This window comes from Macrosteles quadrilineatus, unplaced genomic scaffold (genome assembly GCF_028750875.1).
Source record: "Macrosteles quadrilineatus isolate MER2022 unplaced genomic scaffold, UCM_ALF_1.0 Scaffold_2__2_contigs__length_208266976, whole genome shotgun sequence".
Taxonomy (NCBI): domain Eukaryota; kingdom Metazoa; phylum Arthropoda; class Insecta; order Hemiptera; family Cicadellidae; genus Macrosteles; species Macrosteles quadrilineatus.
In genome coordinates, this window is record NW_026542595.1 from 154,220,917 (window position 1) to 154,293,005 (window position 72,089).

A 72,089-nucleotide genomic window follows, 5' to 3' on the forward strand; every position below is an offset into this window, starting at 1 on the left:
TAAAAAACCCAGCAAAAATGTTGCCGAATGGTACCAGTTCAAAGATTAATGTACAAAAATGTACAATACAGCTTAAAATATCCTCATAATCTCTCTTTATTGGGAGGATGTTACTGCGCAGATTCTTTGTCCAAGGCTCTAGCCCGATGTCGTTTTTACTTTCTCCCCCTATACCATAGTATAATTATGGAAAAAGTAGCCTATTGTTTACGTCAACATTTTCGAGTTTGCGTTTTGAGTGAATATATTCGTTTTGGGCCCCCCTAAAACAAAAGAGTGGGGTTCGAAGTGATGCCGGTCTGTATGTGTGGAGTGTACAGATCTACAGCCCACACCTGTAGTCCGATTTTGACTAAGTTTGGTATGTAGGTACTAATCCATAGTATCGCCATTTTTCATATTTTAGAAATTTTGATTTTTAATGGTGATTTCCCCATAAAACCAATAAAATAACTCAAAAACGGCCCGTTCGGTTTTGTAGATTTGAATTCGTGATTGTATTAAATACGGTAAAATTTTAACAGTATTTACTAGTTCAGCACGTGCCTACTGGTAAGTAGTTACACGCTACGACCCTACATGTACTTGAGATGATGTCATTACACAAAATACGTTGCAAAGGAAATTAAGATCCTACAAATAAAATAAGGATTCTTAAAAAATGTTTACTTCTCTACTACATTGGAAACAGTATTTTTGCCGATGTCAAATGTTGTTCTACTTAAGAACGTCCTATCAATATATTGTTCCTTAAAAAAAAAAAAAAAAAAAAAAAAAAAACACGGAGTAAAAATGACATTAAAAATGGAAAGGAATAAACACAAACTTATTAGACATTATACGCAATATACAGGCATATGTTCTATTCAATGGGACAACAAACTATGATGGCTCTTACGTGTCGGACGGATTGTTTTGGCAGGCAATATTTGTCCATCGTTAATTTTGACAGACAACACATTAACTTGTTGCCCACCAATCGGTTTGGCTTTCGGCTACAACCAAAACAAAACTGTGAGTCATGTTTCCTGGTTCGATGGCGGTTGTTATGTAACATCTAGTGGTGAATCGTAGCAAAACTAGGTTAAGTAAGGCAATTGATATTGTGGGTGGAGTTAAGCCCTATACGGTCAATATATTCTTATCTCGAATGACGTTATTCTAATCTCGTGTTTGTACCTGAAGATATCTCTGAATCATAGAACGTACATAGAACGTAAAAAACACCACAATCATCGAAAATCTAAAAAAATGTGGACTAACAGTGAACGGAAACCTAGTTGTTTTTGGTTTTTCGAAATGCAAAACAAATAAATATTAACATGCAAATGGCGTGTCCTCTGTGTTGATTGTTTATTTATCTGAGATATTAAAGGGTAGTGGTTACCAAAAAGGTTAAAAACAATGGAGTCGAAAACACACAGACATAATGATCCGAAGGTCCCCCTTTCAAACCAGAAATATATACAAAGTTGTATACATTCCAAGCGTGTGAGCCGTGCTGTATTGCTTATTTACCTAAACAATTCCAATACCATTGAAAAACAAACATCAATAATCAATAAACTCAATGATTAAAAACTAAAATTAAACCATCTTAAATTAAAAAAAAGAGTTTTATTTTCCGAGTTCGTTTGGTTCTTCTACCTGACCGATTTTCATGGAAGGTATGCACGCACAGATTTGCCATCAAGCATCGGCATATATTTACCTGAAATCCCACTCGGCTTGTACGTAAACGAAATTTGCTCTCCATTTATTTGTGTGAGTTAAATTTGGTTTCTCTTTTCCGAGTTCGTTTGGCTGTTCTACCCAACCGATTTTAATGATTGAGTTCTCAAATTGAAGGTATGAACGCAAGATTTGCCATCAAGCATCGGCATGCTCTCCATGTATTTCTTGTGGGAGTTAAATTTTGTTTCTCTTTTCCGAGTTCGTTTGGCTCTTCTATCCGACCGATTTTCATGATTGCAGTCTCAAATTGAAGGTATGAACGCACAGATTTGTAGATTGTTTATTTATTTCAGATTGTAAAAGGTAGTAGACTACGAAAAAACATAGAATATTTGAAAACTCTCAGTTAAAGGATTTTTTTCAAAAAGTTAGAATACAATTTTGAACGTCTAAATGTCTTGTCCACATTTAGATTGTTTATTTATCTCAGATTGTATAGCGCAGTAAACTTAAAAAAAAAAAAAAACGTATAAAAATTACCCTAAACAGAAAGTAACAATAAACGGAATATTTTCTCCAAAATTACAACAAAATGATCTCTGTGACGTTTCGTAGTTGTAGATAGTTTCTTTATCTGAGATTGTAGATATTGAGGGTAGTAGACGGTTTCGTCACTTGTTGTGACGCCCTGAGTGGAGGGGGTGCTATGTGCTATATAGGGGTGATGGAAGGCTCTTGGAAACATACATTCGCTCCTCGTCGACCTGCCAGTCTAAATATGAAGACCGTAAGTTAATATTTTATAAATTGTAGATTTATTAGATTGTTTTAGAAATCAATTTTGACTTTATAATATTATATGTAGATGAAATGGTGAGATTAAAAATCGTACTGAGTTGTTCATAATTTTTTAAATATAACGATATGGATATTAGCGAAAATAAAAGTAATTTCTATACGTGTAATACACATTTAAAAAACAAAGATCTATCATTGAATTTTTGAATTAAGGTAATATTCAGGTTAGAATTATAGAAAACCCATTATTTATTTTTTTTTTTACAATAGCATTTGTTTTATACTTTGAGTTGTACGAGTATTAATCATTTTTATACAACTATTAAATTTTTATTGTATACATTTTATGTGAAGTTAAATAAAACGTAGGAACTCAATTCAGTAGTAGGAATAAAAAAATTCCAGCGCTATTTATACCAAGCTATTTATAGTACCAAGCTATTTATAATGTGTGCAAATATTACGATAGTAGCCCTAATCACGATATTTTCTATAAAAGTAGTGTAGATACAGTATAAATAAATAAAAGAACAATTACATTTCGACTTCGAACTATCTTCAAAATCAGCTCACAAACTCTCTTTTCTGAAAAATACCATTTCTATTTTTACAAGTTCTGGTTCATGCCCATATGCTTTGTAAAACAATCTTAAACTTCAGATACCTAAGCATTGAACTAACTTAAAAAAAAAAAAAATCTTTATTATAACGGTATAGTGATTTTCAATGCATTGCCAAACCATCTAACAATTGACTCAATCCCTGTTATTTTTTAAAAATCACTTCAAAAATTACAAGTGTCTAAACCTAAACGCTACTACCATGTATGTGAATTTGTTGCTGGGTAGTCATGGGCATATATGGTGTGCTCTGTTTATGAATTGTTAAATATTGTTTTGGTTAAAAGTTATTTTATAGTTTATAATACAAATTGTATTATTCTCACTTAGCCAATGCATTTTTATGTAAATCTAGTCAAATGACTTACGACTTTAAAACATGTTTTGACAAAATTTTAAATGAATACTCAACAGTATCAAAATATTTTGACCACTTTAGAAAATACAACTTTTTAAGCATTTTAAAATATTGTAATATTTTATTTAAAATCGGGCTTAAGCAAAAAAATTGGAATATGTATTCAAAACCAGTAGTTGAGTGAAAGTGAAAACTAATTAGAATAATGTATTTAGTTTTTAATAATGTTATCAAAAAGTATAAGCTATACATTTTTTAAACTACATATTTTGTAAACGAAAAATAATATTTTTTTAAATAAAGATCATGTAAGATTATTTTATGCACAGTTAAACATTATATTAGCTAGCACGATTAGCACTGACTATTCCTCTATTGCTATTAATGTGTATGGAAGGTTAGAAATATTTGAATTCTAAATTTAAAAAAAATCTTCCCCTGATTTATTATGTTCTTTCAGTAAATAACAAAGTTGGTGCAAAAGTATATAGCACACTCCAAAAATTCAACTAAGGTAATCTTATGTAAAATTAAATACATTGAAAGTTTTTTTATAGAAATGCACACAACTTCAAATATTAAAATAACCCTGCCGGAGCAAAACTGCAGACTAAATGCATTTAATTTCCATTTGAAGTGTTACCTCAGTTCCTATAAGGGGGTTCCTTAGATTCTAAAGTGTAATTATTCCTCTGGTCCTAAAGAGTCCTACATTCCTAGGAAGTACTGTATTTTACTCTACTCAGATCCCAACGGGTTTTACTTTCTCAGACCCTATAGTGTTATTGTTACCCAGATCCTCCAAGAGGTTTCCCCCAAACTTTAAGTGTCTTATTTACCCAATCCTAATTGTTTGACTTCCTCTAGAACTTAGGGAGATGCGGTTTCATTAGTTTTTTAAATTGTATTACTTCTTCCAGATCCTGTGCCTGTGCGCTGTCGTGGCCACTGCTGTCGCCTTTCCCCAGACCCAGGTCAGCAGAGCTGCCCAGGTTGCCCCCGTAATCCAGAGAACAGAGTTTAGAGACACTTCTGGGCAGATCTCAGAGTCGTAAGTGTTAGCAATAAAACATTTCTTTTACGGTTAGAAGCCAATTTAATTTTCAAGACTACTTTTATTTATCTACATGTTTATTACATTGACAAAAAACTTGTATTCACTAGTCTGTTAAAATGTATAAAGGACTAATGATAAAGGTTGAAAATTTAGGTTTTAATGTGATTTTGTATCTCTACCTCATAAATGGAACGAAAGCTTATAATATTTAATTCAATGTGCTACTTGTTTGTGCAAGAATGGTTTAAAAACTTCTTTTTTCAGTTTAGAGAATTGCATATTGATTTATGTTGGGTATACACTTGTTTTCTCTTAAAAGAAACCTATATTAATCTACCTAACTTTACTAATTGAAAACATAAATTGCTATCAGCAAAAATCCCTTTGGCTAAGCAAAAGGGGAAAACCGCTACTTTTTTTTCTTATATAGATTTTACAAGCTTATATAATTGTTTTTGATTTGTTATTCATAACCAAAGCTTTATTTCAACCTTACATTGTGTCTCTAAATTTATCTCGAGTTAAAATATGAACCTTTTAAGTCAACCCCTTAGTTAATAAATTTGTCCCAAATTAGACAAAAAAATACAAATGTTAGTGGTTTGTTTAATCCATGAAGAAAATTTCAATGAAGACATAAAACACAAACCAATATTTTCATAATGTAGGCTACTTATCAACATAGTTCATAATACGTCGACATTTATGAAGAACTAATTATTTCTTTGTTCCCAGCTACTCGACCCACGATGGCCAGCACTTCCAGGAGAGAGGTATTCTGAAGCCCACGGCTGATGGTAAGGACTACGTTCTGGTCAAGACTGGCAGTTACCAGTTCATTACCCCTGAAGGCCAGAATGTGAGGACCGACTGGCAGGCTGACGAGAATGGGTTCCACGCTCAAGGAAACCATCTGCCCGTTGCCCCCGAGGCAGCTCCTCCTGCTGCAGCTCCAGCCCCCGCCTTCTTCTAGACTGTACATTTGTTTAATAAATTGTTTATTTTATACATTACATTTTCTATACATGGCATTTTTTGGGGTTGGGGGGGGGGGACTGATCAGGGTGGATCAGCGTAACTGATATTTTTTACCCCGTTGGTAGCAGCACTTCACAACCACAAAGAGGATTCATAGCAAGTCAAGAGGTTGTATTACTTTTAGTTTGTATGTTAAACCAGTTTTTTTCTTGCAGAGTTTCCGAGAGCGGCGATGGGTTGGCATTTTGAGCGTAAAAAGGCACTTTAACCATCTATTTCAACCTCCTCCCCCCAAAAAAAAAAAAAAAAAACAGGTTTTCTCTCATATAAGGGTGAAATTTACTAATTTTGTAAAGCGAACCATATACTGTGAAGGAATGGTGAAACTAGTCAAATCAGAAAAGTGATCCACTCACTTTGCAACTGCTTACATATTACATTTCAAATACCCCACCAAAGTAAACCTGCATACTAAGCAAATTTTCATTTGCTTCACTGGTTTTTGACCCAAATATTTCCTTTAACACGTCAGTTTAACATGTCAGATATAATTTCTGTTTGAATAACATCGGGGTCAACACAAATTTAGGTTTGCTGCTTCAAGGAAGGTAATGAAGTTTTTTTTGTTAATAGCTTAGTATGGAATAACACAGGGTCATTTGGGAAGCCAACGAATCAAATGTTCCACACTCATCACCTAAGAATAATCTTATAAATTGCAGCTTAAGTTTAACAGTTTGCAACAGTACTTAAGTTATATCAATACGGAAATGATAGCCAACAGGATAAAAGAAACAACTTTTATTTTGATACTACATTTTAAAAACAATGCATCACACGAGTCTACAAAAGATGTTTAAATACTGAAACTAAACAGTACGGACTGAAAATAAAAATGAAAAAATAACTTAGTCGATTAGGAGAAACCCAATTTAAGACATTAAAATTCCATATGCATATTTTGTAAATCCTACACTTATTTTATAATAAATTGTTAAATTGTTACTAATTTTATGTTAATAAATGAGATCAAACACATGCCATTTATAAAGAAATTATCACCGTAAACAACTAAAATACATGGATACTGGCATCTAATGGCAAAGAGGCCAAACAAAGGAAAGGCCTAACTATTTAATATTATTAAACAAATAATTAAAATACAAAAAATGTTCATAATTAGACTAGACTAGCAAAAATGTACATCACTCATAAAAGTGTATTTACTTACATTTTATGTAAATGGTACCATTTATCACAACTCTTAGGGTATGTGTTATTTGACAGTAGACTACTTTTAGCAAATGTCAGGAATTAAGAATCTGTATTTGTTTTTGTCAAAGACAATATACATGGTGGGTGTTGACATTAATTAATTAATTTATATTATGACAAACAATACCTATGTAAAAAAACAATAGTAACTACCAAAGATTTAACTTAACATAAGGCTACAACTAAATATGACATCTTCCATCTTTCAACATCATTTAATAGGCTATATTTAGTGCTCGATTTGCAGGGGAACACAGCGGAACAGAGTTCCAGCACCTCTCTTTCGGAAAGATAAAATATTGGGATAAATAGGTACAAATCACATTAAATAGGTTACAGTTCCGGCACCTCATTTTTTACAAATCGAGTACTGAATATATTTACACCTTTAAAACTATAGACATTATAAGATGGTAAATACAGTATAAACAATACGTTACAATAGCTATCAATTTCCATCACTCATCATCAGGCCCAATCAAAGATTGAAAGAATCAGAATGGATTCCTTGATAAAATACTATTGGTTACCAGAACTACTGGAAACGTGGAAAACAAATACAAACTCCGCTTTCGGCAAGTATTCAAGGGAGAGTGCAATTTCGCTTCTCTAAGTCTCCCATTGGGCCTGACGATGATTGTGATTGTAAAATGTTTTTTTCATATCACGGAAAAAACAGCTGCATACATGCTTTTAGTACCAAATTAAATTATTTGTGGAGCTACTGGTACTATTGCACCTGATCTGATGTAGACAACACATCCCCACCAGCGCAGTCACTCACGCACTGACCGGTGTTGCACCCAAACACTCGCTACCGCTATTCACTACAACCGCATGGTAAAAGGCGTTAAGTACTTTGAGAGAGCTTTGCCTGTCATTTTGTAGGCAGCGCCACCAGCGTTGCAATGCACTCAGCATAGCAACACTGGTGGCGCTGCCTACGAATTGACAGGCAAAGCTCTCTCAAAGTACTTAACGCTTTTTACCATGCGGTTGGCATTCTGGGTTATAGTAGTATGTTTTCTGTGCTCTCGGACATCACTCAACAACATTGCAGCTCCCAAGACATTTGTAGAAGTATTGGTGGCATCAAAACCCCATTGTTTTATTTTACTGTCCGCCCGAATTTAAAAAATATAAATTGCATAACTGCTAATACCTAAAACATGCATTGTGGGTATAAAGTAGCTCTTATTCTCCCTACGGAGCAAAAAGATTTCTTAGTCTTTGGGAGTAAAAAAGTCAGCTGTTGTTAACTAAGTTGTAAACTTTGAAAAACCGATAGTATAATGTACACTAACACAATAACCGAAATGATTCAATCACTAACTAAACAGCTGCTTGTTTGCATAAGCAAAATTAAAAACAAGTTGGAAATTGTTGTGAGAGGTTATCTATTTATCTATATTAGTAAAAGTAAAAGAATTTGTTGAAGTTTTTTATTTAGAAAATCGACTCCTAAGTATTTTATTTTTATAGGCATATTGGGTATCAATTTAAATCTCTTATTCCCTAGATGTGCCTTTTGCAGGCTTTTATGGGCTTTCAAAATTTCAAAGTTTATGCTGAATTCTTTTGTCAATCATCTGAACTTTTTCAAGTTTACATTTGTTTACATCAAAACAAAACAGATGGGCATGATACGATTTTGTTTACCATACGAAAATGGGGTTGTCATTACAGTTGGTAATGTTTTAGTGAATTCAAGCTTTTACTTTGAAAAAAAAAACATTATTGCAATGTTATTTGTACAAAAAGTTAACAAGGAAATGACACGTTAGATTTTGTGTTTTGATAGGGTTTTGTTTTTCATAGTATGTTTTATTATTGATGATGTTTAGTGAATTCAAGTAAAGTATTGTAATGTTATTTGTTTAAAATGTAAATAAGAAAATGACTTGTTGTGGAACTGGAAATTGAGGACTTTGGCTGAAATAACGTACTTATATAAAGACATTTTTTTCAAATTAAAGTTTGTTTAAATTTTTTATGTATGAATTCATATTGTATTGGAAAAACTTGTTCAGGGTTTACTTAAAAGAATTTCAAGTCAGTGATAAGTAAATGATTATCACGTAAAAAAATATTTTCAACTTAATTCAGAGTAATAGAAAATTTTAAATTATATTTAAAATTAAATAACTATAATTATTATATAATAATTATTATATAACTATAATAATTATAATTAAAATTAAAATATATCATGGAATATTAAGTCACGAAGTGACGCCGGCTGCTAGTCTTTAAAAGAAAAGTATTTTTGTTTCCTAACTTTGTTTGCTTGAATTTTGGTGCAATATGATTACAAATCAAGTTCATTTTATGGGCAAAATTTGTCCAGTGTCTTGCTCATTTTCCAACCTCGGCTTCAGTTGTGAAACTTGAGCTCGAGTCACTTTACACCCTAGTGATGAAATATACTTTATGTTTTTTCACCATCTTGTAATGTTTACAGTATAAGTTTGAATATAGGGAATCATATTGGAACTTACATTTTTATGGTGACAACACATAAAATGCTAGTAAAAGTTATTCTATATATTCTTAAGGGTTAGGTTTACAGTAGTAATTTACATAAATTCTCACTTTACATTTTTAGCGTAAAAAAAAATTGTAACGTTTGTGGATTTAACATAGAGAACGGATACAAAAAAAGATGATCGTTACAACAAGGGTGTAACATAGAGCACAAGGGCCTAGGTTTTTAGGATTTTTGAGAGGATAGCAGGCTTACCTGAATGGGAAAGAGTCCAAACTGGCACACTAAACACAAATATTTACACTATATACACAAAACATTAGAATATTTCACTGTCACTGACAGCATTTTCAACTGAGAAAGAGAGAGTTTTCTTTAGAATATTTTGGACATAAAGAAAACTCCCTTTTCTTAGTTGAAAATGCTGTCAGTGACAGTGAAAAAAATTTTAATGTTTTAATGTTTTTTGTTTTTTAATGTTTTTAATGTTTTAATTTTAATGTTTTGTGTATAAAGTGTAAAGTTTAGTGTTTCCTGTGCCAGTTTGGACTCTTTCCCATTCAGGTAAGAATGCTATCCTATCCTCTCAAAAATTCTAAAAGCGTTACAACACGACACATGTTGATTCACAAATAAATTATATTAAATACATGTTCTGTAAGGCACATTACAAACTAACCTAATTTCTCTGTAAGTTGATGCACTAAAGGAGAACAACTATGTCGCGTCTACCACATATGTGTTTCCCTGATCTCACTGATTATGAGATTGGCTTTCTGAAGTGCCTGAAACAGAAGAAAATAGTTTTTTTTAAATGATAACCATTTGAGTATATTCAACAAAAGTTTACTCCAATGCAGTGTGAACTGTAGACTTTCATAGATAACTAAGTATAGCTTTTAATCATGAATTGTCAACCAAGATCGTTGTCAAGATTGTCAAGAGACACAAAACAGATGAGATAACAGTACGCAAGACAAAAAGACTTGTCACTAAAATGCATTTGTTATCCAGGATTTTTTAAATTTTTGTCCTAAGACGCTAGACACAAGCGCGAGATTGTTTTTCACATTACTTCAGGCTAGTCTTTGGTGATTTGGTGGGATTTGAACCTGGGACCTCAGGGACGGAACTTCCCCTAACTAAACAAAAGACTAACTCGCTCCCCATTCAGGAAGGAATAACAATCACAAATTATAATAATAACAGATGTAGCCTATTATAAAGCACAAGGGCCTAAGATTTTAGGCTTTTTTGTGAGGATAGCAGGCTTACCGGAAAGAGGAGAAGTCCAATCCAGCACAAGAAACACAGAACTTTAAAACACACAAAACTTGTGATAAGTGTAAAGTTTTGCCCGCTAAACACACAAAAAGCCTTAAAATTATATAATTGGCTTACAGGTTTTAGCACAAGACAACTTTTTACAAACCAAGACAAACAAGCTTTTTCACAATCAAGCTAACAAATCTATTAGATGCGAACTATTTTATTAGATGTATGAACGATACCTTAAGCATATCACCGGCCTCTTTCCTCCTCAGTGCAACATGTTCAGACTCGTTGAGCAGTTCATCTGCTTTATCGGACTTGTATAGATGTGTGACTAGCTCTGACTGTAGGTTGTCTTTCACATAATTCACCAAGAAATGCATCACAGCTTTAGGAACACTGTCTTGGATTGATTTCCGAACTATGTAGAAGTACGACTTGATAAGACGCTCTGAAAACAAAAGTTAAAAGTATTAGAGTATTACAGTAGGTATAGTAAACAAAAATATAAAATGTTTAACTCATGTTTTAGTAGTTAAGTACCAAAGTTGTGATGGATTGGCTAAGCCCAAAAGCAAAAGGACCTATGCAGAATTGGGGCAACTCTAGATCCAGTGGCAGATGGTTTGAATTTGTTCCAGAAATGTAAAGAGGGAACGGTAAGAGATTGCTGGTTGTTTTGCATAATGTGCAGGGTAAAAACGTAAAATAGAATTGTTGCATAATATGCAGAGTAAACATGTAAAATAGAATAGTTCTATAATTTGCAAGACCCACACGTTGTCTTAAATTAAAAAGTCTGGTCCATATTTTGAAAACAATTTCTGATGCAGAATGAAGTAGAAGATATCAGTAGGATTATATTCAGATATAGAAGGCTTAAAAATACACAGTAAAACCCCAACTAACTAAAGTAAAGAAATCAAATCCATTTAGATAACCTATTTGTTTCAGTTAACGAATGGTAGGAATTTGAAGCCTATTTCGGTTCAAAAAGATCTACACCAGTAGTTTTTTACGTTAATTTATTAGCTGTTGTTTAAAAATGTACAACGGTAAACTAAAATTCTATTCGTCAAAACAATCGACAGTTTTTTCTGAATATTATCAGCATCAAGGTATGAGATTAATTTCTTCTTCTGCTTCATTTCACTCTGTTGAAAACTCAGGCTAACTACCTGTACGATCTCGGAGAATTCCTATTTTCTGGCTAATTTTCCAATTGATTTTAATTTTTACTATGGTTTAGATTAATCATAGGTTGGGTTTAAGATCATCATTTTGGATGAAATATTATAACATTAATTACGAAAAGCACTTATCTCTTACCAATAACGTCACAATCTCTTTGCTCTTTTTCTGACAACCTGCGACTAGTCTGCGTGGGGACTTCCGGCAGCAAGTTGATGGGTCTCTGAGGACTCATAACGCTTTTACTCTCCGTGTCGTTGGGTTGGTGTGTGGGTGTGGACAACGGAGAGTTCTCTGCTGATGGATCCTTGCTGTTCTCTTGACGAGGGAAGATATTGGACATCAAGTTTCTTAAATTTGAACGGTCTGCGTTCATCAGTATTTCATTGTTTCGACCATTATGGCCATGGTTCTGCTGAAATTGAAATAAGTCTTTATTTCACAGTGATGAAGAATATTTAATGATAGTAATTTCTGTAATGTTCTATTACAATAATTCCTAAAATAATTGTTTCCTTATACGTATCATAAATGAAGAAAATATTTGCATGAGATAAGTAGTAGGCCTATACGAAGCAGTAAAAGGAAGCTAAACATTAAAATCAGCTTTGAGAAAAAGAAAAGTTTGTGTAAACAAAAAAACTTTATAAGTACGCCAAACAAGAGCTATTATTTTTAAGTTGTATTTTTTTTTTACCTGTTCAGAGTCATTGACAACAGAGTCAGCATTAGTCAAGTAAACAGTGTGTCTTTTGTTGTTTCTGGTTTGATGTCTTATTGTATCTTCCTCCACAGACTTCAGAAGAGAGGGAACCAAAGCAGCATCTTTGTGAAAGTCTGGATGTTTTGTATTAATATAAGCCAACTCAATCGCAACCAGATTTTCAACCTACAACAAATAGTCAAGGTTGAACCATTTATTTATGTATATTTTTGAGTCTTGCAAACATAAAGACCACACATTTTAGAGTTTTTTTGTACCAAGAGGATTGATGACATAGTGGGTAACATTCACAATTCAAAATTGACTGGGCCTAAATAAAAAGCCAGTGGATGGAGTGGAAGACTTCTGAAAATGAAGAACAACTTCAGAGCTTCACTTGTTAGTCTCAGCCGACCAAGACAACTTCCACTAAAGCCTGAATGTGACACTAGCGTTTGCACGTAATATTAAAGAAAGAAAAAATCTTAGGCGCAACTGTGTTGGCGGCGGAGCCACCGACCGGGCCTCGAAATGCCATGATGTCTTAAGAACGTCAAACCCTGTTGAAAGGTAATAAAAAATATCACTTAATTAAATAAACTCCAAACTGTATCAGCAATATGAGACATACTTTCTGCCATTAGCTTGTCAACAATCCTTATCATGGGCAAGTGGTATGAGTAACTATGCTATTTCATGGGGGAAATCACAAAAGCTTACAATTACTTTTGAACCAACATTTTTACAGAAATCAGGGTTACACCACTTTGTTTAGAGTTTAAACTAGGTACAACTTACTAATTAAGATGCTTTGCTTTTGTGAATATCGAATTTTTCCATTATTCTATGGGTTTAAATGGAAAATTCAATTCATCATTAAAAATCAAAGTTAAAAAAAAATTGAAAAACCATAGGCGATAGGATAAGTTTACTATTTATTGGTACCAACTAGAGGTGTGCGGTTATCCGAAAAATCGGGTCGGATTCGGTTCGGTTCGGATATCCGTAGCCTAAATTTGATATCCGATACTATCCGTTATATATCCGACTTTTTCGGATAGACAACATATTTTGACGTTTTGGACAGAAAACTAAATCTTCATAACCATCATTAGTTTCCCTGGACAAAATTACAGCAATACGTTTCCAACGACGACGACGTAACAGCAAAGGACAATGAAGCCGTATGATGCAATACCGATGTCTAGTTTAGTCGTTATCAGCTGTTTTGCTTTACGATTAGATTCGTCTGGAATGAATACGACCTTGAAGCTATATATAGACTTGCACTACTTCCCTAAATCTAAGGACTGGCGAGTGGTATTCCAATCACAGGACAAGATACGTTGTTTTTCGAGTATTCATTGCCCGGTTTGACTTTGGATTGTCTTATTGTGTAGAAACTTTGAATAATCAAAAATAAAATTAGAACTAACCACGATTATTTAGTATTAATTGTGTATATTAAATGATTAAATGATAGGGACCAGGGGAAATATACAAACTTTTGTCATGATTTGAATTTCAACATCAAAATACAATATTGCACAATCAAGATATTTTAGGTCATTGACCTTTATTATACATCTGGTATTGCTGTTTCAGGAGAAACACGTTGATAAATTATAAATTGATATTCCCGTGGTTAAAAAGAATTATTTTATTAACCTATAAAACAAAATCATAAAATCTTACATAAAGATAATAACAATAACAGCAATTATTGTAAAAAGGGTATAAAGATAACAACGTCATTATACTTTCTCTTTGTTCTTCTATTTCTTGGGTTTCCCCTCATCACCATTCAACAAGTTGCCTAGTTGCCCATGTCGTTATCAGCTTTTTTGACATAGCACAGCAGGGGGTAAAACTTGACGAAAATCGGTTAATTTTTACCTATTATTTAATTACCAATGTACTTGATTGGTAATGTATTAATAAATTGGCCGGTTTTTGTCAAATTTTACACCAAATTTATTGGAATTTCAAGGTGAATATCAATAAAACAATTATTACCAAATATGTTTATTCATTTAAAAGATTGATTTGTGGTATTGGGTTCCCCACTGAGTGCAGCCGAGCGGCACTAATGAGGGTTGAAGTGAACAATAGACGGCTTATCAGACCCGACCCTCCCCAGTGGTCTGGAGAAAGCTTGTAAAAAAACAATTGTTGCACATGCGCGTGACTTGTTGACCTTGGGCTGCTTCAACTTTAATTTTTTCAAATGAACTGTGATGTTTCAAAATCAAAAACAATAACTTGGGACCATACTGATTAACAATAATGGACTGCAATAATTGTTGAATTTAAAATCCATTTTTAACAAACCTTTGTCATGATTTGAATTTCAACATCAAAATACAATATTGCACAATCAAGATATTTTAGGTCATTGACCTTTATTATACATCTGGTATTGCTGTTTCAGGAGAAACACGTTGATAAATTATAAATTGATATTCCCGTGGTTAAAAAGAATTATTTTATAAACCTATAAAACAAAATCATAAAATCTTACATAAAGATAATAACAATAACAGCAATTATTGTAAAAAGGGTATAAAGATAACAACGTCATTATACTTTCTCTTTGTTCTTCTATTTCTTGGGTTTCCCCTCATCACCATTCAACAAGTTGCCTAGTTGCCCATGTCGTTTAACAATAATTGAACTTTTTAACTTTTAAAACTTATCTTGGTATTTTACTTGGGGTAATGAAGTTATGTAGGCTAGTGTAATTCTTGGTTCATCAAGGTTCTACTGAATTATGTTTGGCAGTTAATAAGTGTAGAATGAAATTTATAAATTCAGGGATACACACCTTTTACAGAGTTATAAAGCCTAATTGCTCTAATTAACTTGCCACAACATCAAATCTAGAGCCCAGTTTAGTGTATTAGTGATGTTTTCTAAACTTGGCAAACCCCAAGAATACCACTTAAGGCCAATAATCTGTTCCAAAAACGTAAGGAAATACAATGTGAAAATAAAATTGGGATAGAAATCCTTGTCTTGTGAGAACCAGGAAACAACATAAAACATTACCTCAAGTAAACAAACCCAAACGTTTTGACATCAGTCCTGCTGAGCTTAAGTGTTGTGTGAAGATTTTGGCTGCTAGTGTACTTAATTCAAGCAACCAACTTTTGAAAATAGATGTTGTGAATTGTGATTTTCAAGAGAGAAAAACTGTGGACGTGGCTAATTTTATGATTCAAAATCGCCATTTATGTTTATTTACACAGCTTTACAGTGTTTTATATGTTAAAAATGCATATGCAGCTTATTATTAACCGCGCCAAACTATCCGAATCCGAAAATATCCGAATCCGAACCTCCCAATATCCGATCCGATCTGAACCGAGCCTCAACTATCCGATCCGAATCCGATCCGAAATGAAATTTCACTATCCGCACACCTCTAGTACCAACACACCAAATTTCATCAAAATCGGACCACTGGTGTGGTCTGTAGCTCTTTGCACATCCACACATATACAGGCACCACTTCGAAGACCAATATTTTAGGTTCAAGAGGAAAGAGGACCCAGAATGGATATTTCCTCCCGAAACTCTAGCTGAAAAATTTTGACGGAAACAATACTTTCTCCATAGGGAGAGAGAGTGTTTTAAATATTTTCCAAACTTTCAAATGCAAGTTTATTTTATTTTTGCAAAGGATTTTTTTTTTATATACCATTGAATTGGTTGGAGGTAGACGTCTTCTCAGCAGATGAGTGACAACATCCATGATTTTCTCGTGCAGTTTAGGGAACCGCAGCATTTCTTGCTGACTCTCTGTACCGCAATGTTGGATGATTCGTTGCATCTCCTCATGGACTAGCTCTACACAGCGCAGTGATGGCTCCTCTAATCTGCGGATCTGCCTCTTCACTAGTAGTTCAAAAGACACCTGAAACCAACACTAGATCAGGAGTTGACAGCCTCTTTTAACCTTGACGTTGGCCGTGTACACAGGCTTCAGGCCTGAGCATTGAATGTGTCCAGCAAAGCAAGGGCTGAGTTAGTACAGTAGTAAACGTAACTGAACAATTTTAAACACCAGGTTTGACACTAGTGGTAATCTTAATACTTCTTGAATAAATAAATAAATTAATTAAAGATAAACACAAACATGGATTTTTTTTCTAATATAGAACTCCATCAAAAAGTAGGTTCTAGATTCAGAAGGAATTTAAACTAAACTAGTGTGCATGTTGCTTGAATTCGAGCAATTGCAAAGTATTACAGGAGTTATTTTAAAACGAGAATAACAGTCATATGAGTTTAAAAGAGTCAACTCAATGATTACCGGTGTGTAATTTAGAACATGTTTATCTTCGTTATTGATAAACCTAAAGCATTCCGGCCGGTTTTCTCCTTCTCAAAATGCCTCGCTGTACATGCAACACAGGTCATTGATAGAGGGCCAATTGAGAACGACAAGTCGTTTTGAGGTAGTGTTAGGAAGGGCGCATTTGTAACCTGATAGTTGAGATTGTCCAGGGTCAGGTGCTGACTGTGATGAGTTAAGCCTATTCCCTACGCCACTGTTCTGTAGCTGCGGTCGTTATCACGATTACGCCTACTGTCTATGTTTCGTTGTCGTCACGTCGGAGGAATTTAAAAGAAAAAAAACAAATAAACAAATTATAGCTACACAAAACAACGATAAATGCACAAATTTTAGTTACAACCATGCTAACACAATCCGTCATAGCAGCACAAAACAACGATAAATACACAATTTTTAAAAGATAAAACCATACTAACACGATCCGTCTTGGAGGTTATGTTTACACAAACTCAAATAGTAAATAAATGTACTCAATGCGTTTCATTGAATTGAAAAATAAATAACAGCAATTAAATTATACAACTGATCAAAATGTAAACAGTTATGTTCTTCATAAGTAGGGGTGTGCGAAGCCGCAAACAATTTTAGATTCAAAGCAACAATTCAATTCAAAAGATTTTCGATTCGATTTGACGCAGCTCGATTCGAAGCAATACGGTATTTTTCTATTCATAATTGTCAATTGAGTGGATTAACAATAATTAAAATTTACCACATTTGTGTAATACAAATTTTTGTTGATGTAGTATTAGGCCTATTCATACTAAACATATGAATTTTAGGTGAAAAAATATTTATTTTCAATCATATATTAGAATAATTATTGCTGGAAATACCAGTTAGCTGCTTTACTTGCCTATTTCATAATTTTTACTCGGAATTGGCTCAACTGCAAGAAAGAAGAAAATAATTTTTTTTTATCAAGACATTCATTCTCATTTTAATAACTGTTTAAATAACTAAATAGGTAGCTAAATTACAACAAATTTGAATGGAACTTAATATAAAAAGACTATTAACAAATCAACTAACATATCACAAGTTTAGGGCCTGTGGACCGGCTTCAGGACTGCAAGCAAGAAGAAAATAAAAATAATATGTTCCCACCATGCAACATGTATATTCATTCCCTGCCTCCTAACCTCCTGAGTATAATAACCTCACACTTACATTATTTGTTACATCATCATAAATAAAGAATTATCTATTATTGGCATAAGTAGGCCTACAGCTTTACATAGGCATTATTTTTATAGGGCCTAAATAGTAATAGACTAAGTAACATGACAATTGGAGAACTCATTGAAGAAAATATATTGTGTAAACTAATTTACTATATATACTATATATAAAAGAGGATGTTTGTATATATATATGTTTGGCAGTGATAAACTCAGACACCGCTGAACCGATTGCCACGAAACTTGGTACATACGTGTAGAATTTCATGGAATAGGTTTATACACCATCAATTTCGTGATCCGTCCAATCGGCTCCGGCTCCGCCCCAGTGGCTCTGGGGTTTCCCATGTTAACCTTATGAGAAATGGAATTAATGAATCTTAACAGCTGTTTCAATTAAACAAGTTGGTTCTGTTCTATGCTGTTCAATAGCATTAAAGTTACAAGGATTACCAACAGGGTGCAGCACTGTTATTTCTTTTACATTTATGACAACAGCTAATTTGCAACCAAAAGGAGAGTGAGCGTAGCGAACGAACTTCAACCTAAAGGCGAGTTAGCGTAGCGAACGAGCTAACCTGAGGGCAAGTGAGCGTAGCGAACGAGCTAACCTGAAGGCAAGTGAGCGCAGCAAACGAGCTCCAACCTAAAGGTGAGTGAGCGTAGCGAACGAGCTCCAACCTAAAGGTGAGTGAGCGTAGCAAACGAACTTCAACCAGGACGTGATTGAGCCGAATAGAAAGACCAAAATTATTGTCTACCCACTAGCATTTATATAAGAGCAATAATAAAGAATCGGTTATCCTTTGTACTATATGTGTTTCATTAGTTGTCGTACGTATTTTAATTTAGTTATAAGCACTTCATATACAGTAAGACAATTAAATGTTACGGTACTTAAATTATAAATAGTCAAAGGCAAGACAACGTCTGCAGGGTTAAGCTAGTTTACTATAATACTCAAAAACAGTAAATAACACACAAACGTTGTTTATGGTATAATTAGTAAGGACTGTAAAAAATGCATATCATGTCATACAGTAGTATAGACCTACTGCAAGAGATTAAAATCCTAAAACAACTGATTTTTATAGCTAATGAATGAAAAGAATTAAAAATCCATAAAATAAAGCCAAACAATATCACAATTTATTAGGTAGGCCTACCCGAAAAGTAACTCTTAAATTATATATTAGAAGATTAAAATAATATTAAATCAAGAGATAAGAAAGTTAAATGCTAACTTCTAGTGCCCTTAGCAACACAGGTCAATGTTTTTAAACTACCCTCAATGTTTTTCGCACAGCAGGGTCTTTTTCTCTGAAGGAAGGGTAGTATAGTATGTCAACAAAAAAATGAATCACTCTCACCAGCCAGGCCTGGGCAACTATGTGTGCATTCAAGGTCATAGACCCTCCAAATTCCCTCCCCTCTTACACCTACACCACCCTGTTGCTTCAATTGCTGACAAAATGCTAGTGTTGAAACAAGGAAGTAGAGACAAAAAATGTATTTCTTTATTCAAAAACACAAAACTGTTACAGATAATTTTCAATGAAATTAATTCATTGTAATTATTGTATTGGATCTTAAAAATGTATTTTTTAAACCCCATCTAACTAAGATACAGATCTCTTCACTATGTCAGATATTTCTTTAGTGTAGGCCTATAATTTATTATGTAAAATACTAAAATATATTTTTAATTAGGTATGGAATAAACAATAAATGATTAAACTAGCATGTCTGGATAAATAGTCTTTCTTTTGACTTTGTTTTCTTTGCACTGTTAGTGTTGCGTCACGGCTTTTGTCTTGTCACTCTTGTCATTAGACGACTGGCTCTGGCTAGTGGCAGTGCGGCAATTGCTCTGTTGTGTCTTTATTCTTAAAGGTCGTGAGCCAACTTAATCTTTAAACAAATCTCTGACCTGACCAGAAAAATTTGGGGACCCAAAGACCCCTAACAAAAATACCAAATGTATCAATCTAAAACATTAATTTTACTAGTTAAGTAAAGTAACAATTTTTCAGACTTATTTTTAGAATGATTTTGGAGTAGCCTATCTTGTTTTAGTAAGGTTTACAGTAGTAAAAACATGTCCCATACTGCTTACATCAAGACAAAAAACAAAACCTCTCATCATGTCAAAACAAAAAGTTATAAAACAATTAAAGCTATATTTAATGCAAAGAAAGTATTAAATAAGAACACCTTCGTAAAGGAAACGCAACAGCAACGCGCTCCTGTATTGCAGGTATTGCATTGACTTTCTGCAGGCGTTTTTCGTATATGGATACTGACTCCCTCATGAATCGAATCGAATCGAAATTTCGATGCATTTTCGATACATTGCACACCCCTATTCATAAGGATAACATGGGAACTTTCAAAGCCACTGGGGCAGAGCCCAAGGGACAAAAATATAAGGCCAGTTCGCAAATCTACGCGACACGCTCTTTCCAATGAGACGTCAATGGATAAAATCGGTTAAGAAATGGCGGAGGAGTTCAACCGACCAAGTTTCATGTAGCGTATTAATTATAGATTCCTTTTCAACAAATTTTTAACCAGCCATCTGGCTTTCTTGCAAAATATTAGTCATAACAATGTGTACTCTTGGATAACAAATATAAATGGATTTGTAATACACGGAAATGTGGGTGAAGTCTGTCTTTGGCTGAAAGCTTTTGTTTAGAACTTTCTTATTATTATTGAGGGCTTAGGTTAACTGAGTCACAAGTATTAAATAGACCTAGTGGATATAGAGATTTCAGGTTTCTCGAACTCACAAGATATTTTATTGATGCTGGTATGGTGTTAGATTGGTCTAAAGGAAGCCAGGTTATCAAAATTGTAGTGAAAATTATTATTATTTCTAAATTATTTAAGTTAAATATGCTTTTACAAAAGGTTTTTCTAAGAATAACAAATTCACATTTAGGAATTCAGGATTCAGACATGGAAAATCTGTACAGCAGCAGTGTCATTTATTGAATCTATAGGTACCTACAATTGAATTGGTTGATAAAGGGGTGTCCATGATTGGAATTATCATGGACATAATGACCTAACTAAGGCATTTGATAGTGTCAACCACTCCCAATGGATAGAGAAATTACTCATACTAGGGTTTTCAATAAAATCAATAAAATGTTTTCAATCATACCTAAATAATTGTGGTCAGTTTGTAGGAATCACAAATAATTCCTTAACAATTAAAACAAGTTAAGAAATTTAAGAAAATTTAAAAACTTAAAATTTCTTTAAAAACCTTCTTAGTAAAATTAAAAAAGGAAAATAAGAAAATGTACAAAGAAATACGAATGTCACAGTTGTGATAATTTTCATTTGCTGGTTCTGTATTATTAATTTAAAATAAATTAGTTGACACCATTTAGTGTACAAAGCTGTACATGAATAAAGCATATTTGATTGTATTTTATTTAATTTAAGGTTGATATTTCCACCTATAGAAAAAATCGTTGATGATTATTTTTGTTTAAACTTACTCTGAATTAGTGAAGGCATCTAAAGAAACCTAACAAGTATGGAATAAAAATTAATAATTTTTTAATTCAATATTCAAAGAAACATTGCACTTTTTACATAGTATTGGACAGGTTTGGTTCAAAACTTACCTCTGGGACAAATAGAGCAGGTCTAGGACCAGTAGCATTCCGGATTGCTGTCAAGATATCCATTTTGGTAAGTCCTACTAAAGGGTGTATAGAATCCAAGGTGCGTCCAAACGTCTCATGAAATATGTAGCATATTCTTGCACCTCCACATCTGAAATGCAATTATTATTAACTATGTAATCTATACCTTATTCAGCTCTTGGAAATTAATGAACGAATAAACTAAAAATAAAAAGGTAAAAAATGAATACTGGCCTTAATTAGTAAATTCTTTGTGCAGGCTAACTAGTGTTTATGAGACCTAAATTAGAATATACTTTAAATTTTAATACATTTTATTGGGATACATCTCCATCACTTCAGGATAATTTACTTACTTATTGTCTGTTGATGTTCCGTAGTTTGGTAAGGTAAACATCACATGCAAAACATGAAGAATCTACCTTGCTATTTTATTTTGAAAAGGCCTACTGAACGTGTTACAATAAATAGGCCAAGACTACTTGTTTTGATACAACATATTTATTAATTTTTAATACAGACTTACAATTCAGTAGTTTCAATGTTTCTGGAAGTTCCGTCAATCGTTGAGCAATATGCAGACGCAAACTTGGTGATAATTTGCAACAACGTTTGACTCTTATCCGAAACGTCGTCTCCATACGAATTCAGCAGAGATTGAAACTGAGACACCATCACGTTCACTCTAGTCTGTAACAAATTTCATTCAATGCTCTTAAGACTGAGACACACAGTCTAGGCACAGTGGTGCCTATTTTAAGTTGACAAATAATGAGTGTAGAATGGAGTGAGATGATTTGTGTCACTTTGTTACTGACTAACACCACCTGTTTCTTAACCAGGACCATTTACTAAAATCCCAATGATCAAGGACAGTTGGGACCAGTTTCCTGATAATTTGATTGTAACAATAGTCAGGTTGGGTAGCAGGAAAATATTTCAGTTCTGGCAATAATTTTAGGTGGTTATAGTATACAATTTTCTGAACCTAAAACCGCCCAGACCCCAATTTTTAAGGACCTCGGTCGTCCCTAATGACGTCATCAAAATGACGGCCGTAAGAGGATGCTGGGTCCCCATGAATTGGCTATAACGACCGAATACCTGAACCGATTTTCATGAAATTTGGCACACAAGTGCTTGAATACATTATCTTGGCCTGGGTTGAAAATGGTAAAGTTTCATCAAGTCATTTCAAAATGGTGGCTGTTCAAAACTAAAAAAAATTATGAGGAAAATATTTGTGAATTGTTTTATACAGAGTGAGTTTTAAATGAGTTCCCCCCTACTTTTTTATACATTTCTTAAGATATCAACTTTAAACCATGTCAGATCATTCTAGTGTAGCAAGTACTTCATTTTCACTGGGTTTAAATTTTTGGCCGCCATCTTGGATCTGCCATTTTGGATAAAAAGTTATTTTTTCAAATGTAAAGGTAGGGTTGTGACCCACCGTTTCAAACAAGACTTTTACGCTGAGTACGATGCTGCAATCCGTTCAGAGTAAGTTGCAATCCGTGCAAAAATGTTGATCCATTCTAAAGTTATGAGAACTTTTTATAACTTTATTTTTAGTCCATTATAACATTGTGCATTTACAAACTAAGGCCATAATCTCAAAATAGTGCTAGATAAAGATAAGTGGACACCACCATTTATGTTGACCTATTTTCACTCAGTTATTACGGATGTATTTTTTTCAGCCGCCATCTTGGATCCGCCATTTTGAAGTGTGATAAATTATTTTAAATATGAAGGTGGTGTTGTGACCCAACATTGTGAACTACTTTTTTATGTTGAATTCAATGCCGCAATCCGTTTTTCATTGTCATATTTGGTTTTTGAAATATCGACATTTTAAATAAAAATTATTGTTATATTTTATCAAGAAAGCTTGATAACAAAAAACTGATAAAATAAAACCCAGTCAAAATGAAGTATTCGCTACTCTACAATTATCTGACCTGGTTCGGAGTTGATATCTTAAGAAATGTATAAAAAAGTAGGGGGGAACTCATTTGAAACTCACCCTGTATAAAACAATTCACAATTATTTTCCTCATTTTTTTTTAGTTTTGAACAGCCGCCATTTTGAAATGACTTGATGAAACTTGACCATTTTCAACCCAGGCCAAGATAATGTATTCAAGCACTTGTGTGCCAAATTTCATGAAAATCGGTTCAGGCATTCTGTCATTATAGCCAATTCATGGGGACCCAGCATCCTCTTACTGCCACTATTTTTATGACGTCATTACGGACGACCGAGGTCCTTAAAAATTGGGGTCTGGGCGGTTTTAGGTTCAGGAACTTGTATACTATAACCACCTAAAATTGCAGCCTCTCTGCCAGAACTGAAATATTCTGCCATCATATGCAGCTCTACGACCCCACTACAAAGATATATCACATTAAACAAATTAGTTTAATCTTTTTTTTTACAATTTAATACAATATCAATAAGTATTGTTTTGTTAAATGCTTGGTTCACGTATAATTTTGTACTGCAATGTGTTAATTTTCATGCATTTATGTTTTAGTATATAATGAGTCAGCATGATGTTTAATTTCTGTGAATCATATTTTTTTAGTTGGTGGAATGTACAAAATTTACTATGGACTTTCTGTGTACAGTAGAATCCCTGTAACCGAAATAAAGGGGGGAGAGCCATTTCGGATAACCAAAGTTTCAGTTAACCCATCATATGCTAAAAATAACCAATGCATTACCACATTGTGTAGGAAAAATGAATTTAAGACAATGTCTATATACTTCAATGTTTTATTTCAGCTACAAAAATGTTACAATGGGTTAGAAAATATTTTTAACTAAACAACTAAAGTTACTGAAAAAATTTACAGCCCTGTATTATTTTATGGAACCATTTTGGTTAACCCGGGTTTCAGTTAACCCAAATTTGGTTAACAGGGGTTCTACTGTAATTTAAGGCTATTCCACAATGATTTATTTTTTGATAGAAGATAAAATGTTGGCTCAAGATTACCTTGAGGTCAGGTAGACAGTCACGTATATGATGCATCAGCAGACGATTCAGAGTCTTGGCCAAGTAAGGGGTGCCGTTGCGATTCGCCAGTGTCGGGTACTTGCGCTGTAGGAAGGTTGCTTCGTCACGTAATGTATCTTTGATTGACTAGAACATATTAATACAATTTTACAAAATTAAAAATTTTAAACTTAGAGCTTGGTGGGATTGTCACAAATGGGGGGAGAGGGTTTCATAGATAGCCTGACTTTTTAATGCACAGTAGTCATACAAACTTTATGAAGGCTCAACCATGACATGCCATTAACATTATTACTGATATACATTTTTACTTTTAGGGAGAGGCGGAAAAATGGGTTTTAACGCACACAGGTGGCCAGCCTTTACACATTTCAGGTTTAACTACAGACTACTACGGGTCAACACATTCACTGCTGACGACTCTGATCGGAGTCATGCCGTACTGGTACAGCATGTGTACAACTACGATCGGAGTCACGGTGCAGTGTTATACAAGTTGGTCCACTGTGACCTCAGCATTAATCGGGGATCAACTGAACTATGTCAGCATGTTGTACTGGTCCTATACTTTAATTTGGTGTAGGTTGGGTTTAGGTTGGTAGTAAAATTTCCCGTAAAATCCCATCTGGCAACGGTTTTGGCACGTTTTCGGGTATTTTCTCGACTTCGAACCACATTACAAAGACACTGGCTATGGATAGGCCTACAGGCAGTACTGCTATCAGTGAGTTTTTCAGTAGTACTTCCACTCTTGGGGCAACACAGCACCATCACCGCCGCTGTTTTGCCACTGTCAAGACTGAAATATTTTTATGCCTATTGCGTTCGCTGGTGCGCCGAGGCTCTGCGCATTTCCGACCGTACCACCAAGGCGATTATAGCAGCGAACGTTTTAAAGACCCGTAAACTATCCACTAAAAAACTTCCCTACTCTTCCAACAAGAGATGGTCAAATCCTGATAACAAATCTTGAATCCAAATCCTAAAAAAATCGAATCTCAAGTCCCAAAAATAATTACAAATGGGCTTATGGTGATTTAAAAAGCAAGAATAGAATAGGCACCATTTAATACTTATAACCACCACTACGACAGTAACCTCTATGGTTAGTCAATGTCACATTTCTGTATACTGTATTACCAAGTCAATAACCTCTTCGGTTAGACAATGTCACAGTAGGTACTGTATATTAAGACGTCAATAACCTTTGTGGTCAGGCACAGGGCCGTCTGAATGGGGGGCGCCGTTTCGCGGCTATTTGTATTAACATTAGTGATGGGCGGATCCAAGAAAATGTCGGTACCGGATCCGGATCCAGATACACACTGTCATAAGGGCGGGTAAAAAAAAAAACGTAATTAACAGAATGCCAATTTAAATCATACTTTTATTATTTTTTATCACGTAGCTTCGGGTGAGATTAAAATACTAACGGGATATTTTTGAGACAAAATTATAGGCCGTTAGCTTATCATCCAGGTACAAAACTAAAAACTAGAGGTGTGAAGATATCCGAAAAATCGGGTCGGATTCAGTTCGGAAAGATACATGCCATTGCCGTATATGTTATTTATTTGTAACAAGAGACAAACACTGAAACATGGCCTTGCCATATAAGTTATTTGCATCAAAAGACAAACACTGAGTCATGGCCTTGCCATATAAGTTATTTGCATCAAAAGACAAACACTGACCATGGCCTTGCCATATAAGTTATTTGCATCAAGAGACAAACGCTGAGACATGGCCTTGCCATATAAGTTATTTGCATCAAGAGGCAAACACTGAGACATGGCCTTGCCATACAAGTTATTTGCATCTAGATACAAACATCGAGACATGGCCTTGCCATATAAGTTGTTTGCATCAAGAGACAAACACCCAGGGAAAAAACGGTCTTGTACATGGATACAAACAGCTTTGTGATAGTAAACAAATCTGGAAAAAATCGGGGTTGTATAGTGATACAGACAGATTTGTGTTGGTAAGAAATCGAGGTTGTAGAGTGATACATACAGCTGTGTGTTTAGTAATCAAATCGGGGTTGTATACAGTGATACAGACAGCTTTGTGTTTAATAAACAAATCGGGGTTGTACAGTGATACAGACAGCTTTGTGTTAGTAAAAAAATCGGTGTTGTACAGTGATACAGACAGCTTTTTGTGTTAGTAAAAAATCGGGGTTGTAGAGTGATACAGGCAGCTTTGTGCTAGTAAAAAATCGGGATTGTACAGTGATACAGACAGCTTTGTGTTAGTTAAAAAAATCTGTGTTGTACACTGATACAGACAGCTTTGTGTTGGTAAAAAAATCGGGGTTGTATACAGTGATACAGCCAGCTTTTTGTGTTAGTAAAAAATCGGGGTTGTAGAGTGATACAGACAGCTTTGTGTTAGTAAAAAAATCGGTGTTGTACAGTGATACAGACAGCTTTGTGTTTAGTAATCAAATCGGTGTTGTACAGTGATACAGACAGCTTTGTGTTGGTAAAAACTCGGGGCTGCACAGTGATACAGACAGCTTTTTGTCTTAGTAAAAAATCGGTGTTGTACACTGATACAGACAGCTTTGTGTTGGTAAAAAATCGGGGTTGTACAGTGATACAGACAGCTTTTTTGTGTTAGTAAAAAATCGGGGTTGTACAGTGATACAGACAGATTTGTGTTAGTAAAAAAATCGGTGATGTACAGTGATACAGACAGCTTTGTGCTAGGAAAAAATCGGGAAAAAATTTGAAAAATGGGATCCATCAAAACCGGATCCAGCCCAAGATCCGGAATTTTTTGGATCCGATCCGGTGCCGGTTCTAGCTCGGATCCGGCGGATCCGGTAGTCCGATATCCGGATCCGACCATCACTAATTAACATACTTGTTGTCAAAAATAAGCTGAGTTTGACTGTCCCAAAGAACTGACTCTGTGAGTAGCCTTTCATTTCTTTTACCCTCATGTATACACTTCAAATGTATATGGAGTACCTATCATAACTTCCTTTAACAGAAGGCCATTGTATTGGTGTGTGGCAATGTCATGTCTATTGCCATGGCAATAACCTAAATAACAAGAGTGTAAACATAAACATTTCCTAGACTGCCCCATTATAAATTAGTGCAACAGCTGATTGGGTTTGGCGGGACAGGTGTTGTTACTTTTGTCTCGTCGCGGCCTTGTATTAGAGGCTATGATATGATTGAAGAAAGTTGTTTGTTGTTTTTAATTTAACTGAATACTGAACTAGAGTTGGGTATGACTAGTATGATATAACTGAAAGAGCTATAATTTTAGGGGATACCTTATAAAGGATCAACCCACATTTTGGTTATAATTTAAAATTATAAAGTGATTCAGTATCCTGCAGCATTAGCAGGCTGATCCATTCCAGTTTTCTCCTTCTTGTGAAGGCTACCATTACAAATTTTCTGGGATTGATAGAGAGCTCAACTTCAAGACACCAATGGTCATCCATCCTTAAAACTCTGTTCTTTAAATCAGTGATTGTACCGTGGAACTTTCCAACCCCCAGGATTGCCACATCATCATCATAGCCTTAGGCAAAGAACCCACTGTCGATAAATCAAAAGACAGAAATGATAAATTTTGGTATCGACACACCACTAGTTAATATAAAGTAAAAATTACCTTTTTATCATTAATATCCTTTTGTGACCTGTTAACAACTCCAATGATACCCAGTTTGACAGGAATCACTCGACCACATAGGATATCAATAGCGTCAGTGCCTGAAATAATAATTTTATTGTGTAAAACAAACTATTAAATAGATTTTCAATTTAAATTGAATAAGCATCAGTTTATAAGTATGTAATAATTGTGACATTAAAATGGCCATTGTGTATTTTAATTTAATCAGTAGGCCTAACACCAATAGTTGAATTGAAAAAAAAACCTCCTTTATGTCCACACTATCTATTTCATTATTGTCATTTAGTCACATTCCCTACAGTAAGATTGTAAAACTACAGAGGGACCAATACATGACATTACTTTGTTTATGCACAATACTTGTGTTGAATGACTACAATGGTCTTCTTAGTTTGTATGATGGGACGGATCAAATAGCCTACACACCAATAGCACAAAAACTAATCAGATAAAAAAGCAAACACTTATTAAAGGTAGCATTATAGGTTTGGGAATAATTGCAGTAATGTTATAGGTTTGAATCTCAGAGCCCTACTAGACTTATTTTAAACTCTCAACACTTTACAGAGCAAGGCAATTATTTACTTTGCTAAATAAATATTCCAACCATGTGGACATGTTAATGAAACACAAGTTTTACAGAAACGCAAATTAAGATAATTTAAAAATTGATATGAAAACTTACAACTATGCCTACATAACCTTTTTTTATTGCTCCCTAAGTTCTAGAATTGGATGTTTAGTGTCAAAATGCATTTTGCTTCGTTCACTTGACCTGACCACGATAGGCCTACCAGTGACTGGGTGTGTAAATATTGTAGTAAATATAAAGACTATAGTGTTAGTGATAAGATAGCTTCAGAAGACCCCCTGTAGATGTCACACAAGAGTGTGAAATGCAAACACCTTACACAAGAACACTTTTAATACCAACAAAGGTAATCTAATACAAGTGGTTTTCTTCTTTACATCAGCCGATTATTTGACTGTGAGCTGGTCTAGTGATCAAGCACGAATCTTGAGCCCTAAGGTCCTGGGTTCAAATACCATCACTCAACAATGAATGTAACTAAGTGATAATGCCACAACTCTCAAGGCATAGCTTGAGGTAATGTGTAAAAGGATTTAGGGCTACAGCCTAACGTCTTAGAATCTAAAAGTAAGACCTAACAAAAAATACTATTAAAAATGCTGAGTATTACAAAACATACCAGCATCCATAAGATCCAGCTTGGTCACTACAGCCAGGGTTCTGCGACCATCAACATCGACATCTCTTGCTATCTTGATACTCTCATTTGTAGCCATATCTGTGTTAGCCGTAACAACAGCCAATATGATACTGTTGGGGTTGCTTATGTATTTTATGATTAATTTCTTGATCTGCAGTTCAATGTCTTCAGGTTGTTCCCCAACTGGAACCTAGATAACAATTTTTATTTTACATCGATTGCTCTCTTTCAACTTAAGTAGGCTTAAAGCACCATTGTCTCATGCAGCCTTCATCTCTCCATTGCTGTAAACAACACAAACATCTGGCAAAAATTTAGAACTGGGTTGTAACTTTAAACATAAATTTGATCGCACTAGAGTGTATCTCACAACTAGTGATAGCCAGGGCCGATTTACCGAATAGGCACGGTAGGCACGTGCCTAGGGCGCGAGGCAATTGGCTTTTTTTGGGGGGCGCCAAGAAATTGAAAAAAAAAAAATGTGGTTGTATTGGCATGCAATCACGGTAAACTTCTGATGATTCCTCGCGGCCGTGTGGACATCGTAATCGTCTCCCGCGGTTGCGGCAAAATACTGACTATTTTCCGCGGTTGTATCGAAATAATTATCGTCTTCCATGATCGCGGCAATGTATGAACATATTCCGCGGTCGTGAGGAGTATCGTGAGATTATCATCGTCTACCGTGAATGAGGCAAATATTATTATCTTTTACCGTGGTCGTGTATAAATAATTATAGTCTTCCATGATCGCGGCAATATATGAACATATTCCGCGGTCGTGATGAGATTATCATCGTCTACCGTGAATCAGGCAAAATTCTTATCTTTTACCGTGGTCGTGTGGACATTATTATCGCTTTGCGCGATCGTGGGCCAATTCTGATCAAGACTCGCGGCCGTAAAGACACCATTAAGTTGTCACCCGCGGTCATGTAGACATAGTAATCGCCTCCCTTGATTGCAGCAAAATAGTATTAATGTCCCACGCTCTTTCGGAGATCATTACCGTCTTCTGCAAATGAGGCAAAATGTTGATATTTTCCTGCGATCGAGTGGACGAACATTACATATTCTTGCGCGATCGCAATAAAATTCTGATCACCCCTAATGGCCGTGAAGACATCTTTATATCGTTCCAAGTGATCGTTTGAACATAGTAATCGCCTCCCGCGAATGAGGAAAATGGTAATCATCTCCCGCGACCGTGAGGAGATCATCGTCTTCTGTCAATGGAAAAATTCTGATTTGTTCCCGCGGTCATGTGGACATTATCCACATAGTCATGTACGATCGCGGCATAATTCTGATATCCCTCACGTAGGCCTATCTCCCGCAGTCCTGTACCAACCATCCTAATTGTCTTCAGCGGTCGTGAAAACATCGTAATTGCCTCCCGCGATTTCGGCAAAATGTTAATAATTTCCCGCAGTTGTGTGGAGATCATTATCGTCTTCCACGATCGTGGCAAAATTCTTGCTGTTTCCCGCGGTCGCGTGGGCATTATCATGGGTTTCCGTGATCGCGGCAATATTCTGATCATCCCTCGTGACTTTGATATCATCATGGCGGTCTGTTGTCATGCGTGATCACGGAAAAATGAAAATTCCAGGCAGAAATGCAAATTTAATGCATAATTCCCGGTTTAAAAAACTCACTCATAATTAACGGATTTCCCAGTTTTCCCGATTTGTGGACACCCTGTTATGTATATCTTGTGCTCCCACTATCTCCGCGTTCCGCCATCTCCGAACCCAAATCTGTCCCGCCATCTCCGAATTCTTGAGTGACCCTTATAATCCCGTCACTGCCTACGTTGATAGCTGTCATTGCATCCACGGCTGCGAAGCCCCGTGGATGGGAGATTTAATGAAAATTTAACCCGTGGGTTGGGTTAGGTTAGGTTGGGTTAGGTTAGGTTAGGTTAGGTTAAGTTAAGTTAGGTTAGGTTTGGACGGAAAGTCTTAACGCAGGAAGTTACCGAGGATTATAGGGGTCACTCTGAAATTCGGAGGTAGCGGTACACGGAGATGGCGGGACGCGGAGATAGCGGGAGGTAACCATGTATATTAGGGGCGCTAGCGCTACTATTAGTTGTGCCTAGGGCGCTGACAGGGTCAAAAACGGGCCTGGTGATAGCCTATTTTCAAAAAAGAGTCCTCATTTGAAAAATCCACTGCAGACAAAGTAAGAGAGATATAATGGAGATATGGCAATTATAGCCTTAAGCCACATCGATGAGTAAAATCTGTAGACTGGGACCATGGCGCGGCCCTGTATTGCAGGTTACAAAATAAATACTCAAATAGCCAACTTCAATAGCCTACTTAGACCTACTTGAATACTTAAATCCGATACCTAGGCCTACTTCAAATTCTGACAAAGAAAAGTAAGAACTTAATTTCAAACAGGTTAGCTACCTACAGTCATTGTTAATGAGCTCACAAACATTTTTCACAAATGAAAGCCATTGGGCTTAAAATTAGTACCTGTTTTCTTGTAGCATTTTCAAATACCTAGGCCTAATTGTAAAAATACAAAGTTACAATAAAGAATTCTTACGACTTGCTTACCTTGGTAAGGCCAGGTAGATCAACCAATGATAAGTTGAGAACATGAGGAGAGTATATTTTAAGAACAATTGGCTCTGAACACACTCCCTTATTATGTCCTGCTTTTCGGTTTGTCTCTTCCTCAATTTCATTTCGGATTTCATTAAAATCACTGAATATTTTGCCTTTAGTGTGAAGAAACACTCCCCATTCTTCTATATTTTGTGTGCCTGAAACGAAAATAAAAAAAATTAAAAGGTTTTTAGGGTAAGGCTATTTTTTCAAATCAAGGTGGTAACTTACAGTTGTATAGGCAGCCATGAGCAAGCATATGTCCACAATACCATCCAATAATAACCAAGCCACATTAAAAATGTTAAATAACACAGCCTTAATAGAATTAAAAAAATTTAAGTTAAACATTTTATGGATGTCTAAGTTCATTCAAAATGCTTTTTTGCTGTGAAATATTTTATTGCTTTATAAGCTATCACTTGACACTTGTTAAAACCGTAAATGATCAAAGGACTATGCTACTTAGCTTCTCACTTCTAAAAATATACTAATTTTCAAAATAGAGGCTAGGTAAACAATTTTTGAAAACTAACATTTTCTGAACAGATAAAAAGAAGTGTTTTGTTAAAAGCAGCTTTTGAACGATTAGCCTACATTTCAAAACCAAATACAAAATCAGACCAGTGTGTTTATTTATTTATTTAAGAGTAAGTAAGGGTACATAAATCAATAGAATAGGCTAGCCATGTAGACTTTCATAAGCAGGACTCCAAAATACGGAATGAAAATTAGCGAATTTTCGATAAGTTATATCGATTATCTCATTAGTTATATCAAGCTTCAAATGAAATAATCGATATATCGAATAATATTGATATATAGATCGAAAATTCGGTTTGATTATTTAATTCGGTTTTTTGGAGTCCTGCTTATGAAATTCTACCCAAACAGGACGTTGTTTGTTTTGGGACATGTTCTTACCTTCTTCTGTGCTCCTGTGTTCTCGGTCATCTTTGGGACAGTAATTAAGCTGAATCACCAGTGGGCACCTTGTCACTATTCCAGTACCACGAGGCAAAAATGTGCGCCCAACTAAACTCTCTATCACTGAACTTTTTCCAGAGCTCTGAAAACATAAATCTTTCATAAAACTGTAATTTCTTCCTAAACTACAGTAGACTTCCGATTTAGTTGATTAACCAAAACTGGAGATTAACTTGGCAATGACGAAGATGTTTAGTGTGAGGGGGCTTATCATCTGTGCTTTGAATGTACAATCAATCAATCAATTTACATTCAAAGAGTGAGTCGGTGGCTCAGTCGGTAGCGTCACGGACTTCGGGCCCAAGGCAGTAGTGTCGTGGGTTCGGATCCTGGTCACTGGCGATAACATTTTATCAGTACAGTTCACCTTTGTACTGTACCGGCTCACTCCTTGCTTTGCTGTAAACGATCGTCGCACGGGCGCTTAGTCTATGTGGACGGGCAAATGCAAGGTTAAAAGAGGCCGCCAAATTCTAAAAAAAAAGTTGATGTACCGGTAACTTAACTTAAGTTATTTCCCAGGTATTTTATCATAATTTTGATGATCCACAATCACACAGCCACTCATTATTGTGGACAATCGGAAATCTACTGTACTCAGAATGACACAGCACTAGCTGATGTAGCCTACAGGCCTACTTAGAAATTTTTTAAGACAGTAAAGTAAGGGCTCCTAGAGATAACTAAGAAGCAACAATTTTTGTTATCAGCATGATAGGGATTACAAAAGGACAACAGCAGAAGATAGGATCGTAGCATTTGTTATTTGACCTATTGGACTAACTTACAAAATCCCACGGTCTAAGTTTAAGTTAGGCCTATATATCGATTTAGAGGTTGACATAGTGATCAATGCCCATGTACCTAGCTACCTTGATTTTATAGGAGCTAACCTCTAGAGCAGTTTAATAATCGTTTTAATTAAGTTTTTGTAGTAAAATCAACGGGAAGGCTTAATTTGACTTAATTGGGTCGCGTATTTCAAGAATAAAGTAAGTTAGGGGATCAAGAAGTGTGTGACGAGAAGGTAACTTAACCTCCTTAAAATTAAATAGGCCTACAGATATAGCAAATATAATGTGTGAAAAATGCATAACTTACCGTACAGTAAGTAGGCCTATCGGCTATAGTTGTTTAAAAAGCATATTAATTCACACCAATGGTGCCGGGTAACTTAGGCCTAAACTTCGGTTCTTCTAGATCATTTAGTCCTCAAGTTTCTCAAACACATTAAGTGTTTTGGACAAGATGGGTAAAAATGGTTAGTTAAAAATCATAAAATAACACATTCACTGCTGAAGACTCCGATCGGAGCCAAGCCGTACTGGTACAGCGTGCGTATGACTCTGGTCGGAGTCACGGTGCAGTATTGTACAAGTTTGTCTACTGTGACCTCCGTATTTATCAGGGATCAACTAAACTACGTCAGCATGTTGTGCAGGTTGTATACTTTAATTTGGTGTAGGTTGGGTTTAGGTTGGTAGTAAAATTTCCCATAAAATCCCCTCTGGTAACACTTTTTATCCCGTTTTCAGGGATTTTCTCTCTTCGAGCCACATTACAAAGACACTGGCAACGGATCCAGGCAGTGCTGCTAGCTATCTGTGAGTTTTTCAGTGAACTACGTCCACTCTTGGGGCAACACAGCACCATCCCCACCGCTGTTTTGCCGCTGTCAAGACTGAAATATTTTAATGCTATTGCGTTCTCTGATTCAATGGTACGCTGAGGCTGCGTCACATTTCCGACCGTACTGCCAAAGGGATTCTCGCAACGAACGTGTTAAGCCTAACTTAGTTATTTCTTAAAAACCTTTATTATTATTTAAGGAGGGTTGCGAAAAAGACATCCAAATGATGGTAGATCGCCAGTTTGGGTTAGCGCACATGCTATGATAAGAGTGATGAGTTTAACTTACATCCCAGCTCTAGTGTCAAACATGACGGTGAGTGACTGCATCCACAATTTGCACATCACTATTAGCACTAGACATTAGGGATCTAAACTAAAGACAACTAAAAATGCTAATGACACAATAAGGAAAGAATAGCCTAGGCCTACACTGTTAAAAAGGTCACTGTTAAACAAAGTGAACCGAAGTCACTAATGAATATAACAGCAAGGCGAGGCAATGGCGAGGCACGTCTCAATCGACTCAAACCACGATGTAGACTGTGTGACAGGCTTCGTTTTCACATTAATAAGTTAGGCCTAATGCATGCGAGCGCAGTCAGTGGCGTCGCATGTTGCCCACGGCTAATAGGCTCCATCCTACTGCAATGGCCCCCGACTGCCTGGACACTAAAACGGTCGCGACACATGTTGCCGGGCAAAATCACTCCCAACAACACCTCGGGCAGCTTTTTCGGCGGCGCCACCGGTCTCTCCACGGCTACCTAATAGGCACCATTTGACTCCATGCCCCTCTACACGTCCGACACCGGCGGCTCCACTAGCTGCGCCACATGTTGCTCACGGCTAATGGGGGCCTTAGACATGAATTTTGGTTCAAGTGAGCCTAACTTAACTTATTCTTATTGAAACTAATAGCCCATGTCTGAAATTCTTTGGTGTCAAACAGGAATCAAATTATTGAGTAGCCTCGGACATCATGAGAAAAATTCAAAGGAAGGTGTAGTGTATTTAACTAACCTGTGTTCCAACCACAATAATTTGAGGCAATTGAATAGCATCAGCCCCTACAGTGTTGAACACGTCTTGTAACTTGTTTATAACAGGAATAAGCGCCTCCATGTTTCAATAGCTTAAAATTATATACGATATATGTTAAATATTAGTTATTTGAAACTAAAAAAAAAAAATAGTCAGAAATGTACAAATTTTTCTAATTTAATAGGCAAGTCAAGTTTACTATTCAGTTGAGTTTCAGTTTACTACACATCAGACAGACGGACAGACAAACAACCTGAAAATGAAAACTGAAACTGTCTGCTGCTCTGCCAGGGCCAGCTGCTCTGCTCTGCTCACTCGCTCACTCTGCTGTGCTGCTCTGCTCGCTCGCTCGCTCTGGGAGTACTCGCACGGCCACCTTTACAACTACAGGCATAGATAAAACATACATGTTTTATCTATGCTACAGGCCACGGCCTGGCAGAATTTGCAACGTCGCAAGTGGTGTTGTTTAGTGACAGACGTCCCATAAGATAACATGGTAGACCGGTGACATCAGCTCATTTATTCGCACTTTATTGATTTAAATTTAAATTTATATACATAAATTTATTAAAATATTGAAAATAACACATATATTGAAAAGAAAACCGAAACATGAATTACAAATCTATATCTGTACATTTTTAAGCGGAGTCAATATTGCAATAGTCCATTAATCAATCTTTCGGAAAATACACAAATACCATTAGCTGCTTCCAAACAAAACAGCTGTTGCAACACCATTTGCGACGTTGCCACTTCGAAAGGCCGCGGCCTGGATTTAAAGGCGGCCGTGGTACTCGTCTATTCATCTCGGTACGATGCCATAGCTTATAATGTCATAGCTTATAATTGCGAATATGTTGCATAGCTTATAATCTTGAAAATGTGGCATAGCTTATAATGGAAAATTTAAATTGTTCCATAGCTTATAATCGTAGAAATGTGGCATAGCTTATAACGGTTTTCTTAAAATGTGGCATAACTTATAATGGTATAGCTCAAATGTGCTGCAGCTTATAATATCTCGTTTGTTCTATAGCTTATAATTTTAAAAACGTGGCATAGCTTATAACGCGCGGGAATTACGTCATAGCGGATGGGACAGCTGATCGATCCTGAGTAGACAAAAAAATTATCGTGCAATGGTCCTCAAATTATCGTATGGACTAGCAGCCGCTACTCGGCAATAAGAAGTTGCGTTAAGTGCAGCCAACGTAGCAAAACCAAAAGTATTTCAATTTTTTTCTACTCCTGGACGTCATATGTAATAGATGTAGCCTATAAATGAAATGGTTTTTTGTTGAATAATAGAATAACTTTTTGTATCTGCTGTTTTACTTTAATTACGTAAGCTGAAATATATTATCATAAGCTTGATGTTGCTCGTGTTGCTTATTTATGCTATGCATGATAACTATTGTATAATATTTATTTTGTAATATTGTGTAATACCGGTGTAAAAATACTTTTTCATAGATAAAACCGTAGACTATGCAACATAAGTAGACTTCTCATCCCATTGTTGATTTTGAAGCTTGTTTTTCGTGTCTAGTTCATGTATGTCGACACTGATCGCTAGTGTAAACGAAATATTGTTTCTATTATATTAGGGTAATTTTAAGATTTGTGCTTTACGGTTTGGTTAGATAACTAGGAGACCAGTTATTTTTTATGATTAGATAGTTTTATTTGGTCAAATTAGGTTTTAAATAACTGAAATAACAATCAAGAAACATATTGTAAAAAAAAACACAACCTCTACAGTCGGCATAGAATATCAATAAAATTGCCTTCAGCTTTTCAACAAGGATGACAAATCTTCTAAGGGGCTTAATGTTTGATCTATGATCAAAACATATTTAGTAGATTTGTCATACTTATGGAACAGCTTAAGCCCAAATTGTAGTTTTATTTCTGTACGGTGCAATGTAGATTATAGAGGTCATGTTTTGTTTACAATTTGTTTCTTATTATTCTACTGTTTACGCCTTCATTTAGCCAAATAAAACGATCTTCTCATGTAGCGGTCAGTGTCACAGGACAAGAACTTAGTAGACACAAAAACCGAGATTTAAAATTTACAGTCAGAATTCTGTGTTTAAATTTAGAGTTATCTAGCAGATGTTCAGCATGTGACCTCTGTTAAGCTCTTGGGTATTTGCATTGATACAAAACTGACTTGGAGCCCTCATATAACCTTGGTTTGCAGTAAACTTTCCAGAGTTATCTTCCTTTTGAGAAGTCTAAAAAGTTGTCTAAATAAAAACTGTTTAAAAAAGCCTATGTAGCTTTTTTTCAAGGAGTTCTTTTGTATGGGCTCAGACTCTGGGGTGGGTCTGCTGAAATTAATGATATACTGCTAATAAAAAAAGAGCTGTAAGAATCCTAGCAAACGCTGAGTATGATGCCCCTTTCAGACATCTCTTTGTAAATGAGGAAATCATGACTGTTTGTAGTTTGTATGTTTTTGTTTCAGTTGTGCATGTAAAAAATGATCTCCAGTCACTTATTTGTAGGGGTTATTATCATATGTAAAATACCAGAAATAAGAAAAATATTGATGAACCTTATGTTATGTTAAGTAAAACAAAAAGAAATTCCAGTCAATTTAGCATAAGGCTTCTTAACCACATTTCTTGTACAGCTTGGAACCAAACCAACAGAAAATTCAAAAACAATCTCGGGCACTTTTATTGGCTTTCCCACTTTATAAGACCAGCGATTTCTTTGACATTCCCAAGGATACTGTGAGAAAGTTTTTCCTATGTACGTAAGTAACAGATTGTTTAAAAAAAAACAATTGTTAAAAAACAGATTGTTAAAAAAAGGTTGTACAGTGTGCTAAAATGAAGTTTAATAATAAAAGAATTAGTTGTGCAGAGAACAAAACTACAGTTGCTTGGTCAATTGTCAAGGAGGAAACTGGTAACAGGAAGCAGGATTTTAATTTTAATTTAAACGGAATCCAGAAATCAAATAAAATAATAAAAGACCCAAAAGTAATTGCAGACCTTTTTAATGATTTTTTCTTGCACACCAGTGAACAGCTTAATCTAATGGGAAATATGGATAAAGTGAATAAATATTTAACTAATGCTGGTACAAATTGTACTGACTTCTTAGATTGTTTTAAATTAACTACCTCAAGTGAGATTAGGTCCATAATTAGTGAATTTAAAAATTCCAGATCCTCAGGATGGGATGGCATTCCCTCTTTTATTTTAAAAATTTGTAAAAGCAGCATTGTTGAGCCTTTGTCATACATCATCAACATTTCTATTAATTAAGGCATATTTCCAGATTTACTGAAATATAGTATTGTTCGTCCAATCTACAAAAAAGGAGATAAAACACAGCTTGAGAATTTCAGACCAATATCCTTATTGCCAGTTTCTCCAAGGTTTATGAAAAATTAAATTGTAATAGACTAGTATCATATCTTAAAACCATCAACATTCCTTGTAGTAATCAGTTTGGATTTAAAAGGGGTTGTAACACTTCAGATGCTCTCTTTGAGGTCTTGAATTACATAGCAAGTGCAGTTGATGGATCACAGTATGCCATTGGCATTTTCTGTGATTTGTCAAGGGCATTTGACTGTGTCAATCACAATATTTTATTGCACAAACTTCAGTTTTATGGAATTAGACAAAAAGCTTATGATTTGGTGGAGTCGTACTTGTTGGGTAGAAAACAAAAAGTTCAACTGAATTACTCTTAACTATTAAGGCTTCAAAAATGTCACTGAAGGTGTTCCCCAGGGTTCAATAATGGGTCCGTTGTTGTTTCTTATTTATGTTGATGACCTCTTGAAACAAAATCTTAAGTCAAAATTGGTAATGTATGCTGATGATACTACTGCAGTATTAAAAAATAAAAACCCTGATATTTTAAAAATTGAAATTAAAAATGATCTTGATCTTATGACTGAATGGTTTCTGGCCAATAATCTTAAACTTAACAGAAATAAAACATATTGTGTGAACTTCCATTCTAATAGCATAAAAAGTAGACAGATTGACTATAACCCGTTAGAAGACACATTAAGTAAAATTCAATCTTGCAACCTTTTAGGAATAAAATTAGACTCAACTCTAACATGGTCTGATCATATAAATCAATTGGAATCTAAGCTTAATGCAGCATTTCACGTTACTTTAGTGCTTTCAAAATTAATAGATGAAAAAACTCAGATAATGGTATACTTTGCATATGTGGACTCTAACATTGGCTATGGTATTGAGTTCTGGGGAAATGCCACTGACAGTAAAAAAATATTTAAAATACAAAAGAGAATTATAAGAGTTATTGCACAAGTTAATCCAAGAACATCTTGTAGAAATTTGTTTAAAAGAATGAAGATTTTACCTGTACCCTCTTTGTATATATTCAACACTTTAATCTTTGTCAAAAAACATTTTTCTATTTATGAAGAAAAAAGAAGCAACTCCCAATACAGCTTTAGGCCCATGAGCTCTGTGTTGCAGTACCCCATAAAAGAGTACTTTTTATATGGGTCACTTGTAAAGTGGGTCACTTTACAGTGTGTGGTTGACATCTACGTGCTCATAGAGTGCACCCGCCTACTATACATAAGAGATAACCAAAGCAGTATGGGAGTGAATGTAAATGTAAATATTGTAGATTACTCTTATATTTTTAACATCGTAATATTTTTATATTTCTATAACCAGTCATATAAATTATTTTAGAGTGACTCTTTGATTAAGGTCTTGCTGTTTATGTTTTTTGTTTATTTTTTTAATGCAAGTTTCAGTTTTTGCTCGATTTCGAGCAACGGGTTATCTAGTCATTTAAAAAGTTCCTGTTACACTTACTGTCTTACCTGTTAGACAATTGTTGTTACAGAATTGAGGATTTTTTATCAGTCTGATTGTAGTAAACATAACTTATAGACATTGATATAACTTATTTGTAAACTTTGCTAATAACCTAACTTATTTTATACTTGTTTTTCAATACTGTTAATAATTTATTCTATTTTGTTTATTACTATATTTATTATTATGTTGCTTTTATTCTATACTATTATTATATTTTGACAATTTACCTGCCTGCGTGCAGAAGCACTCCTTAGGCGTTATGTGATGTATTTTAATAAATAAATCACTGACTATGTATCAATACCAATTAATTATATCAAAATGGATACAAAATGTACTTATTAGTATCTGAATCTGAAAACATGTGCTCAAGAACAGGAAATGACAAAACATGAAATAAAATGTAATGGCTTGTACGACCCACTAACAGTAGGTAATTATAACACTAATACAATAAATAATATATAGTTACTTACTTACTAGGTTGTCAGACACAAAACACTTGGAATCAGAGAGAATACGGATGAGTTTTTTTCCAAAATGCGGACAAATTGAATTTTGGTTGAACTAAGACGTGAAATTTTGGGAGCGGTATGTATAAGTTGGTGAGGATGAAACGAGTTTTTCCTAACTTAATTTAATTCCAAACGCGTGGCAATTATATCCCTGCGGGATATAGGCTTTAGAGTTTGTTGAAAATTAAATTTTTGCCAACTAACACAGCAAACTACAAATTGATTTGCACGACTCCACTTAACAACTCACCCCACGCATAGGATGGTTGGAGACACACTGGTCACTGAGACAGACCCTTGGCTAGAAGCTTTCCCCACCCCGTCGTAGGGCCATTGGGTAAGTCGCCTATGTCTAATCAGCTGAAAACTTCGGAAAAGTTTCGGTTTCGAGATTCGATCACAAAGTTTCAAGATTCAAAAGTTTCGAAATTGAAGATTTTGGCATTTTTATTTTTGAAACTACTGACATTTTTTTGTGCCATTGTTATTGTTTTTAAGCCTTAAATTTATTTTTAAGTAAATTTTATTCTGAACTTCAAAAGGTATCTTAAATACTATAACTGGTACAATTCAGTTTCACATCAATATTTACTAAATGCAAAAACAAATATTGACCACTAAATGTTCTAATTAATTTAATATTCATGTTTATGTTGGTGTTAGAAGTTTAATTATTTGTTTTGTTAGTTGTTTATAAAAAATTATTTTTGGGATTTAAGATTATCAGTCACATTCACATATTTATGTTTTGTCATTGTCAGGAATTGATCTCTTTCAGTTTTGATTGCATACTTAACATTTTATGATTATGTGTATTTTTTGTAACCTTGACCTTTGTAACCAGCTAAGTAAAAAAGTTTCGCGTTTAGGTTTTGAGATTCGAGATTTGATTTTTTTAAAGTTTCGGTTTCGGTTTTGAGATTCGAAATTTCTGGTTTAGACCATCACTATTGCATCACATTCGGTACAAAAGAATGAAATTTAAATTTTGCTTGTCGCTTGTTTTGGGCGACACACCAAGCCTTAGTTGCAACCCAAACTTGAGCATAAATGGGGCCTAAGGTTAATATCAGGGGTATCCCTAGGGTTGGCAGCGCCCGGAGCAAACATGGTTGTGGAGCCCTCTCCCCCCCAGTAATAATAGTCGCATTCACATATTTTAATCAATTTTATGTATAGATAATGAGAAAAAAGTTATAAATGAACATAATATTTGTATTAGCAAGCCTATTCTTTAAATATAATAATCTTAAAATTTGGCTGTCCGGATGCAGATAAACTCCTAGGGAGGAATTTGGAAATCCATTAGCCTATGTCTTACTGGGATAATTATGAAGTACTTTTATTTAAGGACTGGTGGTCTTGGTTGTGTTACTTACTTTTTTAAAAGGTGAAAATCAATATGATTAGGCTCAATAATGGAGTGTATTTTAATATTTCATCAAGAATAATAGGCGAGCAGCATTAAACATTTTGGTTTATAAAATATTTCTTAGATAAGGGTAGGGACCTTAATAAAACACAACAATGAATCATAATAGGTAGTCTATAAATTGGAGAAAGTTTTACTGTTTAAAAAATACTTCTTACAACACAATTGAAATAAATAAAGATTATAAGGCGAAGTTAATAGCTGAGCAACCCTTCTGCATTCTTCTGTCATGATATCCTGAAACAAATAAACAATAACTCAAAATTGTTATCAGAACTAAATAGAGAAAGGGGTGTCTTGTTAGCTTGGTGGTTAATTTGTCCTGGACTTTGCTGCAAGAGAAATTGAGATTGACTTAAAGGATCCTTGCACAAGGTGAGAGGATTCAACATAATTTTTCCATGGATATTGCACACACTTGCCCAGCACAGCACAAACCTGCTAACAGCAGGCTATTATTAAAATTAAAGTAAAGTAAAGTACTGTAGAACCAAATCAGATTACGCTCTTGTGTCCACCATAGCACTATAGAACACCAAAGAGCACTAAACGGTTTTCATAGTCTTTTATCAATTAAGAATTAAATGTATCCATTCAAATACATACAAATTATAACCCAGTGAATGATTGAAATACATGTCATGATGAAACCATACAGCGGTAGCCCAAGTACGGCTTCATCATATAAAATCATAAATGCTAGTTGGTCTGACCATACTGGGCAGGAGTAGAGTGGCCAGCTGTGCTGCGGTTAGCGTATATTCCGGCGCCGATCGCCAGGGGTAATGTGTAGTTACGGCGCACACCGCTGCAGCATCAAGCGACTGTGCTAGACGACGTTTTCGTGACCACGGACCACGGGAAAAATGATCACGTCTTTTCTGCGATCGCGCAAGACGATTGACGGCCGCTGAAGATGTTCACAATTTTGCCGCAATCGAGGACGACGATGACGTTTCGTGACCACGGCATTCAATGATGATGTCTACACAGCCGCGGTAGATGTTCATGATTTTGACGCGATTGCAGAAGACGACAATAGCGATTAGTAATCATTTAGTTTGCAAGAGTGGTAGTGCTGGTAACAGCTGGCGAGTAGTCGAAGACGACACTGAATCGAATACCGATAACTGATATCGAATGGCAAAAAGCTCTAGCGGCAGATCGCAAAACCTTTCTTTGACAGTCTATATTTTCTCTATTGTCTATGACTATAGTATTACTCATCTACCATAGCCATAATGTTCTACCACTTCACCCAAACAAAAGAAAAAAATTAATTATTAAAGATTCACAAAATATCACAAATTATTCGTGAAATTAAAAACATAAACATAACTGTAAACAGACAGTTATCATTGTGTATCACAGTTTTTTGTTGCTGCTTAGTTCAAATTAGCTGTTTTCATAAATGAAATAAAAATAATAGTGCTGCATCCTGTTGGTAAATCTTATAACTTTTAATGCCTTTGCATATCATAGAACCAACCTTTTTAGTTGAAACAGCTGACTATATTCTTTAATTCCATTTAAATATGAGTACTCATAAGGTTAACATGGGAAACTCTAGAGCCACTAAGACGGAGCCCAAAAGGATTTTTTAGATAAAAATATGCCTATACCTATGTTAATCGTGAATGTGAGCTATCATCATGCCAAATTTGAGCCCAATCCATCCAGTAATTAACACGTGATTGAACTTCAAACACACAAACGAACAAACAAACACACAAACTTTCACATTTATAACATTAGTAAGATAGTAGCCTTTCTCATTTCACATGATCTGACAAGCACGGTGTCTCATCAAACTAGTATGATCGTTTTTGTTCAAGCTCCTACATATGAGCAATCGATGTATCTAAGGTTTAATGGGTGTTGGAGAAAAATAACTAATTTAATTCTGTGCTGGTATTAACATTTTTTTACCACAAAAAGATGTGAAACTACTTTATTGTTACCAGTTGTGTGGGGGCAATAAACTATAAACAAATAACTTGATCTTTCCACATATTTAGACTGGTGTAGTTGTACAGCGTAAGTCTCCGGTTCCGAAGATAACGGATTCTCATCCTGGAAATCACCATGACAATTTGATAGATGGCCACCCTGTGCGTTGCTTCTCATGAACGTTGGTGCGGCCATCTTTAAATGCCCTTACCCACCTGCGTAGGTACAATTCCGCCACTCATAATTTTCTCCCCATACACTTCACTAATCTGTCAATGAATTTAAATGGCTTTCACACCTTTAGCACTTAAAAATCTAATTACCGGTACAGCGCAAACTTCACAGGCGACGGCAGTCTCAATTGGCGGCACCGTTTTGAATGCTCTAAACCGGATGTAAACACAGCCGATTTGTGCCGAATTTCCAGCGCAGGCTTGCCAATACATCCACATACACAGCACAAATGTCCAAAATGCCAATCGCAGCACTGAAACGGAGAAATTTAAAAACAGTACTTACTTAAATAACATGCCTTGTATTATTCTGTCACCATAGGTAACTCTGAAACTTGAACAGTGCTGTAAGTTGATTAAAGTGTATTTTTTTCCAAATATAAAAACTTAACCGCCACAGCACATCATAAGTTAACACGATGACTGCTGAAAACAACGTACAGGCGCTCCCCAGTGGCGGGCGAAGCCCCGGCACGCAACCGAATCAGCGAACGCAATTGGCATTCAAATATTTCAGTCTGACGAATCACAAAAGAGCAGTGGTGCCTGTGCTGCGTTACCCCGAGAGTGGATGTAGTTCACTGAAACACCCAAAGGTAGCAGCACTGCACGGATCTGTATCCAGTGTCTTTGTAATGTGGGTTGAAGAGAAAAAATCCCCGAAACCGGGACAAAAGCATTGCCAGACAGGATTTTACGGGAAATTTTAGTACCAACCTACACCAAAGTAAAGCTCGCATTCTAAGCTGGCAGGCTGGCAACGATTATAACGTCTCCGTCTGAGGCTAAGCTCACACTGACTCAATATATTTCTGTTGGTCTGGTGCCGACTTTTGTCGGCGCGCGCCACATTGAAGTGCTAGCGACGCCGACTAGAGTCGGCGTTAGCAGTCAACGTGTTAATGTTAAACAAGGACTGAAAATGCTTTTTAATCATATTGATAACTTAGCCAAACTTACTTATCTTTATTGCTTTCGATTCTTTTCCAAGAAAATTTCTCTCCTTCTTATTTGGCCCCAAATAAGCAGACAACTTCATCAATATTGTTTACATGTGAAGTACTCTCATACATTAACACCAAACATTTGCAATGCTCCAAGCTTTACAAGAAAATTTACCTGGAACAAAAATAGGCAGTGTACATCATTCAGGTCTACTTCTTGTTAAAAGCAAAAACAGAATATAGAACTATAGCTCAAGGTAGGGCATATTTTCTTTGTACAAATATTTGGATTGGTAGATAAAAACTTAAAAACTCGAAGGCCACTGGTTCTCTCGGACCCAAGTGTCATTACCCAGGTGGAACTAATAAAGTGTGTTTTTTATTAAAACATTAATAGCTTAGTATAAAATGAAGCTTTCAAGTTTGATTTATAAAAATAAATATAGCCTATATATATATATACTTTAAAATATAAATCAAGCTTTTTGTTGGTCGCAAAACATAAACAAATAAAAAGTAGAAGAAGGTAGCTTCTAATGTTATTCTTATGGGACAAATTTAAAAATGTATTTTGAGGGTTTTATAATTACTACTGAACGGAATCGTCTAAATTTTATGGTGTCTTTCCATTAGTGTCATAATTAAGATTCGTGCAATTTTTTAACACTATAGGTGCAACGGTTAGCTTGAGTTTTTTATGCGAACACTTACACACACACACAGTTAAGCGGACAACTAATCCACGACTCCACTATACACAACACGATACATAGATGACATATTATTTTTTTAAATTTCTTTAGAAAGGTCTAATTGATAAATTTTGTGTTTTAAGGGTAAAAAATGAGAAAACCCCATTTTTTGGCCTAGGCCCCTTCTCTGCATAGAACTCATTAAAACCCGGTCCCATGGCCCGATCATGCTAGTTCGCGAACTCATTCAGATTTATCCCGCCTTACACCTTCAAACCGAATTTTCATTTGATTTTAGGTTATGAAACATAATACAAGGATATTTATTTGCCTTTGCCAATTACAATCAATTGTAAGTATGGTGGGCTAATATGAAAAAAGTTGACCCATAGGCCTACTTGCCTAATTTGTAATTTTATTCATGTACTCAGGTATGTGTCACAATTTCATTTTCTTAGGTAGCCTACATGTTTTTTTTGCCATAAGTTAACGGCATGGTTTGCTGCCTTGTTTACTGTGTGAAATTAACCTAACTTAAGTTTTGTGACGTTGCCTATTGTAAGTTATTTTATAGACTACTAAATTTCCATTCATACTTGGCTTAAAATACCTACCTAATATGTATCGTCGCCATTTCATTGAATAGTATTAACAGTATTGATGGTAGAATAAGTTAAAGGGTACAGTTTCTTAACTGGGCTACGCTAATTTTATTGAAACTATCGATTCGATTAGTAAACCTACATGCGATTTTTTCACCATCAGCAAGTTTGGTTGGTTAAGTTAGGTTATGATAATTTAATTTTATAATAAACTTAGATAGGTATATTTTAAAATATCTATTATTAATCAATATTTTTAATTCAATACTGTAGTTCAATAAATTATATTAACTTAAGTTAGCGTAGCCCAGTTAAGAAACTGTAGGCCTACCCAAGTTAAATCTCTTGGCTCAGTATTATCACGCTTACCATTTCTAAGGTTACACAAATGATACAAACTTGATAGCCTACTTATATCGAATATAGGCCTACTCGAATACTTAATACTCATTCAAATGAGTGTAGGACGTAAACTTAACTTATGGGCTGCACTTTACTTTACGTCCTACACTCATTCGAATGAAAATATCGATCGATATATCGATTATTAGATAAGTTATATCATTTGGTTAGTTAGGTAAGGTTAACCTAACCTAACTAACCAAACGATATATCGAATGAAACAATCTAATAATCGATATTTTCATTCGAATGAGTGTAGGACGTAAAATAAAGTGCAGCCGTTGAATACATTCACTGATATTTTTATTAAGTTAATTGTTTAGGCCTGTCACAGGAAATCTGTAACTTGAGTCACAGCTACCTTAAGCTTAAGTAGGCTAGGCAACTGTACCTACTAACTTAACCTAATAACACTCAAGCAAATAATAGCCTACTGCATTTTGTTACTTTGAATAACAAGGCCTAGGATTGGATTAAAACACAACTTACTGGATTTCAACACCTCAATAGTTTTGGAATTTTTTGATGTTTACAATTTATTAATAATTATTGTTCCTCTTCTTTATCTTCTGTCAACACCAGCCGGACTATTGACAAGATTCATTAATTTTCAATGCCGTTATCCTTCACTTCATTTTCATATCTTTTAACTTCTCACTATAAATATTTCTTGCATTTTCATTGTCATATAGCATGTAATTGTTGCCATTTCTCGTATAAAAATCGTTTAAATAACATAAAAAAAACATTTAAATGAATAAATGTTTAGTTTATAAATTACGATATCGCAGTTGTCAGTACGGTCAATTACAATATAATTATCGTATCCTACCATAAAATATCGTATATATAGTAGACCTGACTGAAGCGAGCAGCTGATGCCATTCCCACAATGCAACATTCTCTTCAATTATAAGCTATGCCCCAAAATCAGGATTATAAGGTATGACTCAAAATCAGGATTATAAGCTATAGAACAGAATCGGAATTATAAGCTGCGCCACTATTTGACCATTATAAGTTGTGGAACTGAAAATGTGTCATACCTTATAACGTTTTAGAGAAATTGTGGCATAGCTTATAATTTTTCGTGAAATTGTGGCATAGCTTATAACTGATTATAAGCTATGCCACATTTTCAACATTATAAGCTATGGAACAAATTCACGATTATAAGCTATGACATTATAAGCTATGACACCCCACGTTCATCTCAGTCAGTAGTAGAGTAGTATAGACCACAGACAAGGGAAACAAAAGTCTTATATTTCCTTAGTCAATGCATAGATTAAACATACTCCCTTAGGATATTTGTAATTAATCCCTTGCTTAATACGTAATTAATTAATCTAAATTAAAATCCATATTCTCCAGTATTCTCTCCAACTCCTAGAAAATCAATGCATTAACAACTTTATGCATAAACAGACTCATTTTTCGAAGTCGTCCGGATGGATCACTCTCAACCCTAGTAGCAAAAAAATATTTTCATTAGCCTATATTGAAACAATATTGTCCAATATTTACAACAATATTGATTTCTTCAATATTAAAACAATATTGTTTTGATATTTTGCCAATATTGCACAATATTGGTGATAAATATTATAATTCAATATTAAAACAATATTGTTTAAATATGTTCCCAATATTGTTCAATATTGTAAAATAATAATTTAATAATAATTTAAGAGATAATAGTTTTAACAACTTCTGTTTATCTAACAGCATCGTCCTGAAGACCACTTCTTTTGTGCACAGTCAGCAATATTCAGATAAAGATCAGCACGTAGGCTGTTTTGATTGAAACGAATATAGTTTAAACGTGTGTATAGTTTAAAAGCGAAGTCTGATGGGTGCAAGGGATTCCGTCTCCCGAGCGCCGAGTCTCCCGAGCGCCGCATCTCTCCAGCGCCACACATGTTTCGTTTCATCACTGTCAGTGGCAATGAGAGGTTATAAAAGAAAACACAACCTCTCTTAGAAGTTACGACTAATGATTTTTAGTAATTAAAATACTGACGTCGGTAAGTGGTGTACGCAAACCCGTGTAAATAGTGATAACGACACTCGTAGCGTAGAAGTTTTTAAGGCACTCGCCAAGGCTCGTACTTTACGTTATCTACTCCATGTCGTTAACACTATCCTTACGCGGTAAACTACTATAATAACTGGTTGTTGTATTGTTATTCCATTAATTTTTCTTTGTTTACTTGCTGTTGATGTTCATAATTTGGATTTGTGGTAAAAGTGTGTTCCCTTTATGTTATGCATGTGTTTCAATATTTGCTTAATCTGTACCATTAATAAAAGCGGTGTACGGATTTTATAACCATTATGTTTCTAGAGACCGTTGCATTTAACTCATGATTTAACCGCAACGGGATCTGTTGCTAGTTAAAAAAATAATACTGAAACAATAGATGGAAATTGAAAAATCTATAAAAACTACTAGCTGACCCGGCGAACTTCGTATCGCCTAAGTTATAGGTTTCCCCTAAGACAGACCGACCCGGCAGACGTTGTCTTGCCTTTGACTATTTATAATTTAAGTACCGTTACGTTTAATTTTCAAGATGATCTCGTTCGCATCGCTCAATCACGTCCTGGTTGAAGTTCGTTCGCTACGCTCACTCACCTCTTTGGGTTGGAGCTCGTTCGCTACGCTCACTTACCTTTAGGTTGGAGCTCGTTCGCTACGCTAACTCGCCTCCAGGTTGAAGTTCGTTCGCTACGCTCACTCACCTTTAGGTTGGAGCTCGTTCGCTGCGCTCACTTGCCTTCAGGTTAGCTCGTTCGCTACGCTAACTCGCCTCCAGGTTGAAGTTCGTTCGCTACGCTCACTCACCTTTTGGTTGCAAATTAGCTGTTGTCATAAATGTAAAAGAAATAATAGTGCTGCACCCTGTTGGTAATCCTTGTAACTTTAATGCTATTGAACATCATAGAACAGAACCAACTTGTTTAATTGAAACAGCTGTTAAGATTCATTAATTCCATTTCTCATAAGGTTAACATGGGAAACTCCAGAGCCACTGGGGCGGAGCCCTTTTAAGAATTTCGAAACGGGAAATAGTTTACGTCCGATTCGCATACCTACAGAATTTACACACCAAATTTCATAACGATCGGTGAAGTCGTTCCGGAGGAGTTTGCAGACAAACACTGTGACACGAGAATTTTATATATTAGAGATTATGATTTATAGACTATTGTAATGGACACATTGACGAACATAATTTATTCAACTGAATAAAATAAACCTCAAATATTAATACGATAAACTTGATTTCAAACACATCTGATATGCTGAGTTTTACAAAAAAAGTTTTAATAGTAAACAAAATTATTTTAACATAATTTAATTTCGGGAATTTTCTTAGCGGCAATATTCGTCATTACTAAGCATTTAATAAAATTGTTATATTTAACTTCTTATGAATAAGAATTTATTATAATTTGAGGTATTTACGGGAATTCAAATTCACCCCTACCCTATATGATTTTCCTTTGTATACCGTTCTCAAACTGACTTCACCGTAGTTTCTCCAACCCACGCTAGACTGCAGCATACTACGCTAGACTGATTTAAACGGCTTTGCGAAATTAAACTCTGATTAAGAATAGACGTAAAATAAGTATGGTAAATAGCTTAACCCCATTTTGCAAATAAGACATTTCTTTAAATATGTCTGCAACGATTTTCCCTTTAAATTGTTTTAAAATCTAGTGATTAAGCAAAATTGAATATCAGGGGTAAAATACGCTTTTAGGCCATACTCTTTGCTTTGGCATGGGTTGAATCAGCCAAATATTTAATTTCCTAACTCTAATTTCACTAAGATAAATCAATCAAGGCATATTACTTCACTTGATCTTTCAAGAACAATCACACAAACGAAATTTTTATATTGTTTATGTTCAGATTAATTACAATATACTGTTGTATAGTAATTTCAATGTTCAAATGGTAAGGACATGTACTACCTTCATAATTATTAATGCTATTTATTCTTGTCGATTGTTTTTTTTTTTAAATATGATCAGCCAATATGTATATCAATAATTATTATACACAAGCAAAAGAGTATTTGGAAGCATGATGGCTTAATACAAACTCGATGCAGGCTTGATGAGTTGAAATACCTGTAACTCAGCCTTCTTACGGATTATGACTGCGTAGCAAAAATATTTTAGCCAAATAATTCTGTGACATAAATCTAATTTTTCTACTTCACCTTGTCATTTTTAGCGAATTTCCCCATAGGGAAGTTGCTATTACCGTAGGTGGCACGGTAAGACCTGGGCCATGGACAGATTTACTTTTTCATTTTACATCCCCTTAGGATAAAATCTATTCGTTCAAATTTATGTATACATATTTGTCCGTAAACGCGATAAATCGAGTACTTTTGATCAAATTTGGCTTGAAGGTGTATGGTGAGATAAACTTGAATGAAGGCAACAAGTTAAAACGAATATTGGTGAAAACTAAAGGTCTCTATCTCAACCCAATAGAAAATGGCGTTTTTTTTTGTATTCAGACATTACATTTAACATTTTTGAGCTGCCCCAATATGCCTAATTTTGGGTTCTCAGTGGAAATTGTGATACCAAATATATAATTTAAATAACTAGAAAATTTGTGAACAAAACTGGGACAGAAAACTTGATAAGACACTGGATAATTTAATGAGAATATTTTGTAATTAAATTAGTACCTTTTTTAATTACAAATTAAAACAATAAATCAGTTTGGTTACGTCGGTAATATATCAAAGTAAAAAGAAAGTTGCAAACCTTTTTAAAACTTAGGAACACAAACCACCGTTTGGTAAATGTTCAGAGCAGTCTGGTGAAAGAACGTACGTGGCAAATGTTAGCATATTTATTGTTGACATTCACAGAAATGCGGAGAAATGAGGGCGGTTTTCTCTTCTAAATTTCTTATTTCGTTTAAGCGAGTAAAAATTTACGAAATATGTGGCATACTATAAACTAGCTTGAAATAAGATTGTATCAAATGTTGCATTGTATTGCACTGTGAGAATATAAATTTACTTCCAAATTCTGTAATTGTTTTTTTAGTTACAACGACTAGGCTCCAAGAACTCTTAATTTCCCATCATATATACGTACTAAGAATCATTTATGAAAAGAAACACAACTGAGGATCTGCTTTGAAAGCTTTATGTTAGTCCCAAGTCTGGCGTAAAACCGCCTCAACTGAAGAAGGCTGGGAAAAACTACTTTTCTCCCCTAACTAGGAACACGTACGAGGTGAACCCCTATTAGCCCCTTAGCTACTCAGCTATTCTAAAAACTAGCTATATTTTTGGGCCAAACTAAATGAAAAAAAAAACATCAACAACCAAATGCAACATACAAATGTCCAAAACAAAAATGTCATTGGGTTTTTACTGTCTAATTACAATTTGTTATGTTTTAGAGACTGCAATAGGCCTAACAGACAACTCTAATAAATTAATGCTGTGGAAATCTTATAGTAATATAATACTGGACCACCTTCCGTTGGATTAATATTTAATGATATCTAGCTTGTTTTTTTAAGCTAATCATAAACTAACAATGCGTAGCAAGTGTATGGCTACGAGCTGGAGGAGGATGTTAAATAGTTAATTAATCACGTAACTTTGTGTTTAACCACACTCAGTCTGTGGGTTTCCGTTAATGACTCGTATTAATTGTTTACCCAACCAAGGACAATTTCAGCTGACTAATAGGTTCTCTGTTTGTGTATTTGCTGAAATAATTGGTGACATAAATAAGAAAGTGCAAGTTTGTTCACTTGGCGAAACGTTAAACGGGAATGATTTGTTTAATGAGTAAACACTGAACTGGTTTAACTATTTTGAATTTGTTCTTCCCTACCAAATTATGATTTAATCTAAATGGTTAATGGTTATCCTTTTCAAAGTTATATCATATAAAGATTTACAAGAGCAGCCAGTCAATTTTAAAGTTTTAAAAAGTAGGTTAACATTGAAAAAAATATAGAAAAATGACAAGGAGTTTCCAAGTACAATAAATTTTCTTAGTTGTTAAAGTTAATTTTTAATGTATGCTGAAAATGGGCTTATTATCCTACTATAAAATATGAAGCCTTTCACATTCATAGTGATCACATTCATCTTTGATGTAAACTAAAGTTAGGTTTTTGTATTTTAGAGTAAATGTTACTATCATAAATCTTTGTTTGTGATGTGCTAAAACAAGTTCAGCAGAAGTATACTTATCGATCGTTCTTTTTGGTTGAGACAATTTAAAATCGGGTAAACTAAATAAATAAATGAAACAAATTGTTTTTATTTTATTCATAGAGAAGCATTTCATGAGAGTGTTTTTGAGAAACCAAGAATTTTTGAAATGTGAAAAATGTTATAACGTTAAAATGTCAATGCAAACTTTTCAAAACTTATGTATATTTTATGACCAACTAACAGGGATGAACATGGAGGGGGAATTAACATGTTTCAACATTGTTATCAGAATGAAAAATAATATGTTTATTGCATTTGTATTACAAGTAACTTATTGTGACCACAGTACGATGCTACACTACTTTGCAGTACTACACCCTAAACTTTGCAATTAATTGTAAATAAAATATATTACATTTTAATTTTCTATTTCAATTGAATAAAATAAGACACAACACATTGTAAAAAAATTGAAGTAGAATAATTAAAATCTGTTATAAATTATTATTGATTACTATAAAAAAACCTCTCTTATTGGAAAGTATATTATTTCAAAAAAGAACGCAATATTATGGGAGATGTGAATTTCAGTTCACTGGTTTTGTTGGGAACTGGCATTTGTGTGACATGAACCCTATAAACAACCACTACTCCTTTTTGTAGAGGTAATAAAAAACATTTTGATTTGTAAGTAGGCTTCTAATCATAACCTCTCTATTTCTTATTTCCTGATACTTAATTTTTGGCATGTATTTAATCTCGGGTCACGTGTATGTGCTCTGTCGTGGATAAATAATTATTTTATGATTCTTTTAGGACGAATTTTGTATGATGTAACATCTATAGAAAGATTTAAGAAGAGGAAATAATCTTTAAATTTATGACATAGCCATAGACTACTAGATGTACTAACTAGCCATACATTTAATACGGAAAATCGGAGTTTAAAAAAATATAAGATACACCTAAAAAAAGTGTACTACCAAAAGAAGGGAGAACGGAACCGTAGGTGCAACCTTGAATAGTTTATTTAAAGAAAATGCAGGATTTTCCTAAACGAATGGTACAGTTATGAACGCTTGTACAAAAATTACCAGGTGAGGTAGAAAAATGAGATTGATATCACATAATTATTGGGCTCAAGTAGTATTGATACGTAGTCTTGGAGAACAGCTGTGTCATTGTTGTGGTTGACGATTACAGGTCATCCAAATACTTAAATTTTGTTTGCACAACCCTAAGGCGCTACACTGGGGATTTATTTTTCGCAAGAGGAAAGACAGTTGTGTCAATAATAGTTCCAAAGGAAGCTTGTAGACAACTTTTTCTTTTTTTTTGTTGACAACTTTTTCTCTTGGGATCACTTCAGCTCAGGTCATTTCACAACTACGCTGACTTTTTATTTATGAAAAAGAAAAACACCACTAATGTAAACATTGCTTTAATTTAAATACGAAAAATATCAGACAAGAAATATAAATTGTGGTAGTCTAGTATAGATGTATCTGAGGACGACTCTTATTTAGTCGATTGTCTAAGATGAAGAATATATATTTTGCTTGATAATGAAAACCGCATTTTGGATTAGTCATGTCGTTAACGGAATTTTTTATATGAGTAATGTTGAGTGTTGGACCTTTTTCCCTGTTTAGAAAAAAGTTTGACAATTAAGTCATTCCGTGGTTTGTCTATCAGGACGATCTATAAATCCTCTGTTGTACAACATGACAGCAATTCGTGTATCATTCACCAAGCTATTGTCTGCTTGTCTACCGGCTGTCTTGTATGTACAGAAGTGTCAGTGGTTTATATACCAGGATGCGAATCTCCGTCTATCTTAAGCTTAAAGCATGAGAATTCCTGCCAACTCATTTCAGTCTCTGGACATACTTTACTCTCCTTAAATAATATTTAGAGAACCGAGCAGTGTTCGTGGTGTTAAATTTGTATGAGACGTGAAAAAATAAACATAGGCCTACACATGTACAATTTCAACGATACTATAAAATACAGTCTAAAACATGTAATAAAACAAATTATATAATAACATTGTTTGCTCACGTATAGGTGCTACAAGAATAACAGTCTGTGTACGACCCTGTCGTTTCAAGTCATTGTAAACCATTTTAGGCTTAGATAAACTCGCATTACTGACACAGTAAAATATTACCATTTTACAGAAATCACAATTTTCAGCAAAAGAAGTAAGACCTCTATGCTCGGGTGAAAATTGATACAATTTCCCCCAGGTGTTAGACAGAGAGCAAAGCCAGTCAACTTCCTGTGAGGGAATTGCTAGCTCTTGCACGGTTTCATAAATATTTTAGCGGCAAAAACTACTCTCGGACTTTGTATCTGCTCCGTGCGACTTCATTTCGGTCCCTAGGTAAAAAAGTTTCACTATTCAATGATTCATTTTTTTAAATTTGAATTGCATATTAACGTTCCTCAATGTTCAGGTAGCTTATATTAAATCACAATTTCGGCAATGGTGAGTTATTGTATCATCACTTTAGCCTCATTTAGATTACGTATCAGGGGACCGAGCAGTGTTTGTGGTGTTTATATGTATTAAACAAATTATTTAAATCATTTTATCCTGCTCACGTATTGGTGCTATTTGTGCAACATTTTTTGCACGACTCTTTCATCTCAAGTCATTGAAAATCATTGTAGGTAAATAAACTAGCATGCCTGGCATAGTAAAAAAGTGCAAGTAAACACTCCGAATACTGTAAGATGCGGTTTTCTGCTGTATAATGTAGTTTCAGGGGCTGAATTTAAGGGTTTGCCAGACAAAACATTTCGTAGCCTTTACTTTAAATGCTCTTGAGTCTAGAGCATATTTATACGAGTGTGAAGGGGTTAGTTTTTATACTGAACTAGCTGTAACCCGCGGGCTTTGTCCCGTTTAACTTCTTAATTTTCAAGATGATCTCGTTCGCATGGCTCAATCACGTCCTGGTTGAAGTTCGTTCGCTACGCTCACTCACCTTTAGGTTAGGTTAGTTTATAATCCGTGGGGTCGTCAACCACCCATTCTGGTGGCGCATCGTCAACAACTACAGAACGTCCTTGGGTGTATTATTTTGTGCGGTAAAGTATTCTACGATTTTGAACAGTCGTAATTATCCCATGGCTTAATAAAACACCCAAATAACCAATGCTAAAATGTATTTATGGGAATGTCCTTTTTGTACTGTATTTATTAATTTACCACTATACTGTAGATGTTTTGTTACAAGCTTTATGTTTCAATTTATTTATTTACATTTTCGTAAAACTGTCATGGCCACATAGCTTTCCATTAGACCAATGTTAAATATATTAAAATTTCATTTTAAGTTTTTAACGAACAGTGAATAGCATAGATATTTTATTTGAGCCTGGAACTAAGATATTCCTAACAATTAAGATCAAATCATATGTGCCGTTTTTGAAATCATCGTGCGCAAACGTTACTCGTATATATATAAAAAAAATTTCATATTTTTAATTTACTAACAATAAACCACCATGATCAGGGGCAGGCGTCTGAAACACATTGTTAAATTCAACCCGTTCTTTAAACAGAAAGCCACGCAGGATATTTTCTTTTAACATTCTATAACTTACATTTATGGGGGTTTCGTATCCACATATATGTATACAGACGTAAACGAACTCAGCTTCTACCTTAATCCAGTGTACTTAGTTGTAGTTCCTGAATTGAATAAGATGAGGCGACATATTTTCCCCTTTTATCCTGGAATGATCTACAGGCCACTCTTGTGAAGGTCCCTGGGGAAACTCGGACCTCAAGGCAGGTGACATTCCACTTACCTCATTTCCCAAAGCGATTGTTCACGTCATATATTTTGATGTTAACATCCGGAATATATAAATCCTCATTTTTAACTTTTATATAACCTGTAAAAGAAACATGTTGCTGATTACATCTAGGCCTAAAATGCAGCTTATCCAAGTTTATAAGTACATTATTTTAAATAGTTTTGTTTAATAGTTAACTAATTTTTTGATACCTATAAGCATGCACTGGTTCCTTTACTAGTGATTCGTTCTAGCTTATGCTGTAGGTTTACCAGACATTTTATAAAAGCATAGTCATATTATGATACCAATTTGTTAGTAACACTTGTTTTAAATAAAAAAATATTGGTTTTACGTCAAATGTGTAAATGGTGATGAGGTGCTAAATTTTAGTTTTATTTTAACGTTTACATTAATTCTTGTTTTTAAACTTTCTTAATGAATTGAATTTAAATATTAAACTTTTTGTAAAAGTTGGGCAATTAATGCACAATATAAGTATTGAAGTATTTTTTTAATTTAAAGTAAAGTCAAGTATGTCCTTTAAACAGTTATTGCAAACAAAGAGAGGGCACAACAATGCTGTTGAAGCATCCAAAACTTTGGAAGTATTCTACTTGTTTTGATGATGGACATTGTTTAAGTTGTCGTCTATTATTGTAGGATATGTTTTTTTCTTGCCAGTATTAATTTTTATAAGGGGGTCTAAAGACTTAAAACAACAAAACTACTAATAAATTGATTTAAAAAGAAATAAATATAATATCCATCACTAATACTATTGGTTAAATTTAGTGGGTATGTTATAGAAATAATCTCGTTAGCCGATTTAATTTTGAAATACAAAATATAATAATAGTAAATAAGAGTTAGATTTTGATATGATCAAGTACTTTAATTAAAGATATGTAGAGAATAACAGCAGTTTTTACATTTGTATATACTTTTAACGATATTTTATATGTGGTATATTTCTTCTCATTGTTAAAAAATTTGTATTTTTAGTAAATTTAGTTAAAAAAGCTATTGGAATTCATAATTCTTAAATAAAACTAAACAAAATCCAAATAGTTAATTAGATAATTTTGTTTGATTAACTCCATTTGAGATGTCCCAAAAAGCGTAAAACATATTTTTAATAGTAGCTAACTGGTACACATAGTTTATCTAAAACTGATGCCTACGAAGGCCATGTTATCGTAAAAAAGAATTAAATGTTTAATCCAATACATAATCGATTGCTGTGTTATCACTCTGAAAACTGCAGACGATGTATAAAGGAAACCAAAATACACTCAATGAAATAATTATTAGAAATTTATATTGATCATCAGAACATTTACAGTAATGTAACATTTAAGTACAATGTAATGCATTTAATTTTGCATCTTTTATAAAAATATTCATCTGATCTTAAACTTAAAGGTTCTGTACAGTGAATCCAGTCATGAAATGTGAGCTCTGAATTCATAAAAGGAATGCGATAAGACTGAAAGTAATCGTTGAAAAGCTGACAACAGGAAAGGGAATTGTGGAGTTTTGTCACTTAAGTATTCAAGAGTCCGCGGCACTAGACTGTCTTTCCACCTCGCTCGGTTGATTTCGTAACTGATAAAAGTTTTATAAGTTCTGCAACGGGGAGTTTACTTATTCATTGAAAAGTCAAAAGCTTTAGAACTGAATACCACTATGCTACATTTGCAGTTAGCATTGATGATTATCTTATCATAGCATTATATATATTTTTTTATAGAACGCAAATTATGGTATTTAGTTAGGCAATGCAATTAGGACATCTAATTAAGCTATCCAGTATCTAGCCGTCGCATATAATTATGCTACCTAAGGTGTCCAACTGTGGTAACTAATTGTGGTATCTTATATAGGAATTGAATTAAGGGATCTAATTTCGATATCTACCTGCAGTGCATACATATGGTTAGGGCTGTTAGGTGGGCGGAATCGAATTATTGACATACCTTTTTCGATATTAAATGCTTTAGGGCTACAGTAAATTAAATATACTCTATTCCCATCAGGATTTATTATCATTTTGCTGAAGACTACAAGTATTTTTCCTCTCCGTTATCGAGTGCGTATTCATGCTGCTGGTGTTTTATTTAGTTTAAAACGATTTTAACGCTACACATATTAGTTGATTCGTGTTTTTCCTTTGTTATATCCAATCACTAAAGCACAAGCTCTGAAATTGACCTCGTATAAAATATTTAGTCAAAATATGTTTACTACTATGACGTTACAGATGATGAAACACCATAAACATATTCCGATTGTATAACGTAATGAGAAGTCCAGTAGCCGAAGCCGAAGGCAGTGCTACTGCGAAATACTGATTCAGTAAGAAAATTACTGTATGGGTTTAATTTGTTTAGATGGAAAAATCAATTGATGTCAATGGCATAATTTGTTTACACCGTAATCAATCTATTCCACCAATTAGTTTGATCACATCACTGGATTTACTCATTGCATTTGTTTCGGAAAACACGATTTTTTATTAACTTATTACTTTCAGTTACTTTCCAACGATCGCAAAACAATCTGTGAGTTTTGTTACTAATAAATAACATTAATAATTCTAGTTTAATAAGAGTTTAGCAAAAGTGTTAATAATACATTGATATGATGCTAACTAACACAATTCACGTGTATTAAATGAGTTATGAAACAACTTTCTACGACCTACTTAATGGTATAATTTCATTACTTGTGCGTAAAGTGACTCTTTTGACCCAACAAGTTTTACAATCAAGGCGAAGCCGGGGTCGGAAAATTAGCAAGGGTGTGAAGACACTTTTTGTTCGTGTGATTAACTATTTTTCCTCATATTGTACCATATTTAATCAAACTATGTTACAAATAAAAAAATACTTTTCATGTTAAGGTAACCTCTCAAAACTGCTTCCAATTTGTTTTTAATTTTGCTAATGCAAACAAGCAGATGTGTAATAAGTGTTTCAATTATTTTATTCATTACGATTGTGTTAGTTTACATTAGACCATCGATATGTCGAAGTATTGACAAGAAGGCAACAATTAATACGTTACATCCGATTAAATTAATCGTTATATAACTTCGATACATGCAATTTGCTTACAGTTGAAGTTTACAACAAGCTTTTCCTCCCTAGGGAGTAAAAGAGCTACTTCAGACCCACAATTTATGTATTAAAACGACCGTTTATGCTGCAGTAGGTTGAAAATATAATTATCAATAATAGGTATGGTAAAAAAATCATTAGTTCTACTGTAGGCTAGGTTTCTAGGCTAATAAAAAAAAGCTGAAGTACTTTAACCTGCCATGCGACCCTATTTAATCCTACAGTATAACATGTTCAATGATTTTGTAACATCTAGAGTAAAAAAAAATGTCGACTAAATGAAAAACAGAAGCAATCAAACCTATGTTGTTGGATCTATTGCATTATGCAATTATCATCTTTGTCTAAAGGTAGAACTAAAAATTACATGCTCATGTTTGAGTGGTAGCCAGTTTCAGAATAAATATTATCGTGGTTAAATTGAGCTACTATCAAGTTTGCCGTCATTACTGATAAATGTTGTACTGTACACAAAATTTATTTCTGAACCAAGTTAATTACATGGTACAATATATTTACCATGTAGGTTAACTTGGTTCAGAAGCAAATTTCTTATGCAAGGATGATGCAAAACATATTTAAATAACTTAATAATATGTTGATAAAATTGATTTAACCTAATGAAAATATTTGTCGTGTAACTTAAGTTGAGTTTTCTTACTATAAAACTGTGGTAAATTAAAATTAGCAAAAATAGCTGTTGGATAATCTTAATTAATGTCTTTATTACTTACTAACCTAACATTCAATGTGAGGCAAAGAATAACATTCAACACAATTATTGTTCGTAATGTAAAGTTGAATAATGAATACTTATACTTAAATTATGTTAAATATAAATACTGAATGTTTATATTAGATTATCACACCATGATTGTGATGTTTCAACAGTAACTAGGTATTTATTTCTTTTATGTGAGTGATCTGGAGTTCTTTTGTTGTGGAGAAGATGAAAAAACCCAACCTTCAGCGGGAAGGTTACTTAGGTTGTTAATACATCTTCACATAAAGATGTATTAACTTATGATAAAAAGCAGACTTTTCATCCTAGTTTGTAAACTTTGAAGTTTATATTGTGTTTCACTCAAAGTAACGTTTGAGTTTTGTGCTTTTGACCAAATATTTTTAAGGGTAAATTGGGAAGTTGATGTAACCCTTTAAAATCCAGGGAAAAGTCAACAGCTTGCTAATAAATCGTTCTTTTTAGTCGTTATAGTTTTAAAAATGCTTGAGAGTACAATAAGGAAATAGCAAACATCAATTCACAATTTCCGTGTATTGGGAAGAGTATTATCTGATATAGATCTTTGATTGATCCATAGCTATAATATAGCCTATTGTGGGAGGAAAATGCATTTTTCCTTTCATCATAAATATACCCACGGTGATGATGTACATTTAATCTATGTTTTCAGCTGTCCCGTGTTAGCTGGAGATCAATTCACACGTCAGTGACATCAGCTGTTTGCGTTGTTCATCATGGAAACACCGTCCAATCAACCAACCTTGTTTATTCCATTTGTGAAATCTCTCTCTGATCAACACTGTACTAATTAAGATTTGCTCAATAGACATAAAATAAACTGTGACGTTTGTGATACAAATAATATTAATACATTGTAAGTTGGTTTTTAAAAAGTATACAGTTATAAGTATACAGTAAGTATACAGTTATAAGTATACAGTAAGTATACAGTTATAAGTATACAGTAAGTATACAGTTTTTCAATCTGAGTTTCGAGAACAACTTACCGAGTAAAACGGGGTAACTTGAGACATTTTTCAACTTAAAAGAAACCCCTACCAAATAATTGTATAGGGAAATCTGCAAAAACTAGAATAAAACATTAGAAACCTTGGTTACTATGGTTTCTACATTTAATAATCGGTGTAAATATAGAATTTATTTTATTTTATTTATTTTTATTTGTGTCTCAAGTTACCCATATAAATGGGGTAACTTGAGACACAGATGTTAAAACAACAGTTGTCTCAAATTAGATAATGCAATGGTAACTTGAGACATAATAAAATATCTAGGAAAACAAAAGAATACACATATGTACTTACAAACTGAAAAAAATGTATTTAAAAAAGAGCAAACAATTTTTTTCACAATGTCAGACATAACTTCGTAGATTTCATTCAATTATGGCACAGAAAAAAACCCCCTCTTATTGAGCATTTTAGGTGGGTTAATACCACCAACAATATCTTCCCAACGATAGTCAAGTTCTTCCTTTTTTCGGCCATTTCCAGTTATCATTGAGAGTCCGCTTCATAGCAGATAGACTGTTATAGGTAACTTGAGAGTTGTCTCAAGTTACTCCACCAAGGACAGAACAGGGTATTTTATTTGTTTATAAATTTTAGGTTGGCAATAGCTTAGTGAGAAGATTATTATTGACAACTCAGCTTTTGAGGTTAGGTAAGTAATAACAATCATTGAATTCCTAATAATAGACTTGACGCTACAAGGTAAGCTACAAAAAAGCCTATAATTTTTGAACATCTGTAACACAAAATAAATGAATAAATAAAGCATCTTACCTTGAATATAACAATATGTCTTAATATGCAGTAGTTAAGGGATCAACTTCCATGACATGTTCACACTAAGAAAACTCCCAATAACTCATCAGGTATGCCAACAAAAAAAATTTAAAAAAACATCTGCAAATTGTCTTAAGTTACCACACTGTCTCAAGTTACCCCGTTTTACGGTACCCAGAATTAATGCCAGTAAACTCAAGTTGTAACGTTTATCAATCAGTTCTGTAGTAAAAAATACATTCCTTTTTTTTATTTTCAGCCCAAAGCTGTTAACTGTTCTTGAAAGTGATTTAATATGTTACAAACACGATTAATCATTTCTTCTTTACCAAGGTATTACTGGAAAAAGTTGTTGAATTCATATAAAATTATATTAATTTAAAAAAAAACCTAAACCATCTTAAACATCGCACTTTTTGTAGTCCTACGGTTAAAAATAAACAAAATAATACTTGTATTTCTGAATATAAAATATCATACAGTCAAGCAGAGTGAATACAAATTTATTGTGGTTGCGGTACAGGGTTTGCAGTTTTAAACCCTTGGGAATAGAAATGTCGACAACAACGCAGTTTTTAAAAGATTTATTAGATATACTATTGTTTTATTTCTTAGATAACTTGTTTCGGAGAACACAATTCTTTTTCTTTTCTGAAAAGAATATCAAACAAATCTGCTAGCGAACATCTCAGATGGGATTGAGGCAACCAGCAAATCGCTGTCATTTGTTTAGTTCTACAAATGAATATCCAAGAATAGGTCATATGAAACCCGAATATTTGTGTGTTACCACTCATTGTTTGTTGATGCAATATTGAATTATCATCCTGAAACTAGCCTCCCTACTGTTATTGGTTGTCTCTTAAATTTAATATTAATATTTATAAAAATCGATGTTTAAAAGTTGTCTTCAGCTCTCATTTTAACGATTACAACGAGGTTTTGGACTAACGTGATTCTTGAAGGTGTTTAGTGAGTTGGTTTAGCCGGTAGCACAGTGAACTACTGACCAACATAGCGATGTATGTTCTAATCCCGATGAAAGTAATAATATTTTGAGGGTTCAAGGTTAAATGCCAACACACATAGGCCCAATGCGTTTAAGTTCGGGCAAATGCAAGGTTGAAATAGGCAAAAAATAGTGGTAAATAATTCTAGAAATGTATTGACGAAACCTTTTAAATCTATATAGGCCTAAATAAAAATTAATTCCTTTTTTGATGGTATTCCATAACTCGAGAACAAGTGCACCGAATTGGATTATTCCTTTTTTCTTGTGTTTTTTTAATATCAGGGGAAGGTATTTATGTAAGGAAAATCCATCAAACCGTTATTTAGTAATTTGGTTCCATAAATTAAAAAGTTGCATTTACATTCCTTCACTCACTTCAACCTGGAGGCGAGTGAGCGTAGTGATTGTGCTGTGCTATACCTGAAGGCGAGTGAGCGCAGCGAACGAGCTCCAACCAAAAGGTGAAAGAGGTTATCGAACGAACTTCTACCAGGACGCAATTAAGAGTTGCGAATCTTGAAAATGAACGAGCATTTGACATAAAACCACATTAGGACAGTCCGACGTCTATCGGGTCAGCTAGTAAATTATTAATTATTCATCTTACTTTCATAGCTTAGGCAGCAATTTAGCCCTCACAGATTTTCTCAATAAAACTTACAAGCCATCTTCTGAACAAGAAATAGGGAAAGTTTTGTATAAATAAACAATTAAAATGTAAAACCTTAAAGCGTTTATTTATTAGAAGAGGCAAAGAAACATTCCCCTTATTTCCCAAAGGGCGGGATCTCTTTTAAAATGTATGGACCAAGGTAGTTGTAAACTACCTAAGCAGCTTTGAAATATTTTGCACCCTCAGGCCATTGTAAAATATATTTTATAATCTTAAGTTTAAAAAGATGTTTAAACAAATTAAGCAGACTTTATAGTTTTAACAATGTTCTCTTATTTCAAAAATAAGACGATCTTGATCCAAATCAAACATTTTAATTTTAATATATTATGTAAAATATTTATAATGAAGAAAACAAACACTGGTGAAGATCGTATACAGGGTGTCCCGGAACTCTCTACCAATATTTTCGGGCATTGCTCCTGGGTAATAAACATACCTAAATACCATATTTAAATTGTCCGGAAGTCCTTAGTTACTCACACAGCCGCCATTTTGTTTTTCAGTTATTATTATTTTTTTAAGAATGGTTAAACATACGAAATGGAAACTTTGCACAAACATTTATGACAACTAGACAAAGCCACCAAAAAATTACGAAGATTTTTCAAATTCATAAAACAAGATGGCGGCCGTTTAACATTTTTGTAAAATCAATGGTTTTCGAGTTATTTAAGAAACAACATTTTAAACGGCCGCCATTTTGTTTTATGAATTTGAAAAATCTTCAAAAAATTTTGGTGGCTTTGTCTAGTTGTCATAAATTTTTGTGCAAAGTTTCCATTTCGTATGTTTAACCATTCTTTAGAAAAAAAATTATAACTGAAAAAAATAAAATCGCGGCTGTGTGAGTCACTAAGGACTTCCGGACAATTCAAATATGATATTTAGGTATGTTTCTTACCCGGGAGCAATGCCCTAAAATATTGGTAGAGAGTTTCGGGACACCCTGTATAATAGGCAAAATTTTTGACATACTATTTAGTTTAAATATGTACATGTCTTTTAAAATATTATTTAAACATGAATTGACAAAAAAATTAAAATGGTCGATCTCATGCTTTGCAGTCGCAGATTCCCACCAGAACCAGTGAACAGGAACACAAGCTTTACTCTCGCAGTTTGAATTTTTTTTATTGGTTTTCAGTAAATGATAAGGATATAAAATAGCTATTTGCTTGTATAACTGAAATTATTATATTTATTTTTACCATCTTTATATTTATTATCTTTATTTTTTATTATAATATTTTTTTACTCTTTTTGGCATACAAACATAGTATGGTAATATGGTAAATGGTATAAAATAGTATGGTATTATGGTAAACACTATAATACAATATACAGCTTTATTAGTTTAATAAATTGTACTAAAATTGTACCACATAACATGGCGTTGCTGGTTAAAGACGATCAATCAACATGTGACATGTAACTAGCAATATTACGCATAGTTGTTAGAATGAAGCACAAACATATTTGGACATAGTATAAACAAATGTTTTAATTTAGTTCTTGGAAACCACAACTAATCAGGACTTAAATCCAAGCTATTGATATCATTTAGCAGGAATGGCCGACATGAAGTCCAATACGTGTCTACAGCAAACATGGTGGGATTTGGTACCTGGATTTCTACAGGTCAAGCGATGTCCTGTGTCCACCCACTGAATACTAAGCACACAACCAACAACAATCTGCACTCTCACATACTAACGTTCTTATCGTATTGGAATAAGAGGGTAACACAGTCATGTACTTCTTTAAAGTTTACTTTGATACAAATTCGTTCAAATCCAGACTTTACGTCATAGGACAAAAAAAACACTACACCAACATAACATAACATCAGAACAGTGTCCAGTGTTTAATAACATGGGAGAGAATTTAGTGTTATTTGAACTGGAATATGATTGTAAGATGGATTAGATTACTCGCCTTTGGCTCGCCCTCTAGCTGTTAGTCGTCGTTTAGAGGAAGGGGTGAGAGGCCATCACCATGAAGCCGGGGAAATTTCAAGTCCGTAGCACACCTAGAAGTGTAAACTTTAGGGTTCAATGACTAAAGTTACAGAAAGATATGTAAGGATTAACATGTTAAGTAAATTAAGTAGAATAATTATGTCCGTGAATGCGATAACTTGAGTAATTTTTGTTCAATTTTGATGAAATTTGGCTGGTGTAAGGCGGAATGAACATGACTGGTTCATTTTACTTTTAAATTCAGGTTTAAGTGTATCATTGTGTGCTAAAACCATTATGACCTGAAACACGTCTTAAAACTATTGTTGAGAGGAAAACTATTATTTCGAGTTTAAAAGTCATTGCTGCATGATTAACAGTCTATCAGTGTTGGCTATTGTATTTAGTTTTGTCCAATACATGCAAACTTTGCCCAACGAAAACATTCAAACTAAATGTAAAAGAATTCAGAATTTTACGAATAAAGAAGTCAGCTCAATATGTATGGACAGTCGATAAAATTTTCTTCAGGTATTAGGCATAGAGCAAGATAGTCAACTTCTGTGAGGGAATTGCCAGCTCTGGCTCTGTCTCATGCATGTTTTAGCGGCAAAAACTACTCCACGGCTTTATATCTGCTCCGTGCGACTTCATTTCGGTCCCTAGGTAAATAATAAACTTTACCGAGTCCAGATACAGTATTTTATTTCTCCTCAGCAAAATTAAGTCAGTGATGTTTAGGTTTCCTAGAGATTAAATATCATACTAAATAATGCCATTTATGTTGTTTTTGCCTTGTGATAACCAATCTTAATAATACTAGATACTAATACCTTTAATCCGTCAGTGTGATCAACGTCACCGATGAGCGGCAAATGGTCTCAACCCAACCATTGGGAAACCAAAGGCGATAGAAGAACATACATTCACTCCGAAGAGGTCGTCAGAAAGTCTGTAAAAACATAACGAAGAACTGCACTTAAATACTTTAGATCTTAACAAAAGCACGTGTGGCTCCAAATCGACTGCACGGCGGACGGTACGAGCACATTGAGTTTTTAGTCCAGACTGTTATTATAGTATGTGGCCATGAGTGTTTTTTTTATTCATTATGTGTAGTTCTTCTTTATCGGTGTACTTCTTTGTTATGCATTCATTGACTTTCTGGCGACCTCTTCGGAGTGAATTTATGTTCTTTTATGACCCGAAGATGACCCCATTGACGGGTTGAAACCGGTCTCCGCTTATCAGTGACGTTGATCAGCTGACGGATTGAAGGTAATTTAACCTATAGTATGGATAAAAACAATTACTTAAAAGCTTGATGTTAAAAGCTGTCAATAACACAATTAATTTTCCTAACACAAAGTGTACGTGTATTGGTATGGTTTGTAACTTTTAAAACTTGTGTACTGAAAAGTGTATATCGTAAGGTATAAATTAATTATAATTAAAATTTGTAACTTGATTTTAATATAAATTTTGGTAGGTCTACGACAAAAATCCAAATCTGCCACATATTTGATGAATGTATCGTGTTGGCAAAACACTTGGTAGTTATATATCCGTAGTGTTTAAGAAGTTTCCTACGTTTTCGTTTCAAAAGAAAATACCTAATTTGCATAGTTGTCAGAGTAAGAACAATGTCAGAATACATACTTAAAACTTTTTGATATTTATAAAATATCAAGACAAACAATAAAACACCCATCGGCTAATCATAAATGATGATATTGATTTAGTAGTCTATTAGTTCTGCTTGAATTGAAAAATGAGTAGCCTATAGTACGATTGAGAAAATAAATGTAACATATTATTAACAAACTAATTTTTATTTTTCATGTAAATATTAATATTTATTTAGGATATGAGGGTTAAATTATTTTGTTTAGTTTTGTAAAATTCAAGAATGCCTTTTGAAACAGTTACTACAACCAGAAAGAGCACAACAACTCGAAAACATTCAAAACTTAAGAAGTAATTCACTTGTTGTGGTCATGAACATAGTTTTAGTTCCAGTCCATTGTTGTTTTACGACATAGTTGCCATACTACTTTAATTATAAATAGATTTTAGTGGGGTAAACCAACTAAATTACTAATAAAATACTACCTTTAGTATTATTCTGGTCCTATTTAGGATAGTACAAAATGGGTTTGATTCGCCAATTTAATGTAAAATACCCCCGCCACAGCAAACCAGCACTATGTGAATTTCCGTTTGCCTGAATTGATATACAATTAAATCTATTTCAATAACATTAGGTTAAATGATGTCATCGTAGGCGACGGCAATGACGTAATGTTTGCCATTTGTGATCAGCTGCAGGTTTCTTGGAATAAAAATATAACCAAACAAATAACATTACGTCATTGCCTTCGCCTATGTTGACGTCATTCCTGAGGAGCATTACGGCCCGTTTATTTAGTGTTGCCTTGGCTGAAGCCATAAAGCACTTCATCAAAATTTGTTGAAGTATTGCACATCACAAGTTGTTTTACTGATACACCTTAAAGATGAAAGCATCTGGATATTACTAACCTGATGATGACCCTGATGTGATATGAAACTAGTTGTCCTACTGCTATGTTCTAGATTGTACGAATGCAAAAGTATTTACACGAATCTATTCTAAGTGAAAGGTTAATTACTTCAGTTGTGTTCAATATATTTGCTGTTGTAGCCCAAGATAAGAAATTAAATAAAGTAACATTGTGGAGAAATTGAAAGCTATGTATTGACTATGACAATACAACATTGTAGATGAAGAATTCAAACTGGAAAAAGACACACAATGACAATACTTTACACGATAAACAAAATATTACAATGTTTCACCATCATTGACAGCATTTTCAAAGGAAGGTAAGAGTTTTCTCTTTAGCTCATACCTTTCTTAGTAGAAAATGCTGTCAGCTACGGTGAAACATTCTGATGTTTTGTTTTGAGTAAAGTTTTGTTTTTCTTGTGCCTATCTGGTCTCTTTACCAATCAGCTAATCCTGCTATCCTTACACAAAATCTTAAAAAACATTGTGCTCAATGTTACATCTTCAAAACTGTTAAGAAATTTAAAGTTGTTACTAACCATGACAAAGTTGAGAAAACCATGAGGTAGACCATCGATGATTTCTAGAGTGACTGGATTACCGAGTCTTTTGAGTTTCTTGGCAAACTCTACACAATCATCCAGGCATGGGTCCATTTACAGAGTCTAAAAATAAACATCAATCACAACATAGTATTTGTCAGTAATCAATATTGTTTAGTTTTTAAACACTTACTCACTTCACTTACTAAGACGTACGTTTTTGTATAGTTTGTAACATTTAGTGGAGAAAGGGATGCCCAAATTGTGCATGCACACAAGAACCAACCCCCTTGATTTTGTTATTTTGTACAGTCATCACAATTAACAGACTAATTTTAATACCAATAACGTCTTTTGCGACTCTAAATGTGTTTAGCTTTTGCATAATCCCTAACTACCCGCCATTCTAATTGGTTGACACCGTCTTTACTTATATTAAGCTTAATAAAAGCCAGGAGTAAACAATGGAGTGGGATGATCTGTGTATTACTGACTTATCTTAGATGTTTCTTTATCCAGGATCATTTATTGAAAGCCCAATGATAAAAAACAACTATAGTTCGGCCGCTTAGAAAGCGACCTCCTGTAGCATTAGTTAGCATTAGCGTGCAGGTCGTTTTCTAAGCTGCTGAACTATAGTCAAGAAACAAGCCTGTGCACAGTTTCCGTATGATTTAGTTGAGGTTTAATCATGTTTTAATAGTATTCACATTTTTGTTTCAATAGAATTTGGTTACTAAGGGGGACCTAAATTTAAACTATTAATATGAAAAGTAGTGGCAATATGATGGTCCTATGACACTTTAGGCACGTTTTCCCCATAAGAATAACATGGTGAGCTTTTTTTGACCACTTTTTTAAAAATCCAGCTCTCGGCCTATACAAGCCTATATAAATGTTCAATACCATTGTATAACACTATTAAAATTTCAAATCTACATCCATTCACAAAATCATCAACTTGATAGTGCGAGGTTTGTACGCGAACTCGGGCATGATCCCCCATATAAAATGCATGCTACCCATATAAAATAATGTTAAATTTTTTTCTTACTTTTTGATTTTTTTATGTTGTAATATTGTTTATAATCAAAAGTTGACACCCACTACGTTTGCCAGAATTTCAACCATTTTGCCGTATCTCAAGCCGTTTTCGAGATATAAGCGTTTTTATATAGTTTTACGGACTTAGACGATTTTTCATGGTAAATTTTATTTGTACCCATATAAAATAATGTTAAATTTTTTTCTTACTTTTTGATTTTTTTATGTTGTAATATTGTTTATAATCAAAAGTTGACACCCACTACGTTTGCCAGAATTTCAACCGTTTTGCCGTATCTCAAGCCGTTTTCGAGATATAAGCGTTTTTAGATAGTTTTACGGACTTAGACGATTTTTCATGGTAAATTTTATTTCTACCCATATAAAATAATGTTAAATTTTTTTCTTACTTTTTGATTTTTTTATGTTGTAATATTGTTTATAATCAAAAGTTGACACCCACTACGTTTGCCAGAATTTCAACCGTTTTGCCGTATCTCAAGCCGTTTTCGAGATATAAGCGTTTTTAGATAGTTTTACGGACTTAGACGATTTTTCATGGTAAATTTTATTTGTACCCATATAAAATAATGTTAAATTTTTTTCTTACTTTTTGATTTTTTTATGTTGTAATATTGTTTATAATCAAAAGTTGACACCCACTACGTTTGCCAGAATTTCAACCGTTTTGCCGTATCTCAAGCCGTTTTCGAGATATAAGCGTTTTTAGATAGTTTTACGGACTTAGACGATTTTTCATGGTAAATTTTATTCCTACCCATATAAAATAATGTTAAATTTTTTTCTTACTTTTTGATTTTTTATGTTGTAATATTGTTTATAATCAAAAGTTGACACCCACTACGTTTGCCAGAATTTCAACCGTTTTGCCGTATCTCAAGCCGTTTTCGAGATATAAGCGTTTTTAGATAGTTTTTACGGACTTAGACGATTTTTCATGGTAAATTTTATTTGTACCCATATAAAATAATGTTAAATTTTTTTCTTACTTTTTGATTTTTTTATGTTGTAATATTGTTTATAATCAAAAGTTGACACCCACTACGTTTGCCAGAATTTCAACCGTTTTGCCGTATCTCAAGCCGTTTTCGAGATATAAGCGTTTTTAGATAGTTTTACTGACTTAGACGATTTTTCATGGTAAAT

The 72,089-nt window shown here is 34.2% G+C and overlaps 2 protein-coding genes and 1 long non-coding RNA gene across 4 annotated transcripts; 1 reads left to right on the forward strand and 2 right to left on the reverse strand.

Annotated features, from left to right (window-relative positions):
* Positions 1 to 2,405: 2,405 nt before the first annotated feature.
* On the forward strand, positions 2,406 to 5,522 carry LOC128987994 (larval cuticle protein 65Ag1-like). The gene is made up of 3 exons (XM_054409156.1): positions 2,406 to 2,461; positions 4,371 to 4,501; positions 5,243 to 5,522. Exons 1-3 carry the CDS (start codon positions 2,453 to 2,455, stop codon positions 5,478 to 5,480), a joined length of 378 nt encoding a protein of 125 aa, XP_054265131.1. The 5' UTR covers positions 2,406 to 2,452; the 3' UTR covers positions 5,481 to 5,522.
* Positions 5,523 to 9,866: 4,344 nt separating this feature from the next.
* Positions 9,867 to 36,045, reverse strand: LOC128986548 (dynamin-1-like protein). The gene is made up of 13 exons (XM_054406972.1): positions 35,799 to 36,045; positions 33,084 to 33,228; positions 32,109 to 32,317; positions 29,515 to 29,725; positions 28,280 to 28,380; positions 24,620 to 24,766; positions 22,141 to 22,304; positions 21,594 to 21,744; positions 16,112 to 16,327; positions 12,406 to 12,597; positions 11,847 to 12,123; positions 10,757 to 10,968; positions 9,867 to 10,030 (listed from the first exon to the last, which is right to left on the reverse strand). Exons 1-13 carry the CDS (start codon positions 35,898 to 35,900, stop codon positions 9,974 to 9,976), a joined length of 2,184 nt encoding a protein of 727 aa, XP_054262947.1. The 5' UTR covers positions 35,901 to 36,045; the 3' UTR covers positions 9,867 to 9,973.
* Positions 36,046 to 42,709: 6,664 nt separating this feature from the next.
* LOC128986432 (uncharacterized) lies at positions 42,710 to 48,156 on the reverse strand. 2 transcript variants are annotated; one of them, XR_008490125.1, is made up of 4 exons: positions 47,926 to 48,156; positions 45,757 to 45,915; positions 44,887 to 45,050; positions 42,710 to 42,850 (listed from the first exon to the last, which is right to left on the reverse strand). It is a non-coding gene; the product is annotated as an uncharacterized LOC128986432 (long non-coding RNA). The 2 variants fall into 2 exon arrangements; XR_008490124.1 differs by lacking the exon at positions 44,887 to 45,050.
* Between the last annotated feature and the right edge of the window lie 23,933 nt (positions 48,157 to 72,089).

Coding starts and splice junctions, on each gene's coding strand:
- LOC128987994 (XM_054409156.1), top strand. Junction 4,502..5,242: donor TCTGGGCAGATCTCAGAGTC/GTAAGTGTTAGC, acceptor CTTTGTTCCCAG/CTACTCGACCCACGATGGCC.
- LOC128986548 (XM_054406972.1), bottom strand. CDS start 35,900: ATGGAGGCGCTTATTCCTGTTATAAACAAGTTACAAGACGTGTTCAAC. Junction 16,328..21,593: donor CTGCTCTATTTGTCCCAGAG/GTAAGTTTTGAA, acceptor TGTTGGTTTCAG/GTGTCTTTTGAACTACTAGT. Junction 12,598..16,111: donor TACCTCCAACCAATTCAATG/GTATATAAAAAA, acceptor TATTTGTTGTAG/GTTGAAAATCTGGTTGCGAT.